Source organism: Rhyacophila brunnea, unplaced genomic scaffold (assembly GCF_057557595.1).
Source record: "Rhyacophila brunnea isolate RB1 unplaced genomic scaffold, BYU_Rbru_1.0 scaffold_13, whole genome shotgun sequence".
Taxonomy (NCBI): Eukaryota; Metazoa; Arthropoda; class Insecta; order Trichoptera; family Rhyacophilidae; genus Rhyacophila; species Rhyacophila brunnea.
This window is the reverse complement of record NW_028232785.1, coordinates 28,827,869-28,899,957: the sequence shown is the minus strand read 5'-3', so window position 1 is coordinate 28,899,957 and position 72,089 is coordinate 28,827,869. Positions and strand designations below refer to the sequence as shown.

Sequence of the window (72,089 nt, the reverse complement as noted above, 5' to 3'; positions counted from 1 at the left end):
GAATACTGTATCATTCTATCTTTGATTCCATCAGGCGAGGATTGTTGACACCTGTCTATATCGTGATCCTTTGTGAAAAAGCCTTTAGTAGAAAACTAGAAAAAAAACTATAAGTCAATTTTATTCTAAATTAGATTTTAAACTGTTATTTTTTTGAAAGCTTATGCCTGTCAGCATCTTCAGATATTAAAGTGTGTTGAGAATGAATATGAGGATAAGAAATGGTAATAGTACCAACATAGATATTAAATACAAACAATGTTACGGAATGATTCGTAAATAGTTTTTTAAAAATGCATCTACTAGTAACATCAAACACTATGACACAATTGTGGTACTACTCTTGGTAATATGCATGAATCTATTAGAGTTTCGAATGCCAAATCTTAGATTGATGTAAATAAGATAGTTTCAAGGGCGGACGTGCTCAGCGTGGTTAAAAATGGAGCTTTTTTCTATTTTCAAAGCATGATCCTGGATATACCTTAAACGTTGTAGATAATCTATTTATATAATTTTGAAGCCTTTTCCTTTATAATCATTTTAAGCATTTGACGACTGCATAAAGTATTTTTATTAGATAAAATAGTATTCTTTTAAACCTCTCGCTCTAATGTTTTAGAATAAAATAGTCATATTTCAGTACATAAATGTGCAGCGGTGTCATAAACGCATTAATAAAACCATCTTATCGGTACCTAACCGATATTTATTTTAAAACATTGCAAGGCATTCACAGCACTAGAAGCCTCTGCCAAAAGAATGGGTTTACAAATAAACGAGGCAAAAACTAAATACATGCCTGTCTATGTCACACCACGAGAAGTTGCACCAAAGTTAGATATTGGTGCATACAAGTTTGATACGGTCGACAGTTTCATATTCCTTGGATCTTTTGTAACTCGACATAATGATATTACAGAAGAAATCAACAAGAGAATCATGTCTGCGAATAAATGCTACTTTGGTCTGTTAAAATATTTTAAGTCCCGCTTACTATCTCGTCGAACTAAAAGCACTTTTTACAAGACACTTGAAAAGCCAGTGCTCACCTACGCATCGGAAACCTGGATATTAACTCTGCGAAATGAACGAGTCCCGAACATCTTTGAAAGAAAAATTCTCCGCCGTATATATGGACCGATCAGCGATGGCACCAATTGGAGGAGAAGATATAATGCTGAGCTCTACGGGCTGTACGAAGATTGCAGCGCAGTGCAATCAATTCAGATTGGGAGACTGCGATGGCTAGGTCATGTGCACCGTATGAATGACAATGAACCGGCAAAGATAGTGATGTCCAGCAATCCAATAGGACGTAGAAGAAGAGGGAGGCCAAAGATTCGCTGGTTAGATGGAGCTGCCAGTGACTGCCGTATTCTGGGGGTACCAAATTGGAAAGCGGCCACACTGGATAGGGACAGGTGGAGGGAGCTGTTGGAGGAGGCCAGGACCCACACCGGGTTGTCGCGCTCCTGATAATGATGATGACATGTTCAAACACACGCGTTAACATCATTTTACTTCCTACTTCAATTATAGTTTGTCAATTTATGGCTACGGCCGTATGTTGTAGCTTAACCACTGGGGAATGCCAAAAGAAATGGCGTATTTCAAAAAAACACTACCTTATTCTTAGGTCAATAATTATTATAAAGCAATCATTATTCGTAGGATGTTTATCACACTTGAATGGTCAAAGACATAGCTTATAGTGAGTATCTTTAGAATTATCTTCAAATGTGTTAATCTTGCCCTAATAATCTTGAATAATAAAATGCCCGATTCTTGTCAAATTTGGGATCACAGAGATTATCAATATAATTTTTTATCGTAAATATTTCACTATAATAATGTTAAAGTGAATGTTATGTTAGTGATGTTAACGCGCGTGTTTGAACATGTACCGTTTAAATAAATAAAACTTTAAAAAATCGGTTAGGTATCGATAAGATGGTTTTATAAATGCGTTTGAAAATTATTAAATGTGAAAAATGTTAACACCACTGCACATTTATGTACTGAAATATGACTATATTCTAAAACATTAGAGCGAGAGGTTTAAAAGAATACTATTTAATGTAATAAAAATACTTTATGCAGTCATCAAATGTTTAAAATAAATATAAAGGATAATAAGGCTTCAAAATTATATAAATAGATTATCTACAACGTTTAAGGTATGTCCAGGATCATGCTTTGAAAATAGAACAAAAGCTCCATTTTGACCTACGCTGAGCATGTATGTACCCCCTTAAACGCTGTGTCCTTGTGTGAAAAGTCTGTTTCACACGATAGAATAGTAGGCATATTTACAGTTTACAATGAAAACCTCATCTCTATCGGTTTATGACAAAAATCATTTACAAAAACAAGCAAGAGAAATTATTGTGTTTAATTTGACCGATTATTTAAAAGTGATGAAAAGCAGTACAATTTTATAAGTGGATATATATTTATATAGAAAATGATTTTCACAGTCTGCGTTTTATAACAACTTTACTAAAATACCAATAAAGCCATTATTTGAAAATTATAACAAAATGTGTTTGGGTCATCGATATTATATTTAATATATATACTGATCACTTCTACTAATTCAGTCATAAGTTGTGTTCTCCTAATTATATTATTTAATGAATACATACCTGCAGCTATACAATCAGTTAATAGACAATCGGCATTTTTTTGTATTTTAAATCAAAGTAGGTAGGTACCTATTGATTACTTCAATTACTTTTTTCAATACGACTGGCTAGGAATAGTACGGAGATTTATTGAAATTTTAATCGTCAACCTTCGATAAAAATCGGCGAATAGAGAAGCAAATGTTACAATATATAAAATTGGATGTACCCCATGTCCTGGTGTGTAATCTGAATGCGAACATCCGGGTTGAGGATCTCTATCAGGAAATGGTGGCATTTTATCTTCAGTGAATTCGCGCTTTATATCAGTCTCAGCTTTGATACCTGTGACACCCGTCGCAGCGAACTGAAATAAACAACGTTTCATATAACATGTTGTCAATATTTACATATAACAAATTAAAGTTTTATTATCTAGGTGGAAGTAGGCTGTTGAAATCCGACATAAATAGTGCACAATAAACATTATCAGGCATACTTATTTGTTTTCATTAAATCGACTTTTATGAAAATTGGACATGATCCATAATTATTGTGAACACCCATATATATAATTAATAACTGTGTCCGAACCTAATAGAGTCATATGGACCTCCACAGAGTGGAGGTTTATATTAACAGATTGTGTTTGTACGTGAAATGGGTGTCAGCAAGTGGCCTAGCGTGGCCCAGTGGCCAGCAACCTGTTAGGTCCATAATCTGACTAATACACAAATTGAAAATATGTGTACCTACATGCCAGACCCAGGATTCTACGCTATAGGATGATGTGACACCAGTGGCGCACCCAGGGGGAGGGGGCAAGGGGCCCTGGCACCCCCCAAAAATGAAAATTATCAGAATGATTTTAAACATTGAAATTGAAAGCTAATAAACTATACCCTTATTACAAATAAAAACACGGCAAAAAAATGATTTGTAATAATTCTCCAGCACCCTTTTTAGAAAAATTTCTTAGATTTTAATTTCTAACACAAAAATTTCGAAATACTAATGTCAGGTTTTTTTACAAACACAATCCCTAATGGAACCAATGACATTAATATGGACGAAGCATCTAGAAAATAAAATGACACTCACTTTGTGTCGGGTCTGTCGGATGGCGAAATTCATATTTTAATATCGGTATCCTACGCTCAAATGAACATTCTGCTTGCAAGCGGTCTGGCGACACCGCTGGGTCTGCCCATACAAAATTTCTGACTGTCAGGTTTCTACTCCACCGTTATTATTGTGTTACAAAATGCCAATGTGCCTAGTTAAAAATTGTAAAAAAAATCTACTAAACACTCCAAGAAAGATGGGATATGAAAATGCCATTTTAAGATATTGATGAATGTTTATTCAATGCAATTGAATGACAGAAACTATTGGACAGTCGCCTGTGATGCGCTGGGCTCACTTGCGTCTAATCTCCGAGAAGTCGTAAGTAACCGAGAATCTGTTTCTGACGCAATGAGTCATGACACTAATACGCCATTACAATAAAGGTTATAGTACTATAAATTCTCAAAGCTTGTATCGCATAATGGAAACGGATACGTCATATGGTCACGTGACATCTACCTATACATCTGTGAATGACTTTCATACACAATTTTTCGTGCGCGCCGGGTATGAAGTGAGTTGTCCATTTAATATGTCATTGAATGGAACTGTCAAAAAATTCTCGGTGTCCACCCGAATTCCGGAGTCGTGTAGGTCATGGCTGGGAAGGGCTGACAGAGCTCTAGCCTAGGGGCCAGGGCTGTGGGGGGCCCGGCGTGTTGGGTTGACCAAGTAAGTGAGATAAACACACATCATAAATAGCTTTAATAGTAAAAAAAAGTCGCCAGCGGCGCTATTGTGCTTCATGACCATGAATATTTTCAATTATTTATATAATTGTGCAATATATTTTTTGATTATTATGTGTCGATACTCGACAGCTCCATTATTAAAATAGATGTATTAAAATCGCCAATAATTCACTGTGTAAGTACCCTTAATTTGAACTTAAACACAATTTGAAGAACGTTATGTAGTGTTTCACACTGCCTTTAATCTTAGTGGTAGGTGGGGGGGCTGCTAAATATCCTGGCCTGAGGGCCCGTTGCAGGATGTGGAGACCATCGTGTAGGTACACCGAGTGTAATCGACAAAAGACCGATAAATTGAGAAATTAAGCTGTGAAGAAGAAAAAGATCCTATGGGACTAATTTACATTCTCCTCCCTGCCCCCCCCCAATAATAAATCCTGGGTGCGCCACTGTGTGACACTGTTAACATAAGTACTTAGTACGTATTGTTGCAGAACCGATTTTGTTAATTCGAAGAAAAGACCACTGTAGGTATAAACCTTTTTTGTTCCTTCCGATTTAAAAATAATATTGTCCAGCAAGAGAAGACTAGATAGCCTAATGTTAATACCCCGTAAGTGACTTTTTACAAATGGTGCAGGAAGCTAAAAAAAATGAATATTGAATATTGAAATTAAAAAAATGAATAACCCGTAACCCAGTTACCTATGGGAATTTCACATTCGATGAACAGTATTTTTGTTGTTTGTAGTACTTACATCAAAAAGACATTTTCGACATATATGTCGGATACGGGTTATTGACACTAGAACATACGATATTGTTAATTTTTTGCTTAATTCCATTTAGATTTTATGAATATGAATTATGAATACCTTTCCTTAAACAAATACAATATCTACTTACCTCTTTTAAGGGTAAATTGCTGTCGTCCTCGATATTTTCCTGTTTGACTGACACGTCAAATCGACCCTTGCCCTTGAAGTGATTGACGTCTATCCGTTGGTATGCACGGTCGCCGATTACCTCCGCTGTTTTGTCAGGCAATAATTCGTCGTTTGTTTCAGTTTTTACTTCCATTTTATGCGGTATTTGATATCAGAATCTGTCAATAGCTTCACGACCACGTGCGTCGCGTTTTAATAGATAATATATATGGAATAGACAAAATGGCTTCTACCAATTCACCATAGACATCAGGAGATCGACCACAAAGAAGACTGATAATACTGACAATATTGAATTGAACACGAACACTGCGATAATGCTATAAAGATCTATAACTGGGGACATGCTAATCTAAAATATTACTGTGATCCATTAAAAGGTTCTGGGGGACCCTACTTTAAATTATTTTCAACTGGTCCACCTGGTAAATGTAGGTACCTACCTACCACCATTAAATTGACATGAAAATGGTTTCATTTTTGCTTATATTTTGCCAATGTGTCTCAAAGCACAAAACTCTTGTTTACTGTAAATAAAAAAAATCTTTGACATTTATGTAAAACGGGGTAACTTTAAGCCAAATAAACTTAATTACACATTGTTAAATATAGTCATAATTAGGTAGTTTATTTATATTGTATAGGTAATAAATAAGATATCCTGATTTTATGCGCCATTTCTAGATTCTTGTTTAATAATAAACTTACCTACATAGAAATAATAGAATGCGCCACAAACACGAGCGTTTCAATTAAAACGTCCCTACCTATCTATGAATGTCATGACGTATAAATAATACATCTTGATGGTGGCACAAAAAACCAGGGCCTTCGGAAGGACACCGGCAGCCCATTGCCCTTACCTAGAAAGGTACCACCTTTAAAACAGAACTCGCCGACATTTTTACCCCAAGCGCCAAGTAGAATCAACAAAGTTCGCAACTCCGCCTTACCATAAGGTTTAAAAGAAGATAAGGTAACATAAATTAATATGATTAATATACACTAGGTAGGTACCATTTATTTGAAAAAATACAATACATATTATTATCACTCGGTATTGATTCATCCGTATTGAATGTACTTTTCCTGACCACCTTTATTAGAATACGTTTTTATAGGACAAATATTTATTTTCTGAAAATGTTTATAAAGAGTAAAAAATATGTTAAGAAATTCTCCACAAGATGGCATTAACAGTTTTTTTTTATACAAAAAATGGACTTGAGTATTAATTGCTTGTGGTTCATATAAGACAAGTGAGGCGTATATTATCAAAACCTGCTTAACTCCACGAACACAATTGTTGGCAAAAGCGAAAAAACTGCTGTGGGCTTAATTATTGCAAAATATAAGAAAAGATAAAATTAATGAATAAAGAAGTAGATAATAACACGTCACCTGCCGGGTCTTAATTGGACGAAAATTCAAAATGGCGGTTTTTATCTCTGATGTCATTGGTTGTATGGATATGAGTCTATTTTGAAACTAAACCATTAAGGATTTGAGCACGATTTGATACTGAACATGATTTTCAACATGAATTATCTCTGTATTTAAAGCAGTTACGCAAGCGAATTAATATTTATTCTATAGGTATTGCCATAGAGAACAGTTTGGCATAAAAATTTGAAAAAACTCGAAAATTGTCGTTAGGTATCTTTTGATAATAAGGTGCTCAAGTATGACTGACAAAGTTTTTTGTGCAATATTTATATTGAATCTTAACAGCATACCTCCACCATTGGCCACTGTTGTTTTGTGATTATTTCGGTTTCATGTCCTTCTATAATTTTATTTAGGAATTATTAAGTAATTTAATAAAAAAAACAAACGAGTGTCTTAACACATCTATTTTTATTGTACCTACCTATACAATTGTGTCCATATGATATAATCAAATTTGGTATGTACTCATTATTGTTGTCTTCTACGGACTTAAATAAATAAATAAAAGTAGGTAGGTATATATTTTTGTTTTGAAAATAAGTTTGGCAGCCCTATTCTGCGATGTATGAATGATATATCATTATTGTTATGTATGTCATGACAGATTTCAATCCGGAGCATGTTTGTGTATATTAATCAATTATTAATCAGTGCTAATGTTAATTTTACATTGTATCCAGTGGCGGCTCATCCATATGCACTGCGGAACTGCAGCACACCCAAGTAAATTGAGATAAATTCAACCTACATACATTTATGTATATTACTGAATAATAAACAATTATTATTGAAAAACAGCATTATTTGAACAAGGTGAACATTTTTACTTTAAATAATAAATAGATTTTTATGTACACATTTGAAATAAAGTGTGTACCTACATCTAGACATGACTGTCGATTATTTTGTTCTGCAAATTGAAAAGTCTAGGATTTATAATAATAAAGTTACTTACTCTGATCTGACCACAAAAACAGCACATGGAATATTTTTTCCCACAAAAATATGACTTGACTGAAAAAAGATTTTTTCTCAGAGACAGGAAAAAATATACTTAATATAATATTTTTAGGTGCATGTTCTATTATGCAATATAATAACAAATTAAAATCATTAAAAAAATATAGTAAAAGATTAATTATTGTACCTCACACTTATTCAGAGTTTGAAACTTTAAAAATTGATTTACTCAAAATGATACATATGTGACATAGAATGATATTTGCTAGTGGACTTCAGTTGTTTTCTATTGATCTAAGAATATAATTTGCAGATGGAACCGGTTAGTTTTTAAACTTAATTATACCCTGCCACCATAAGAGTTTAGATATGTTGTGGGCGATCTGACAAAAATAGTCCACACTTTTTCAGTCATACTTATTTGTTTTCGTTGAATTGAGAATACATAATATTGTAATAGTGTTAGCTTTATTTTAAACCCTTTCTTACCATACCACACCACAATCTATAAAAATATACCTCTATCTACAAAATATCTTAAATTTTGTATGATTTAATGGCACAATTTTAGATATTTTATAGATAAACGAATATTTTTTTACTGTTTACTATGTCTTGGATTAGGCAAAGTTTTATTGGATTTTAAAAACTAAAAAACACTAAGTAGGTATCTACATTTTGTAGTCATAGTCATCGAATAAAATGAACATAAATATGTTTGACTTGCAAAGTATAGTGTGCACAATTTATGTTGGATATTAAAAGTCCCCCTCCACCCTTCGCCACTGCAAAACACGTACCTATATAAAATAGTTTAAGTAGGTAAGTATAGATGTTTCGTTCTACATCGGCACTGTTGTACGCTAAAATTGCTTCGCATCTGTGTTGGTATTATTTGTGTGTATGCATTAAGCCCTGTAATAAAACCTTACTTAGAACCGCCTGCAATTATTACCTTATCACCAATTGGTTATCCGTGCAGTTTAGGGGCATAAAAGGCGGAGTTTCTATTGTTAAAGACAGTTGCTGGTAATAAACATACCATAAACTCATTCTTTGCAATCGTCTACAGTGTGTTCATATAGTGATTGTTATCGAAACGATACGCATACTGAATTATAATGTCCCGTTTAATTAGTCATACTATTAATGCCCAAACGAAGGAAGTTATAATATATAATATATATACATACGTAAAAAATAAAAACCAAATGTGTAGTGAAAGTAGTGTTGTCACAGAAGTTTCGAATGCATCAGGAGTTGGTTTAAGAACGGTTTGGCGTGTTTTAAAAGAAAAACAAAAAACAGGGACCTTTTCGAGTCCTAAAAAAAGGGTAGTTAAAAATAAAAAAAATAATATTGATGACTTTGATAAATCTGTAATTCGACGGTGTATTCATGACTTTCATAAAAATCATAAAACTGTTGCAGCACTGAAAAACATTCATGCCGTGTTGAAAGAAGATATTAATTTTAAGGGTGGAATTCCGTCATTAAGGAAAGTTATGAAAGATATAGGATTTAGATGGAGAAAAACAGAAGACAATCGGAAGCTGCTCATGGAAAAAAGTGTCATAGTTTTCAAAAGAATTGAATATTTAAGAAAAATTAAATAATATCGTGTTCAGGGGAAATCTATTATATTTACGGATGAAACTTACATACGTTCCACACATACCACATTATATTCTTATTCTGACGGATCGAGTTCTAGTTTTAAGAAGCCGATTTCAAAAGGTACTCGCTTAATAATAATCCATGCTGGCGGTGAAAATGGATTTGTGCCAAATGCTTTATTAAAATTTAAATCCAATTTAAAAAGTGGCGATTATCATGACGAGATGAACTACAGTAATTATGAAAATGGTTAAAAGAAATGTTAATTCCTAACCTACCACCTGAATCTGTTGTTGTTATAGATAATGCATCATATCACAATAAACTGTTGAACCCAGGACCAACATCAAATAAAAAGAAGGGTGAAATAATTCAGTGGCTACAGGATAATAATATACCTTTCTCATCGACGATGATCAAACCGGAGCTTTACAACTTGGTACTAATGAATAAATCTCGGCATGTAAAATACAAAATAGATGCTATTTTAAATCAGCACGGGCATTCTGTACTGAGATTACCTCCTTATCACGCAGAGTTAAATCCCATAGAGAACATATGGTCTGTTATTAAAGGTTATGTAGGAAAGAACAATATTGAAATGACAATGGCATCTGTAGATAGATTGGTGGCAGAAGCCTGCAATCAATTGCCTATAGAGCAGTGGCGGAATATCTGTGGTCATGTGGAAAAAAAAGAACGCAGTTTTTTTGAATACAACATAAGAACGGATGAATTGACCAGTGAGATTATAATCCACACCGCAGATACCTCTGATGACGACGACACAGACAGTGACTCAAATGGGTGACATCAACGAATACCTTCAATAAATTATGTTCTTCCTACTATTTATATTACTTTAACAGCATATCATATTGTGTACTTGTAGTTGAAAATGCCATTTGTAATTGTTCTCCGAAGTCCTAATGATTGTATGTATAATTAAATGAAATTGCCAACAAAAGTATGTCTTTGCGGTATTATAATAATTGTCTTTAATTGTTTAGTTCTCTATAAATTTATAACTAATCTGTTAAATAACGATAGTGATATCGTTAAGGCTAATTCATAAATTCCAAAACATTGTATATTCCCAATCCTAACTAAATAAATAATAATACACGATTAAATTATGTTCTTCCTATTATTTATTTTATTTTAACAGCATTATACTTATAGTTAAAAATGCCATTTGTAATTGTTCTCCGAAGTTCTAATGATTGTGTGTAATTAAATGACGTTGCCAACAAAATTATGTCTTTACGGCATTATAATTGTCTTTAATTGCTTAGTTCTCTATAAATTTATAACTAATCTGTTAAATAATGATAATGATATCGTTAAGGCTAATTTATAAATTCCAAAACATTGTATATATTCCTAATGCCAACTAAATAAATAATAAAACACGATGTTTTCATTGAATTGTAACTATCGGTATAAGTAAATAATATATAGGTACCTTTGTTCTAATGTACGCATTTTTATTCTATATTTTATTAAAACAATAAGTCATAAAAATATGCTTATTTACCGTAATTCTTCATGCACACCCTGTGTCAATACTACCAAAGAACACCAACACAACTTCAAATCGTTTTTAGCGTACAACAATGCCGAAGTAGAACGAAACTACTATAGGTAATCATAACACAATCAAAACATGCATACGTCGTTATATTTACGAAACAATATTGGTTTTATATAATTATCAATTTTTAATAAATTTAAGATTACAATGAGTAAAATGAATTTGAGTCCATGGGCTGTTTTATAGACACGCGAATTTATTTTGACAGCAGCTGTCAGTGGTAAATGGTAATACAGAAGGGGGCGTGTTCATAACAAAAGTAGTCTATGGTTAAGGATTCATTAACTCTATAATCTATAGTTACCAGATGGTTTTCGGTTACTTACCAATTTTACTGTAGGTACGAATTGAGCATCGGGCTCCTAGTAATTTTAAAATAATAGTTCAAGATTATAACATACATTTTTTTATTCTCCAGATGTTCGATAGTTTTGCAGGAAACACGCCGTTGTTTTAATTTATTCTGGTAGGAAATACAACAAGATAACAATATAACAGCATTTCTAACCTACATTATTGGTACCTATTCACAGTATGATTTTGTAATTTATTTAAGAATAGGACATCATATTATTCTGACTACATATCATATACGATGGCCGCGGCATAAGCGTCGACCTATCGCTTCGTGGGTCCCAGGTTCGAATACTCCACATCCACATCCATTTCTCGTAAAAACGAAATCTGTTAATACAACCTTAAGTCTATGGAGGCCCATATGATATTATTAGGATCGGACATGGTCGACAAACATATTGCATTTAATAAAATATTTACTCACATATTATGTACTGATACCGAGAGGAAAAGGGTGGGGAACTCACATGTATGCTGGCAGCGTTCTTCACGAGTATCACCTTGAATGAGGGTTATGTGGACATCAGGACATATAATTAGAGATAAAACACGTCTTTAATTTGACAGTCCCACGTGGAACTACATTTATTTAAGCTAGGACATAGGCAAACATTGGTAATATTACATCACTTTTACATGTAAAGAGGTCTTAAATTAGTTACCGCACTGTCTTTATATTGGGGGTCGGTTTATCATTATTATCCCGCGCGCTAAGCACTGATTCACTTTGATGGCAACTATGTAGATCATTATTCACGCGGCAACGATGAGGGGTGTCACTCTTCCTAAGATATGATAGCTTTTGATTGATTATTTTTAACGTGAGGATCATAACTGAAACACGTGTTAAAGGCATCCGCCGCGCCGAAAACGGCGGGGTAATGTTTTTGCCGGCTTCGCTGCCAGATCGGAACTGACCCTGACTTTCAAAAAATATCGAAAAAGAAATTAACGGCGAGGGGTACTCGATATCCCAGGGGTGCGGGCGGGTTGTTTGTCGCAGCTTCGAACTGTAAATTTTTGGGCGCGCATCGGCCGGAGAGGCCCTCCTTAGAAGTTATCGGTTGAGCCGGACACTATCCCGCACGGCAGAAGAACCAAACTTTCGGTCGGGGTCCTCCTGACTTTGATTAAATTGCGGATTTGGAATTTGAAACTGTCGGGCATCAGGGCCTTTTTTTATGTCTGGTGACAGTACATAAGATGTCTTTTAACACCAATAAGTCGTGAGCATCTATATAGACATAAAGTGAGCTAACTAATTCGCTGCTGACTAGATAATGATTTTTTAATAACCACCTTTAAAATGCACGTTAATTACATCAATCGGCCGCCTGGTCATTACGCGCCATGTGCGTCTACAACATCCAAAGTTTTTAAGATCACAAAGTTGCGGGCATCGATATGAACATTCATTGCATTTATAAGGTTTGTCACCAGAATGTATAATTTTACGTACTTTAAGATGAGCATGGTGCGATCAACTAAAAAAGCATACATTACATTTACAAGGTTTTAAACCGGTATGTGTCTTTTTATTAGCTTTGCGCGTGTAAACATTGTCTTGAAATTGATCAGCAAATACGCCTATGTGAAACATTATGCAAATCTTCTGCAAATCAAATGAGAGATATGTACTCATCTTCTCAAATAACTGGATGGTCATTTCTTGCAGAGAAACGGTCATCAACAGAATACTTCATTGTATGTGTTTTAAGTGTGTAAGTTGTACACCTCTATGGGCAAACGGTGAATTTATATAATTATTTACCATTAGTGTTATTTCATGCCATTTAAGGAAATTAAATAGCGAGCATCTATATGGGAATACCTTGCATTTATGAGGTTTTCACCTGTGTGTCATTTCATGCTTTTTAAGATTGTTAAGTTGCGAAGATCGATATAAGCATACCTTGCACTTGTGAGCCTGTGTGTGTCATTTTATGGTTTTTAAGATTACTTAGTTGCGTACATCTATATGGGCATACCTTGCATTTTTGATGTTTGCACCTGTGTGTGTCATTTCATGTCTTTTAAGACTACTAAGCAGCGAGCATCTACATGTGCATACCTTGCATTTATGAGGTTTAACACCTGTGTGTGTCATTTCATGATTTTTAAGATATCTCAGATGCGCGAATCTATATGTTCATACCTTGCATTTGTGAGGTTTTCACCTGTGTGTCATTTCATGCTTTTAAGGATTGTTAAGTTACGAAGATCGATATAAGCATACCTTGCACTTGTGAGCCTGTGTGTGTCATTTCATCGTTTTTAAGATTACTTAGTTGCGAGCATCTATATGGGCATACCTTGCATTTTTGATGTTTGCACCTGTGTGTGTCATTTCATGTCTTTTAAGATGAATGTGTTGCGAGCATCTATATATGCATACCTTGCATTTATAAGGTTTTTCACCTGTGTGTGTCATTTCATGTTTTTTAAGATTACTTAGTTGCGAGCACCTATATTGGCATACTTTGCATTTATAAGGTTTTTCACCTGTGTGTGTCATTTCATGTTTTTTAAGTGTACTAAAATCCGAGCATCTATATGGGCATACCTTGCATTTATGAGGTTTTTCACCTGTGTGTGTCATTTCATGATTTTTAAGACTACTAAGTAGCGAGCATCTATATGGGCATACCTTGCATTTATGAGGTTTTTCACCTGTGTGTGTCATTTCATGCTGTTTAAGAGTACTAAGATGCGAGCATCTATATGGGCATACCTTGCATTTATGAGGTTTTTCACCTGTGTGTGTCATTTCATGGTTTTTAAGACTACTAAGTCGCGAGCACCTATATGTGCATACTTTACATTTATGAGGTTTTTCACCTGTGTGTGTCATTTCATGCTGTTTAAGAGTACTAAGTTGCGAGCATCTATATGTGCATACCTTGCATTTATGAGGTTTAACACCTATGTGTGTCGTTTCATGATTTTTAAGACATCTCAGATGCGCGAATCTCTCTGTGCATACTTTGCATTTATGAGGTTTTTCACCTGTGTGTGTCATTACGTGGTTTTTAAGATTACTAAGTTGCGAGCATCTATATGAGCATACCTTGCATTTATGAGGTTTTTCACCTGTGTGTGTCATTTTATGTTTTTGAAGACTACTTAGTTGCGAGCATCTATATTGGCATACTTTGCATTTATAAGGTTTTTCACCTGTGTGTGTCATTTCATGTTTTTTAAGACTACTAAGTAGCGAGCACTTATATTGGCATACTTTGCATTTATAGGGTTTTTCACCTGTGTGTGTCATTTCATGATTTCGAAGACTACTAAGTTGCGAGCATCTATATGGGCATACCTTGCATTTATGAGGTTTTTCACCTGTGTGTGTCATTTCATGGATTGTAAGACTACTAAGTCGCGAGCATCGATATGGACATACCTTGCATTTATGGAGTTTTTCACCTGTGTGTGTCATTTCGTGGTTTTTAAGATTACTAAGTTGCGAGCATCTAAATGGGCATACCTTGCATTTATGAATTTTTTTACCTGTATGTGCTATTTTATGTACTTTGAGATGATTTAGTTGCGAGAATATATTTTCTTGATTTTGATGAGCAATCATGTCTGTGTGAATTACTTTGTGACTTTTTAGAGCACTTCCGCATCCAAAAACTGCGTTGCAAAAGCTGCAAATCAAATTACGTGAGAAATGTACTACTCTTGTCAGAATAAGTCGAAGTTCCTTCGGAGTTTCTCGTGCTGAGATTTCTCTCTTGATGTTTTGTTCATCTATCGTCACTTCTGAATACTGTATCATTCTTCTTTGGATTCCATCAGGCGAGGGTTGTTGAAACCTGTCTACATCGTGATGATTTGTGAAAAAGCCTTTAGTAGAAACCTAGAAAGACCAAAATAATCGATCTCATTATTATTATAAATTAGCTTTTAAACTGTTCTATTTGAGTTATTTTTTTCAAAGCTTATGCCTTTCAGCATCTTCAAACATTAAAGCGTGGTGAGAATGAAAATGACGTTAAGGGGGGACATGCTCGTCGTAGGTCAAAATTGAGTTTTTTTTGTATTTTCAAACCATGATCCTGGACATTCCTTAAACGTTGTAGATAATCTATTTATATAATTTTGAAGTTTTATTAGCCTTTATATTTATTTTAAACATTTGATGACTGCATAAAGTATTTTTATTACATAAAATAGTATTCTTTTAAACCTCTCGCTCTAATGTTTTAGAATATAGTCATATTTTGTTACATGAATGTGCAGTGGTGTTAAGATTTTTTTACATTTATTAATTATTAAACGAATTTATAAAACCATTAGTATAATTAATGACGAGATAATTTTAGTAAAATATTTACGATAAAAAATTAAATTGATAATCTCTGTGATCCCAAATTTTACAAGAATTAGGCATTTTATTATTCAAAAAATTGGCAAGATTAACACATTTGAAGATAATTCTAAAGATACTTATTATAAGCTATGTTTTTGATCACTAAAGTGTGATAAATATTTTAAGAATAATGATTGCTTTATAATAATTATTGACCTAAGAATAAGGTAGTGTTTTTTTGAAATACGCCATTTCTTTTGTCATCCCCAAGTAGTTAAGCTACAACATATGGCCGTAGTCATAAATTGGCAAACTATAATTGAAGTAGGGAGTAAAATTATATTAACGCGCGTGTTTGAACATGTACCGTTTAAAAAAAAAAATCGGTTAGGTACATGTTCAAATACGCGCGTTAACATCATTTTACTCCCTAGTTCAATTATAGTTTGTCAATTTATGGCTACGGCCATATGTTGTAGCTTAACCACTGAGGATCAGGACCAGGACCCACACCGGGTTGTCGCGTCCCTGATGATGATGATGACATGTTCAAACACGCGCGTAAACATCATTTTACTCCCTACTTCAATTATAGTTTGTCATTTTATGGCTACGGCCGTATGTTGTAGCTTAATCACTGGGGAGTGCCAAAAGAAATAGCGTATTTCAAAAAAACACTACCTTATTCTTAGGTCAATAATTATTATAAAGCAATCATTATTCGTAGGATGTTTCTCACGCTTGAATAGGCAAAGACATAGCTTATAATGAGTATCTTTAGAATAATGTTCAAATGTGTTAATCTTGCCCATTTTTTGAATAATCAAATGCCCAATTCTTGTCAAATTTGGGATCATAGAGATTATCAATATAATTTTTTATCGTAAATATTTCACTATAATAATGTTATGTTAGTGATGTTAACGCGCGTGTTTGCACATGTACCGTTTAAATAAGTAAAATAAAAACAATCGGTTAGGTACCGATAAGATGGTTTTATAAATGCGTTTGAAAATAAATAAATGTGAAAAATGTTAACACCACTGCACATTTATGTACTGAAATATGACTATATTCTAAAACATTAGAGAGAGAGGTTTAAAAGAATACTATTTTATATAATAAAAATACTTTATGCAGTCACCAAATGTTCAAAATAAATATAAAGGTTAATAAGGCTTCAAAATTATATAAATAGATTATCTACAACGTTTAAGGTATGTCCAGGATCAAGCTTTAAAAATAGACAAAAGCTCCATTTTGACCTACGATGAGCATGTCCCCCCTTAAACGCTGCGTCCTTGTGTGAAAAGTCTGTTTTACACGATACAATAGTATATTTACAGTTTACAATGAAAACCTCATCTCTATCGGTTTATGACAAAAATACTTTACAAAGACAAGCTCGAGAAATTATTGTTTTTAATTTGACCGAATATTTAAAAGTGATGAAAAGCAGTACAATTTTATGATAAGTAGATATATATTTATATGGAAAATGATTTTCACAATTTGCGTTTTGTAACAACTTAACTAAAATACCTATAAAGCCATTATTTGAAAATTATAAAAAAATGTGATTGGTCATCGATATATTATTTAATATGTATACTGATCACTTCTACTAATTCAGTCATAAGTTGTGTTCTCCTAATTATTTAATGAATACATACCTGCAGCAATACAATCAGTTAATGTGGCTTTAATGAGTATTTTCTTCAAAACTCAATTATTACCCAGTATTCATTAAACCTATCATAATAATTAGTAAGTTAAGACTTTAGCTAATGGCTCTTACAATACTCTCTGAAGCGCTTTCCAAATTGAGTTACCATAGGCAATCGGCATTTTTTTTTGTATTTTAAATCAAAGTAGGTAGGAATTGATTACTTCAATTACTTTTTTCAATACGACAGGCTAGGAATAGTACGGAGATTTATTGAAATTTTAAACGTCAACCTTCGATAAAAAACGGCGAATAGAGAAAGAAGTAAATAATATATAAAATTGAATGTACCCCATGTTCTAGTGTGTAATCTGAATTTGAACATCCGGGTTGAGGATCTTCATCAGAAAATGGTGGCATTTTATCTTCAGTGAATTCGCGCTTTATGTCAGTCTCAGCTTTGATACCAGTGACACCCGTCGTAGCGAACTGAAATAAACAACGTTTCATATAACGTGTTGTCAATATTTACATACAACAAATTAAAGTTATATTATCTAGGTGGAAGTAGGCTGTCAAAATCCGACATAAATAGTGCACACTAAACATTATCAGGCTTCCTTATTTGTTTTAATTAAATCGAACTTTATGAAAATTGGACTTGATTCATAACTATTATGAACCACCCATATATATATATATATATAACTTTGCCCGATCCTAATAGAGTCATATGGGCCTCTACAGAGTGGAAGGTTGTATTGACAGATTTTGTAATTACTTGAAATGGATGTCAGCCACTTGCTCAACCTATTAGGTCCATAATCTGACTAATACACAAATTGTACATGTGTACCTACATGCCAGACCCAGGATTCTAACCTGTGACCCACGACGCTATAAGACGATGTAACACTGTAAACATAAGTATGTAGTACGTATTATTGCAGAACTGATGTTGTTAATTCGATGAAAAGACCACTGTATAAACCTTTTTGTTCTTTCCGATTTAAAAATAGTATTGTCTAGCAAGAGAAGACTAGATGGCCTAATGTTAATATCCAGTAAGTGACTTTTTACAAAAAGTGTAGGAAGCTAAAAAAACTAAATACTTATTGAATATTGAACTGAAAAAATTAATAACCCGTAGAGTAAAAAGTGGTAAAGCAAAGCACATAACGACTAATTTAATGACAACAGCCAATAAAATGTGACATACCTACCAATATAAATCAAACATTCAAATTTGTTATATTATTACTTACTATTTTGCCTGTTAAATAATCCGAAAGTGACATTTTGTAGCTGAATTCAACACACGGCACGCTTGACAGCTTAGAGGCGAGATACGGGCAATTACAGGTTTATTCCTGCAATGTTCAGATACGGGAAATTACTATAATGGCTGTACCATTTTTGTTAAAATTATTAGAGATATGGGAATTACACATTCGTTGAACAGTATTTTTGTTGTTTTTAGTACTTACATTAAAAAGACATTTTTGTCATATAGGTCGGATACGGGGTATTGACATTAGAACATCCAATTGTTAATTTTTTGCCTTATTCCGTTTAGAAAGTGACTGCGCATTTGTCGACAAAATTATGAATACCTTCGATTAAGGGGGATATGCTCCGGGTAGGTCAAAATGAGGCTTTTATGCTATTTTTAAAGCATGATCCTGGACATTCCTTAAACGATGTTGATAATCTATTTATATAATTTTGAAGCCCTATTATCCTTTATATTTATTTTATTTACATTTTATGACTGCATAAAGTATTTTTATTATATAAAATAGTATTTTTTTAAACCCCTCGTTCTAATGTTTTAGAATATAGTAATATTTTGGTACATCCATGTGTAGTGGTGTTAATATTTTTTATATCTATTAATTTTTAAACGCATTTACAAAACCATTAGTAAAATTAATGTTAACATTATATAGTGACATATTTACGATAAAAAAATATATTTTATAATCTTTGTGATCCCAAATTTGACAAGAATTAGGCATTTTATTGTTTAAAAATGGGCAAGATTTACACATTTGAAGATAATTCTAAAGATCCTGATTATAAGCTATGTCTTTGACCATTCAAATGTGATAAACATTCTACGAATAATGTTTGCTTTATAATAATTATTGACCTAAGATTAGGGTAGTATTTTTTTGAAATACGCTAATTCTATTGGCATTTCCCAGTGGTGAAGCTACAACATACGGCCGTAGCTATAAATTTACATATGATAAATTATGTAGGGAGTAAGATCATGTTAACGAGCGTGTTTGAACATGTACCGTTTTTAGAAAAATATTTTTTTTTCGGTTAGGTACATGTTCAAACAAATACATATGACTAACAAAGTTTAATGTGCCCTACCTATTTATGACGGATCATAACAGCCTACCTCCACCCTTTGCTACTGATAAATGAGAATATATGAATTACCTGTGAATCAATATCGACCGTCGACACATCCCGGCTTTCGGTGACGACTTGTGCGCGTAGAAGAGCCACTTCATCCAAAGTCTGCGACGCATCGTGCATACTTTTGTGGTACTTCAAATCATGTTTAGATGGAAAAAAAATATAACACACGTTGCACACAAAATTTCTATCATAAAATGAAGATCTGTTCAATCTTAGGCAGATTTCTTTTGCAGAAGCAAGCGCTATTTCCATTTTAATGTTGGATTCGTGAACTTCAATTTCACCAAATGGCTGTGCGGATTGTCTCACCAAGTTATCACGTGCTATTGGATCCATGTCGCGGTATACGAAGGGCGTCTGTCAAGAAATAAAATACAAACATAAATCAATGAAAACATTTGTCAAGAAGTTACATTCTTGAAGCCTAATGTAACTATTGCACGTTTATAATGTGTGGTTCATTTTCGTAGGACATTCACACATTCAAAACCCTGCGTCAAAATGTAGGTAGGTAGCCATTTGGGGAATAGCTTATCGGAATTATATTTATTAAGAGCGTACTTCAGTGAAACGGCAAATAATTTTCGGAGACCAACACGAGGTGTCTGCACGTCGATTTGTTTGTCATGTAATCGGATGAAAATATTCTTAAATCGTGTAAAGATGACTAAAAAACTTTAGGTACGTATGTCTTACCTAAAAAAATGTTGGATTTTTATGATTAGGATTATAAAAAGAAACATCCAAATTTGTTATATTTCTTACTCTTTTACCTGTTTGCCACACATGTGTACCGATTGACAGCTCAGAGGCAAGATAAGGGCTATTACAGGTTTATTCCTGCAATGTTCATATACGGGAAATTACTATAATGACTGTACCATATTTGTTAAAATAACTACAGATACCTACAAGAATTTCGCGATCGATGACCAGTGTTTTTGTTGTTTTGGTAGGTACATCAAAAAGATATTTTTGTCATATAGGTCGAATACGGGTTATTGACATTAGGCCCCCATAGACGGACAGTTCTCGTAGCAGTTTGAACATGGCACAGACAATAACTGTTCAATAACTGTACGTTAGTGGACACACCACAGATCAGTTTAACTACCCCATTTAAATCTGTCGAACTGTCAACAGACGTGCCCATATACGTACAGTTATTGTCTGTGGCAGATCAAGTGTCAAAAACTATGGAGGTTATGTTCGCCGAGATCATACACAGGGGTACCATGTGTTAAATTAGTTTTAAGTAGGGTATACTTGAACGAACGATTGATCTACGAATATTTTTACTTTGTTAGATTTATTATGATTACAATTTATTGTTTGTGTAAATATATGTCCAGATTCTTTTATTTTGAATAAATTATTCATAGTATACTTATTGTTGTTTTAATAAAATTTAATTAAGATAAAATACATACGTATTGTTTTATTTAAATCAGGGTTATATACATTAAATTTGTGTAATATGTTTTATTCAATCACCAAAACAATTTACTTATTGGTTTTGAATAATATCTATTAATTTGGTACATATTATAACATTAACTTAATACTAAATTTACGTAAGTACATATTTCTTTTGTCTAGATTTATTTTACATCAAGTTTACATTTTATTTTTTTATTTACATTTAAGTAGTGGAAAATATTGTTTGCGGTACCTAGTTGACACCACAATATTCGTAATTATATAATATGAGTATCTCGCAAAAGAACTAACACGCAACAAAAATAATATACTTCTTACGAACGAATTATGACAGAACTGTCAAAATTTGCCGCCAAATCGCGCCAGCTACTCCTACTTTACGTTACCAGCATCTAACGTCAAACGAGAACTTTCGGCTAGTTGAAATTCCAACAGTTTTACAAAAACACGGGAGTGGGGGGTCGCTGGCAGTTTGAACATGGCACATATCTGAAAGGTCGAAAAGTGTCCGTCTATGGGCGCCGCAGATTATCTACCAAAGATAACTGTATAGTTATTAACTGGCATGTTCAACCTGTTACGAGAACTGTCCGTCTGTGGCCGGCAATTAGAACATCCAATGGTTAATTTTTTGCTTAATTCCGTTTAGAAATTGACTGCGCATTTGTCGACAAAATTATGAATACCATCGCTTAAACAAATTAAGGATCTACTTACGTCTTTTAAGGGGATAATATTGCTGTCGTCCTCGATATTTTCCTGTTTGACTGACACGTCAAATCGATCCTTGCCCTTGAAGTGATTGACGTCTATCCGTTGGTATGCACGGTCGCCGATTACCTCCGCCGTTTCGTCAGGCAATAATTCATCGTTTGTTTCCGTTTTTATATCCATTATATGCGGTATTTGATATCAGAAGCTGTCAAAAGCTTCACGACCACGTGCGTCGTGTTTTAATAGATAATATACACTGCATAGACAAAATGGATTCTACCAATTTACCATAGACATCAAGAGATCGACCACAAAGAAGACTACTACTACCTACCTACCTAAAATATTACTGTGATTAATTATAAGATTCTGGTGGACCCTTCTTTAAATTATTTTCAACTGGTTTATTAATGTACCTACCAATATTAAATTTACATGGAAAAGGTTTCATTTATGCTTATATTTTGCAAAACTGTCTCAAAGCACAAAACTCTTCTTTACTGTAAATAAAAAAAAAAATCTTTGGATATTAAGCTTACCTACATAGAAATAATAAAATGCGTCACAAATACGAACGTTTCAATTTAAACGTAGGTACCTATCTATGAATGTCATGTATTAATAATACATCCTCATGTCACGAAAAACGAGGGCCTTCGGAAGGACACCAGCAGCCCATTGCTCACATCTAGGTAGGTACCACCTTTAACACAGAACTCGCCGGCATTTTTACCCCAAGCGCCAAGTAGACTCAATAAAGCTCGCAACTCCGCCTCATTTTAAGATTTAAAAGATCACAAGGTAACATACAAATAAAAGAAATTAAAGAAATTAACATAACAATATGGCTCCGCCTATAGTAATAGGGAATGGCTCTACCTACGCTATGGCCGGTCCCAAGCCTGGATAATGAGGAGAGTTCGTCGTAGGGCTAATCACCCAACACGGTAAAAAAAATCCCTGATTACGAACACCAAAACAACTGCCTTGGACCCCGGAATCCCCATATAAACCAACGACCCAAGCGAAGAATTAAGGAAAAACGATTTTATATACAATGTGGCACATGGAACGTACGCACTATGTTGCAGCCGGGCAAGATGGAGGAGGTTGCAATTGAATTGAAGTATAAAATGAGCGTGACTGCATTGCAGCAAATAAGATGGGAGGGCGCAGGTTTCATAAACAAGAGAAAATACACTTTATATTACAGTGGATCTGCAGGTACGCAGGGTCGCTATAGAACTGGGTTCTTAATCAGCTCTGATATCCGCAGGGCAGTTCTAGGATTTGAGCCAATTACTGAGAGATTATGTAAACTTAAACTGAAAGGTACACTTTTCAATATAACATTCATCAACGTTTATGCCCCAACTGACGATGCGACCGAAGAAATTAAGGATAGATTATATGAAGATCTGCAGAGAGCCTCTAGAGAGACACATGATGCTCTATTTATGTTGGGAGACTTCAATGCAAACATTGGAAAAGAGGAAGCATTTAAAGAAGTAGCTGGGCAGCACAGTTTGCATGAAACGACAAGCGATAATGGTGAATGTCTATGCTTTTCAGCGGCTGCAAATAATTTAATAATTAGTAGTACATGGCTTAAAGATTATAATATCCACAAAGGAACCTGGAAAATACCTAGAAGTAAACCATGCAACCAAATAGATCACATTCTTATATCGAAAAGAAGAGCGACAACTGTGGAGGATGTGCGCGTCTGCAGAGGAGCCATTTGCGATTCTGATCACTTCCTGGTGAGAGCAAAATTAAAACAAAAATCCCCTTAATACTGAAAAGAGAAGGCCAGAGAACTAAATGGAAAGCTGAACAATTGAGGGATGAAGAAATTTTGGATAAATACCAGGAATCTATAGAAACAAACTTAAAAATGCCTTTAACAACCGATGACGTGAATGTGGACTGGGAAAGTACAAAAAACTGTATTATCACGAGTGCCACAGAAATTCTGGGGGAAAACAAAGCAAACATAGATGCAGGATGGTTTGATGATGATTGCAGGCAAGCACTGGAGCAAGGAAGAAATGCCTGCAAAGGGAAACGCGCCAAAATCACAAAACTTATAAAGAAAAGAGAAAAACTGCAACAAAGCTCTGTCGAGAGAAAAAGCGAATGATGCTAAAGGGAATACTCCAAGACATGGAATATCAAAGAAGAAACAATGATCCCAGAAAATTTTACAAGACTCTTCAAAATCTAACGAAATCCTATCAACTTAGATTAAACTCCTGTAAGGATAGTGAAGGACAAATGCTGATCGCAAAGGAGGACATTATGGAAAGATGGAAAGGCTATTTCACAACATTTTTAAATAGTAATGATCATGAAGAAACGGAAGAAATTGTACCACACTGCTGAGGAATTTATTAATGAGCCTACTCTGCCTGAAGTAAGAAGAGCATTAAGAACGCTGAAAAACAATAAAGCACCTGGAATCGACAGGATAACAGCCGAGCTGATAAAGAATGGTGGCCCAACACTGGAAGCAAAGATCCACAAGATAATTCTCAATATTTGGGAAAAGAAATTTTACCTGAGGAATAAAAGATGTGTATAATCGTGCCTATTCTGAAAAAGGGAGACAAAACAGTGTGCGATAACAACAGAGGGGTCACAATTCTAAACGCAGCTTATAAAGTTTTCTCATCTGTACTGTATAGCAGGTTAATGATCTATGGTGAGGAAATCCTGGGAGAATACCAATGTGGCTTCCGACCAAATAGATCCACCATTCATAGATCACATCCATTTCATGAGGCAAACTATGGAGAAAGCGCACAAATACAACCTCACACTCCACCACCTGTTTATTGATTTTAAACAAGCTTTCGACAGCGTGAATAGGTATAAGATGCTGCAAAGCCTAAAAATACTAGAAATTCCCTTAAAACTAGTAAGGCTAATAAATATCACACTGACGGATACTCAAGCAGTTGTCACTGTGCAAAATGAGCCAACTGAAAGCTTCAAAATCGAATCAGGTTTGAGACAAGGAGCTGCGCTATCCACTATGGTATTTAACCTTGTGGTGGAATCCATAGCTCGTGAAACCAACATAAGAGGTTGGGTAGATAACAATACAACGCAGATGTGCGCTTATGATGATGACTTAGTACCTTATTACAAGCAGATCCTAACAGAGGATGATCGACCATGGTGGCACTATGAAAATAAAAGCAGAAAACGCTGGGCTGCAAATAAACCAGTCAAAAACTAAGTATATGGTCAGCACACGCAATCAGGTACCGCTGCAGAATATAGACATAGGACAGCATGCATATGAAGGGGTGGATAAGTTCACGAATCTCGGATCCAGCCTAAATACCCAAAATAAGACAGAAGAGGAGATAAAAATCCACCTTATCTCCGGGAATAAATGCTGGAATGCCTGAAAGCGACTGGTAAGGTCGAAAATTCTAGGCCGAAGAAGTAAACTTTTAATATATAAAACAATTATATGGCCTGTGGTCACTTATGGCTGTGAGACTTGGTGCTTAACTCAAAACGAGGAAAACAGCTTAGCTGTCTTCGAGCGCAAAATACTCCGAAAAATCTTCGGACCCACATTGGAAAATGGAAACTACAGAATAAAAATGAAGCACGAGTTGGAAGAGCTGATTGAACAGCAAACAATCATAACATACTGTAAGTCCCAAAGACTACGATGGGCGGGACATGTGGAGAGAATGTCTGAAGATAGAGCGGCTACCCCAACGGAAGAGACCCAGAGGCCGTCCAAGAAGGAGATGGGCTGACGCCGTAAAAGTAGACTGGCTTCATATAGGAAGACCCGGTAACTGGAGAAGTGTGGCGAGAGACCGGAGTGAGTGGACAGCGGTTGTGGAGGAGGCCAAATCCCCCCCCCCCCGGGATGTAGCGCCGTAGAAGAAGAAAGAAGAGATGGCATTTCAATTAGATTTAGTGGAAAGTATATATTTTGTTAGTAATGTATACAATACCTTTCTCAGATAGGTATTGAAGTCATGAAATGATGATAAAAAATATTGTATAAAAATGGGGCGGTATTTTGTCTAGGAATGTCACTAAAATCGACACTCTTGTTGGACTCTGAACAATAATAACAACTGCTATAATACAAGCGCCCGCGATGGCCGAGTAATAATGTATCCGCTTGGTAAGTAGAGGGACTCTGGTTCAAATCCCGGGTCTGGTAAAAATCACAAGAATCCAGAGGATGAACTTTTATAAAACCTCTTTGTGAGGCGGCTAAGATTCACATCGGATTGTGGAACCAATTAATGATAATGACAACATAATATCCAAATTTTTTAAGTATAAAGTATTATGTGGATTTACAGTGGATTATAATAAAAGAATAATATTATATAGGTAGTAATATCTTTTATTATCAAAAACCCATAATATAACAGGGCTGCCAATTACATTTTCAACAAATAATATATATTTTTTTTATTTTTTTCAATATTGAATATACACACATCGTCGTCGCGCTTGCAAAATCCGCTATGTAATAAAACACAACTTTTCAGGAGAAGGAAAAAACTGATTTACTCAACAATGCCTCACGTTTTTTACAAAGCAAATAATCTGAAAATGAGATAATTACTTCGGATTCAGTATAAATGATATTTTATAATACAATATTTAACACTTTAGTCATAATATTTTTTTTGTGGGTAAAAGGCACATAGCTTGTTTTATTTGGGTCTTTAAATCCGTTTTGTGGTTGAGGCAGCACATAGCGGATTTAAAATAACGCGTATTTTAGACATAGCGGATTTTGCGACGGGTAAAAAATGATAATTGCATAAATTAATAATATCAATTCTATGCGTAAAACATATTTAACCAAGCCAATAGTCTGTATCGAACAAACCTTTATCTTCCCAGCCAAAGTTTGACATATAAGTACCAATAATTATCGAGTGAAGGGGAAATAAAAATATCCAGAGTAGGATGGATAAATAATTAAACAAGTTTATTATAGCACATCAAGACAGTTACATTAGATTAACAGTTGTACAACCTACCTACTTATCGGGCTTTTAAAATTAAGTCTGTATCGAACAAACCTTTATCTTCCCAGCCAAAGTTTGACATATAAGTACCAATAATTATCGAGTGAAGGGGAAATAAAAATATCCAGAGTAGGATGGATAAATAATTAAACAAGTTTATTATAGCACATCAAGACAGTTACATTAGATTAACAGTTGTATAACCTACCTACTTATCGGGCTTTTAAAAATTAATGTTCGAGAAAAATATTGCATTTAATATAATATTTACTATCCTATCGTTATTTTTCTATAATCTAAGCCTATCGTGTTCAATAGACGTCTTTTAAGATCAATAAGTCGTGAGCATCTATATAATCATACAGTGCGTTTATAATGGTTTTCACCAGTACGATATTTTATGTCTTTTAAGATCACAAAGTTGCGGTGTTGTTCATCGATATGAACATTCATTGCATTTATAAGGTTTGTCACCAGAATGTATAATTTTACGTACTTTAAGATGAGCAAAGTGCGATTAACTATAAAAGCATATATTACATTTACAAGGTTTTTAACGGGTATGTGTCCTTTTATTGGCTTTGCGCGAGAAAACATTGTCTTTACATTGATCAGCAATTACGCCCATGTGAAACATTATGCAAATCCAATTACGAGAGTTATGTGCTCATTTTGTAACATAACTAGATGGGTATTTCTTGCAAAGAAAAGGTCTTCAACAGAATACTTCATTGTATGTGTTTTAAGTGTACTAAGTTGTAAGCATCTCTATGGATATACGGTGAATTTATTAAATTATTTACCAGTGTGTGTCATTTCATGTTTTTTAAGACTACTAAGTTGCGAGCACCTAAATTGGCATAGCATGCATTTATGAGGTTTTTACTTGTGTGTCATTTCATGTCTTTTAAGATTACGAAGTGATGAAGATCTATATGGGCATACCTTGCATTTTTGACGTTTTTCATCTGTGTGTGTCATTTCATGTTTTTGAAGATTACTAAGATGCGAGCATCTATATCGGCATGCCTTGCATTTATAAGGTTTTTTACCTGTATGTGTCATTTCATGGCTTTTAAGATTACCAAGTGTCGAGCATATAAATGGGCATACCTTGCATTTATGAGGTTTTTTACCTGTGTGTGTCATTTCATGTCTTTTAAGATTACCAAGTGTCGAGCATCTATATGGACATACCTTGCATTTATGACGTTTTTCACCTGTGTGTGTCATTTCATGGTTTTTAAGATAACTAAGTTGCGAGCATCTATATGGGCATACTTTTCATTTATGACGTTTTTCACCTGTGTGTGTCATTTCATGTTTTTTAAGATTACCAAGTGTCGAGCATATAAATGGGCATACCTTGCATTTATGAGGTTTAACACCTGTGTGTGTCATTTCATGATTTTTAAGATATCTCAGTTGCGAGCATCTATATGGGCATACCTTGCATTTGTGAGGTTTTCCACCAGTATGTGTAATTTCATGATTTTTAAGATATCTCAGTTGCGAGCATCTATATGGGCATACTTTGCATTTATAAGGTTTTTCACCTGTGTGTGTCATTTCATGTTTTTTAAGACTACTTAAGTGCGAGCATCTATATGTGCATATCTTGCATTTATGAGGTTTAACACCTGTGTGTGTCATTTCATGGAGTTTAAGATAACTAAGTCGCGAGCATCTATATGGACATACCTTGCATTTATGCGGTTTTTCACCAGTATGTGTCATTTTATATGCTTCGAGATGATTTAGTTGCGAGAATAAATTTTCTTGGTTTTGGTCAGGAATCACGCCAGTGTGAACCTTTTTGTGACTTTTCAGAGCACTACCGCATTCAAAAACTGCGTTACAAATGCTGCAAATCAAATTACGTGAGAAATGTACTACTCTTCTCAGAATAAGGCGAAGTTCCTTCGGAGTCTCTCGTTCTGAGATTTCTCCTTTGATGTTTTGTTCATCTATCGTCACTTCTGAATACTGTATCACTCTATCTTGGTGTCCATTAGGTGAGGTTTGTTGACACCTGTATATATCGGGATGCATTTTGAAAAAGCCTTTAGTAGAAACCTAGGAAAAACAAAAATAATCGTCAATATTCTTCTAAATTAATTTTTTTACTGTTCTATTTGAGTTATTTTTTCTGAAGCTTATGCCTTTCAGCATCTTCAGACATTATAAGTGTATTGAGAATGAAAATGACGTTAAGAAATGATAATAGTACCAACATAGATATGAAATACAAATAATGTTACGGAACGATCCGTAAATAGTCTTACAAAATGCACCTACATGTAACATTAAAAGAATCTATGACACAATTGTGGTACTACTCTTGGTAATATTTGTATAAATCAATTATGGTTTCGGAAACAAAATTTTAGATTCATGTGAATAATATAGTTTCACTTTACTGTGTTTATTTCTAATATTTCTTGATATAATAATTTAAGATCACCAGAATAACGTACATACTATGAGGCAGTTTCGCACCCTGTTCGATTAAAAACATTGTAAGCTTCGTGTGGTAGTAACCAGTAATTTATGTGTCAGTGTGTTATTGGAGAGTGTGCATATTTTCAGAAGATGCCAAGAGGCGAAACCAATGTCACAAACAATATTCAAATTGACAGAATTTATATTCAAATTTTATCAAGTAACCTCGTTCAACAGTATAAAAAATGATAAAAAAAGACAACAGACAAAACAGAATTAACTGAAAATGAAATCAATTCTACTTAAAGATGGCTAAAAGTAAAAAAATGCATTGTCATCGTGTTTTGATATATTCTAAAAGTTTCAAATGTCTAGCTAGTCGGTAAGTTAGTTAAAAATCGATTGTAAGATTTTTATTGGACAAACAACCACCGGACAAATAAGAATACGAGCTAAGAAAAGGGTTGTAAAATAAACACGATAAGTGTTTTGTTGATAATGTAAATGTTGTATAAGATGACAATTTCATATTTATATTACCGTGGCGAAGGGTGGGATAGGCTGTTACGATCCGGCATAAATAAGCACACTAAACTTTGACAGACATACGTATGTGTTTTCATTGAAATAAGACTACATATTATAGAGGTGTTGCTTAGTTTTTAAAATTCAATTAAACCCTGCGAAACCAAGCCATGATAGTTAAGAGTACATACCAAAACATATTCCCTTATCTATAAAATATTTATAATCATCCAATTAAATCATACATAACTTTGACATAATATAACAATAATATTTTTATATCTGTTATAGTTTGGTTAGGCAGGACTATGAATTTAAATAAATAAGCCGGCAATATATTGTGTAATATGGATTCTTAATCCAACGAAAACAGATAAGTATGATTGAAAAAGTGTGTACAATTTTGTCGTATCGCCCATCATATACCAAAACTATTATGATTTGAATTGGGCAATGTTTGATTGATTTTTAAAAACTAACCAACACCATCTGCAAATCGTAGTTTTAGTTTAATTAAAACAAATAATACATATGACTAACTAAGTTTAATGTGCACTATTTATAGCGGATCTTAACTGCCTACCTCCACCCTTCGCCACTGATATAATCATAGCCGAAACGACTGACTAGGAAAAGTACTGAGATTTATTTGAAATTTTAAACGTCAGCCTTCGATAAAAATCGGCGAATAGAGAAGCAAATGTTACAATATATAAACTTAAATGTACCCCATGTCCTGGTGTGTAATCTGAATGCGAACATCCGGGTTGAGGATCTTCATCAGAAAATGGTGGCATTTTATCTTCAGTGAATTCGCGCTTTATGTCAGTCTCAGCTTTGATACCAGTGACTCCCGTCGCAGCGAACTGAAATAAACAACGTTTCATATAACATATTGTCAGTATGTAGATATTATTATTATAAATAATAAAAACGTTATAATCTAGGTAGAAGTAGGCTATTCAGATCCGACATAAATAGTGCACACTAAACATCATCAGGCATACTTATTTGTTTTCATTAAATTAGTATATAAAGTCCCATGTAACCCTGCCTAAACTAAAACATATTTTCGCGGTTAATAATAAGCGCTTTCAAAAATTGAGTTACTATTGCCAATCGGCTTTTGTATTTTAAATCAGAGTAGGTTTTTTAAAATTTAAATGTAATTTAAAATGAACGTAATAATTACTATCGATTGGCCGCCTGGTCATTACGCCCCAAGTGCGTCTTTAGCGTCCAATGACTTAATTCCTTTAATTAAGTACTTTTTTCCTTTTTTCCTTTTTTCCAAAAAAAGATATATTATATTTTCTCAGAAGAGTTTTCAAAATGATGTATGTTCAATATATAAAATACCATAAAAATGTTATTATTTTATAAAGGATGACACCAACACAAAAACATTGATCTTCGATTGGTGCTTGTAGAAGTACGATCTTAACGACATAACTGCATATTTTAGCCTTGTAGTCAATCCTTTCACTGAATGAAGTGACGTTAACCGCCCACAACAAAACCGACACAAAATTCCCGAAGTAAGTCCCGCAGTTCACACTGATCAGTTTAGCAACTACTCAGAGTGAGCTGTGGATGATGAAAGTCGACCTAAACGGTCAAGAATAAATCATATGTAAGTATTATAGAAAGTTTTACATAGGAATAGTTTCGTAAATTTTGTTGGTACTTCTCGCGTACATCGCGAATCATTATATATCTGAGATGTTACTATTGTATAGAATCATGTGAAAGCTGTACGTTTCATATAAATATTATTGTCATGCAAATTCACGCAATATTGTCGCGCGACTTCTCTTTCCAACAGATGCTTTATAACCCTTTGTGTTAGATAGTCAATATTCGGAACAATATTTTTCCTCACACATGTTTGTTTAAAGTATAAAGCATAGTGAGTGAAACTCTCTAGCGAGACAATTCTCTATAGCTAAATCTCGTACGTGTGAGCTAGATAATTCCGTAATCCCAAAATGCAGTATTAATCAAAATTTTGCAGATTGATCATTTGTAATGCGATTTTTGATTTAAATAAGCTTAGATATAAGGTAAACATTGTTTTATGTTGATAAATTAGGATAATGTAAGTCTTTATAAACTAAAAATTATATCTAAATTGTAATAGTTTGAGCAGTGGCGCTCTTAGGATTTAATATTGGGGGGGGGGGCAAAGAGAAGAATGTAAATTAGTCCCGTAGGCTGTTTTTCTTCTTCACATAATTATTTTTAGATATTTTCACAATACACGGCGGCATATTTGTACAGTTTCTTCTAGTTTTTATTAAATTGGAGGCATAGTAGCGGTAACCATTGAACCGTCCAGCGACCATGCTGGACATGTGCGCCTAGTACCTATGCTAAAACATCACTCAAATAATATCGGCTGTGCTAGGCTCTAGACGAGAGCTATAATATTTATGCCGAATGCCACTGAAAAAAAAAGATTCTTTTGATTAACACCACCACCGACTGTAGGCAGTGACGTCCCGTAGGGGTAGGCAGATTGAGCGTCGCTTGGGGGCGGCAGTTACTCGAAGGGCGGCAAATCGAGGAGAATCATTTGGTATATATAGAAATAGCTACCTAAACATAGTACCTAATAACGAAAATATCTTTCCATAATAAAATTGGGCTCACTGGTCGGAAACAAAGTGTATTAATTAACATAAAAGGTTTAACAGTACTGTAATTTTTTGTCGGGTTCGCGATGTCTAGTTTACTTCCGTCGCCCTTCGACGTCCATGGTGACTAGAAACGACACGTGCACGGATGATAAAAAATGGGGCGTTATTTTGGCGTTTCACAGGGGCGGCATTTTGTCTAGGGACGTCACTGACTGTAGGTACTGGGTGTAGTCGTTCTTTTCGCCGAATGTTTTTCGTCGATTTTTGGTTTTTTAATATTGACATTCCAAAATATTAATTGAAAATGGTCAAAAAAGGTATTATTGCATTTAACTTATACACAAACCTACTCAACACAACACAGCCTAATTTCTCGTTTATCGGTCTTTTGTCTATTGCATTCGGTGTACCTACACCATGGCCCCCATATCCTGAAACGGGCCCTCAGGCTAGGATATTTGGCGGGCCCCCTACCTATCGCTAAGAGTAAAGGGAATGTGAAACACTACATTACGTTTTTCAAATTGTGTTTTAGTTCAAATTAAATTACTTATACAGTATTACTTATACGAATTATTAACATTTTTTAATACATGTACTTTAATAATGAAGCTGTCGAGTATCGACACATAAATGATCAAAAAATATATAGCACAATTATATAATTTAAAATGTTTATGGCAAATTTATGATTTGTGTTTATCTCACTTATCTGGTCAACCTGACACGCCGGGGACCCCACAGCCCGGGCGCCCAGGCTAGAGCTCTGTCAGCCCTCCCCAGCTATGACCTACACCACTCCGGAATTCGGGTAGAAACCGAGAATTTTTTGACAGTTCCATTAGGGATTGGGTTTCTAAAAACAACCCGACATTAGTGTTTCGAAATTTTTGTGTTAGAAATTGAAATCATTTTTTTCCCATAATTTTTTATAGTTTATTGGCTTTCAATTTCAATGTTTAAAATCATTTTAATTATTATGATAATTTTTATGTTTGGGGGGTGCCAGGGCCCCTTGAATGCGTGCGCCCTGGGTGCGCCACTGAGTTTGAGAGGTAAGATATTAATCCACGCAACGTATCTCTTCTCTCTTCCTAATCAAATCTGATTGGCTCGCGTATCGCGAGAGAAGTTGTATGGAATATTAAAGATATCAAAATCCCTTATTTCCAAATATTCTAGCTTTCTCGAAAGTTGCTAATTCGCTATCTGTTAACTAATTCTATCTTGTGTATACCTTTTTTGGGCAAATCTTTGCGTAATTGCTGACCCCCATCTAAGAGTATGCTCTTGGCTCTTCACCTAATATTCTAGTGTCCACTGTGTGCCAAATCTAAGATTATAAATAATTAAATAAACATTTTACAATTTTAACTTAAAACTGAGTTCCTCAAGTAATAGACTATTAACCATATTAATATAAACATTTTATAAACAATTACGAGTTTTATTATAACTTTCTATAAGTTCGAACTCCGAACAACGACAATAACTATAGGTTGTTTGTGAACCTATTACTGTGACTAATTAGGACCTTTTACAAGTCTATAAGATTAAATAAGTTAGTTCGTAGAATTCCTAATATAAACTATATATTTTTTTATATTTTACTGTGACCTTGACCCTACACAAGAGGGCTGTGTCATAGACAATAAATGTCATTAAAATAAAGCGAGTTTCATGCATCAGTGCATATAGTGGAGCACCATCAACGAGTGCATCTAACGTCTACTCCGATTCCTCAATAAGGTGGTTTCCTCTCACGACACTTGAGCTAGTCGAACATAGGAGTTCGCCATATTTGACCCCCACATACATCAGACGCTGTCACCCCCAAGTAGGTGTGACGTCAGAGGGGCATATAATCGTTGGTGCCGATCAGAGGGGACTGTCAAGGAACGTCTCTCGACAATATGTCTGAAACGAATTCTACAGTTTTTTTAGATATTGTTCGGCGCGGAGCTGATTCTCTGAAGAGACTGGTAGTTTTGGGTAGCCTCCAAGGCAGATGAAGCGGAGGAAGAGCGACCAAGTAAAAGAGCTGACTGAGGGCAGCCTTCACTCTGTCCTGATAGAAGCAGAGGATTGAGAGGAGCGGAAATTCTTGATCGCTCAAAAGATGACAACATTCCAAGGTGGTTACCATCCTCTGACCTCTACCATGAGGGAACGACTAAGAACTAATGGGAAATATTGAAAATATACAGATGGATTGGGCTTTTATTTAGCGGTATTAACCGTTTACACGTAAAAGTGCTGACTGTCGCCAATCTCATTCTTAATTAGTAAGCGTGGCGCTATGTTGTCATTTTATGCTACTTTTTGACATGTCGCCAAAATCGGTTAACTTCGAAATGAGACTGCGCGGTGTAGTTTGTTTTATTTCCTGCATGTTTGCCAGTATCGCTCTATTGGGCAGGCGAAGATTTCAAACAAATCCCAACTGTTGTGTGAAAATTCAGAAGCGAACATTATTCATGCAAAGAATCTTGCATCCTGCACGATAATAGATGTTTACATGTGCATTTTCTGTTTATGGCCGCGATAATACGTACTGTCAGCAGTTAATCAATGTACGTGTGAACGGGGTATTAAGCTAATTGTTATTAATAGTAAAAAAACTAACCTCGAAATTGCAAATGGGATCGTCTCTATTCTTTTGCTTTACATAAGTGCTGGCGTCAGGATTATTTGGATGCTTAATCATCGGTGCATCAATCCAAGGTTTATCCTCTGCATTATACTGGTCTCCATCACAACATTCTCGCTTTATATCCATGTTTGCGAGAGTACATACGACATACACTTTCGTACCAACGTTTTCCAAACCATAGATACTTTCGCGCAGTGTTGCCATCTTTTTCTCACCGAAATTTATTTAGCCTGTCCAAGAAATTATAGTATTTCGGCAATTATTATTATAGTGCGCGTTTCCATTTTTGTTGAAAATGTACAAATGAGTTTATTTTTGTTTCTCGCACAAAAAAAGAGCTTTTGCGAAATTCCGAGGGCATTTATGGATCACTTCCGATTAAAAATTCTCAATGGCGAATTCAATAAAATCCATTTTAAAATAAAGTCAAGGGCTTTTTTATTTCTTTCGGAATAGTATTCTCTCGGCTTGCACACATTTTATATGAAACTTTCTAAATTACCTACCAACGAAAATATTCTTACAGGCCTTGTATGCCATGTAAGTAAATCTGAAATCGTTTGAAATTGTACGATTCTATATGCGCTAATGCAAGTTACTAGATGTCAAAAATCATATTTGATTCAATACTGCGGCAAATCTAGGATAATCATTAGGTACCTATATATAGAAACAGGTTGATAGGTAGGTACCTACCCAAACTTTAGATAAAAATAATATCCCATTAAAAAATTCATTCCAGTGGTTGGTGTTATGGAATCGGGATCGGGATGCCACAGAAAGCACTCACTTCACTACATAAACTATTTATTTATAATGTCAATCATACAATAGGTACACTTTAAATTAAACTTCACAAATTATTATTAACGTTTAAGCAACTGAGTTGCTTATAAGTATTAACAATTTATAAACATATACTATTTAATTCAATAATAATAATTACACTGGAGGAGTTGACGGTGTGATGGATTAATTGGAACTGATATTAGAACTGATTGACATGAGAAATATGGCGATAAATAGGAGTTTAGAAAGTACATTTATTAAGGTAACTTTTGTACTTGTTTTGATATTAGAGAAATGGAACTTTTATAATATTTGTTATATAATGTTATTTAAGTTAAACATGAATAGTTTGTCTTTCGATTGATAAGAGGATATAATGGACAACATTGGCTAGACGAGCAAAAAATAGAAAAGATAATTATGTTAGGGGTGTAAACATCAATTGATTCATCAGGGCTTCTCAATGTGTAAGATGTAAAATATTAAGTATAAGAGTAGGTACATAACATTGGAAACAAAGTGTATTAATTAACATAAAAGGTTTAACAAGACTTTAATTTTTTGACGGGTTCGCGTTGTCTATTTAACTTCCGTTGTGCAAGCAAGCTGAGCAATGACACGTGTACGTTTTTTAATTATATTTGAATTATATGTTGGTACATGGTTAGGTACCTATTTAATTTATCAAAATATTTTTGCCATTCACTCGCGAGTTTTGAAAGTTGTCAGGTATAGTATTTTTTAATGTAGGTACCTACCTGATGTATCTGAAACTTTGGTCTCGCAATATTGACCATTGAAGTAAAGATGGCATTTCAATTACTTATTAGATTTAGTGATATAAGTATATTATTTTGTTAGTTATGTATACAACACCTTTTATCAGATAGGTACCTAGTGTCATCTCCGAAAGAATGAGGGAGGGTCTGACGTAGTATCTGGTACCCCTCCCGGACCTTTGATAGTGTGGCACATCCATGTTGCAGATCACAAACCTTCCAAGTCAAAAAATACGATTTTACAGGAGAAGGTTAAAACTGATTTATTTGATAATGTAAGTCTTTTATTTAAAAAAAATATATAAAGTCTAATGTTTTTATATTTTTAATAGATTGTATAACTTTATTTGTAACTAACATAAACCGTATTACATTTACCATGCCATAGAAGTATTGTGCACTCAGATTTGTTAAAATATTTGACATAGGAGGTTTTTCTTTACATTACATTTTATGAGAAAAGTAAATAAGTTTTATTTAAAAAATAATGAAACAGTTTGCGTGACATACGAGTTAAATATTTAATGGCTGCATAATTAATTAATTAATAACAAATAATGAATATTTAACTAATGTACATGTTTATAAATAACCAATGGAATCAAACCCAACATAGTTTTTTTTTTTTTTTTTTTTTTAATAATAACCATACCCTTGCTTTTTCGTACAAGGTGGTTGGGTGGGTTAGTTGCATTGATGTGGGGCTAATTAGGTGCCTCCATTTATATCTTTAATTTTCTTTATGGCCAGGATTAAATATTTTGTGTAGTGTTCTTGTGTTGTTCTATTGCTTAGTGCTTCGTGAGGCTTTTGGAGGTCAATTTCGTGATTATGTTGTCTACATCGAGTCCTGAGAGTCCATCGCTCCCTTTCTAGTATAGGGCAGTCGTTGATGACATGCCACACAGTTTGAGATGTGTTGCCGTCACATGGACAACAGTCGTCATCCCTCAATTTAAATCTTTTTAGATAAGCTCGCACCGATCCGTGGCCTGTTAGTATCTGTGTGAGTTCGTGTGATATTTTTAAGTTCCTGGCAAGAGTGATGGCACAGTTTATGTTTGGAATAAATTTCTGCGTTATTGATCCTGTGGCGGATGTTGTGTATCTGTGGTTCCATAGCTCTATGGTATCTTCGTTTAGTTTTTGTTTTGCGTAACTCAGAGGGAAGTGTGTATAGGTTAAAGGTCTTTTGTCTGTTGTGGCTTGTTTAGCGTATTTATCAGCTTCCTCGTTTTCGGCTATCCCTGTGTGACTTCTTATCCAGAAGAATCTGGGGTTTGTTCCTATCATTCGAAGCTGTGTTGACAGTGTTAAAATGTCTCTTACAAGTGGGTGTGTCGATGATGGGTTTTGGAGAGCTACCAGACTGGATTGGCTATCTGAGAATATGTTTACATAGTCGTGTCTGTGGAACTTTAATCTTTTGAGTGTCCACTCGAGAGATTCTCTGATAGCAAATATTTCTGCTTGGAAAACAGTGCAGTAGCTTTCGAGCTTAAATTTTCGGGGTGTTATTAATGTTCCATTTTCGTAGGCTACAAAAGCTGCCCCTACTTTGTTATCGATTAGACTGCCATCTGTGTAGATCTCCAATCCTGTGATGTGGTATTTTGTTTTAGTGTCTTCGTCAACTGTTCCTATGTGTTCTATATTTTCTAGATGTCTGTTGCCAGGATGTGGAAGTTGTGTGTAGTGTATTTTGTTTTCGTATGTTCTGTCTGTAGGTAAGTGTCGGGGAAGTATGTGGCTTGTTTTAACTTGGTATATTCCTGTAAGTTCTTGTATTTTTATATCTATTGGCGCTATTCCTGCCAGGGCTTGTGCTGACGTTAGCGATATTGTGCGATATCCCTTGCAAATTGATATTGCGAAAGGTCTTTGCGCGGAATTCAGTCTTTTTTGGATCGACTTTCTGTGAGTTGCTTTATTCCAGACCGATGCCGCGTAAGTTAAGGTTGGCTCCTCAGCTCCATGATATATAATTTTTAAAACTTCAGGAGACGCCCCCCAAGTGGCTCTTGCTGTTTTTAAAAAGAATTTTCCCATTTGAGCTGCTTTCTTACATATGTAGTCGACGTGTTTCGCCCAATTGATGTGCCTGTCTAGTATTATGCCAAGAATTTTAAAGGAATCGACCAACTCTTTCGGTTTTCCTTTCCACTGGATTTCTGGTGTTCGTATTTTCCTTTTGTTGATAAACATTATATTTGTCTTAATATCTGAGAAGGTTAGTTTTACGTCTTCACCCCATGAGTTTACTTTTTGAAGCACGCTATTGGTTTTTAATTCCAGTTCGTCGGTGTCTTTTGCTGCTATCAATATTAACACATCGTCAGCAAAGGCTTGTATGTGTGTATTGTGGGGTAAGAGTATTGTTAATAGACTGTCTAAGGCGATATTCCATAGTGTTGGGCCACAAGTTGAGCCTTGGATGCAACCTTGGGTTTGGTCTTGTTTTATTTCTTCGTCTGCATACTTTAGTTTTACTTCCCTATCTTGTAGATAACTGCAAAACAGTTTGTACAAGTTAGGCGGTGTTGACTTGATTGCAAGGGCGTTTTTTATGTGTGGCCACCATGCGTTATCAAATGCACCTTGAATGTCTAGGGAAATTGCTATGAGTGATTCTTTCAATTCGAGATGCGTTGAGATTATGTGTACGGCTTTGTTTAGTGCGTGTTCTGTTGATGTTTGAGGGGTAAAGCCAAACTGTTTAGTGCTCAATTTGTTGTTTTTTGTAAGATGCCAGTGCACTCTCTGAATTGCTAGTTTTTCTAGCACTTTTCCGAAAACGGGAAGGAGGCCGATAGGCCTGTACGATTTTGTTTCCATAGCATCTTTTCCAGGCTTAGGAACGGCTTTAATGATCGCTATTTTCCAGGATTTCGGGAAGTGAACGAGTGTCAGACATTTTTTGTATAGTAGTAGAATTTCTTCAGGGAAGTTTTTTGCGAAATTTTGGCAGATATCTAATGTGAGGTTGTCGTGTCCAGGTGCCTTTTTTGGAGTCATATTCTGTAAGGCGGATAGGATCTCAGTAAGTGTGAATTGGATATCATCGTCTCCGCCCGGAATATGGTTGTCTGATGTGTGTCTGATGTAGTGTTGAATCGGTGTATCTGTTGTTGGATCATCGTATGGAAAGAATTTTTCCATTAGGGCTATGTATGAAGTTATGTATGAAGATTTTTTTAAATTGTAACATAATATACATTATATAATTATTTAAATTATAAATGTCGTAAATAGTCTCTTGGAATCACACATTTTAGTTTCTGCAGGTGTTTCAACTTGTTGGCCGATATTTCTTCTTGATCCGTGCAATCTTGGATAAACAATTGGAACTGTTATGATCTTCGGTCGTCTCGGTATCTCTTTAAGATCATGACTAAAATTAATTCTGTACTAGATTTTTCCATTTGGAAGGTAAGCCAAGTGACACACATCGTTAACAATATTGGATCCCCTATTTTGCTTCTGGATCTTACTAACGTGTACCGAAGTCACTAGTACATTATAGTTAAGTAAAACATCACGAGTTGCATAGTCCGCTCTATAAGGAAATGACATATTTCGATATAGCCAATGCCATCTGTGTAAATTATCAAATACTATCCTTTTTCGATGCCTAGAAAACTGTTTTACCATAAACATCCTACTTTACCGATTTTGTTTGGACATTTCAAGAAATAAAGCATTTCTGCATTATAGTCCCTGCATTTCTGGTTTGACAGTTGACGAATTAGTATGTACGCAAAAATCCGTATTTGTAAATAAATAAAAAAAAATATACAGAAAATTGAAATTGGTTGAATAAAAATATCTACACATCAAATAAGGTGTGTACGTTAGTTTTTTATAATTGTTTTCATTTGGTTTTGTATTTTGTCATACTAAAATGTAAGATTTCCAAATGTCGTAAATCTGCGACACCGCGCAGTAACATACAAAATTTAATGAAATTTTCGAAAAATATTTTTTTCATTATTTTTCCTTCATTCACAAGGCATTTTAACACCAATAAAAAATAAAAATTTTCAAAAAAAAAAAATCATGCAGTAAAGGGTTAAGTAAAACATCACGAGTTGCATAGTCCGCTCTATAAGGAAATGATATATTTATGGCTTTTCATGTAGCCACTGCATAATCAGATGGCAGATGAATTTCCTTGTTTTTCAATTTTCTTTCGATTGCAGCATGTACAGAATCTTTCTCCATTTACTTGTGCCCAACTCCAAATATTTTTGAGAAAGTGCCTACCTATTCTCGAATTGATATTTTACTGCCAATTCGAGGAGTGCATTAAATTTTCAAGAATATTGTCCTTATTTTGACACACGCATCCATTGCTCAATATTTTAATAGACCGGTTTCTAATTTTGTATGAGGTTTGTGAGGTGATTAATCAAGAGATGTTAATGTCGGAGCTTGTAAGTCTTCTTATAAGTGAACATCATCAAATGTAAACTATGACAATGCCTTATTTGATGTTTCATTTCATCTATCTTTGTAAACTCGACAAAGGCCCATTTTCTTACGAAACACCGGTTCAAGAAAAAGTCTTAATGGATCTCTATGGCATTAATGTGACTTCATTCGTGGTAGTGAATCGATAAATTCTTCAGCATATTTTTTCGAAGTATGAACATTTCGCCCATTGTCCTTGCAATGCTGGTTTTGATTTCTAGCACTCTAATCTCATATGGCGAAAGTATTACAGAACATTTATCGGCAAACTTATTTTCTTTCCTCGTTCATCTTTAAATGGTAATGATAGATATACTCCCTTCTACCTACCTCCAGAGTTCTTAGATAGCTTCTGATTTGGGTCTATACAATCTATCAGTAAAGAAACGTATGATTTTCTCTGTGGCCATTAAATATTCAACCAAAAGTGGCTGAAGTGCCCGAGTTTCTTGATATATCTGTGAGAAAAACCGCTTTCCAGATGAGACACATGCTTGTGAGATGCAACGTGGACCAAGCTTTCGTTTGTTTTTATTTTTACATAATGTTTTTTACTGATATTTTCTTTTAACTCGGCCCTGGGATTCTTGTTATTTCATTCTATTATTAGCAGATATATTTCGTTTCCATGCACTTTGCTTTTGTTTCTTTTTACATCATTGATATACCTTTCTATTATCTCAGTCGCTAGAATATTTCCATTATCTTGAACAGAATCTAAAAGTATAGGTTTATACATACCGACAATTCTTGATTTTTATTTAGTTTCAATCAAAGAGATTGTACTCCTCCGACAGTCTTCAATCTCTTTGGTTTCAATGCTAATTGCATGATCTTTCTACTTCTGGAACTCATAATTTGGGTTAAAGTTATCAACAACGTAGACCTAAAACCCTTTTACTTCTAATAAAATAGGTACTTATTGTATACAGTTTTGCTTGTAAAACTTCACTGATAGCTTCATACAATGAACTGATATAGAAACAATGTGCAGCAACTTCACATCGCTGCGTTAAAATGTATTCACAAAACTCCTAACTCACGTCGCGAGGGAGGTTTGTGCAACATAATACGATGAATATGACAAAGGAGTTTTAATTAAAATATCAATTAACTGGGCTATATTTCTCTTTGACATAGGAGCTTTACCAATCCGTTAAATTGTTGTCGATTTTTTGATACCATAAAGTCAAAATCGTAAAATTTGACATAGAAGGTTTGTGATCTGCAACATCGACATGAGTTATATTGCGTCTTCTTTTTCTTTCGGGGACATGCTTGTTGAGTGACAGCAAGGATTTCAAGAATAACGGCGTATTTTATTAGACAAGAATACATTGATTACAGCAAGTTACAGCGTATATGTACATTTAACAAGAATATTTATAAATTTTATTGGCGGAGACTTCGACGCCGGACGCGGCCGACGTCTCGCTCGAGAGTACGAAAACCGAATGACTCAACATTTTGGGACACAGGTCAGCTCCAGGCAAGATAAAAATAATACCTACTACAAATTCCTTCACTGAAAAATGACAAAAAGGCACGCTTCGCAACATACCCAAAGCTTGTAGGTGGTTAGGTACCTGGGTTTCGAAGCCGAAGTAGACCCTTCGCTGCGCGTCTGTTAGCATTATTAAAAATTATTACTTACTAGGTACCTAGTAGGTATAATTTTCAAATATTTCTTTGCTAAGTACATCGTCGGCGTTTTGGAAGATGCGTGCGTATTTTTTTGAATTTTCGGCGGCTGGGGAATAATTATTGCTGGGCAAATTCGATCAGACATATTTTTACAAAATAATATGAAACAGTTTTGAGTGAAACTAGACTAATTGATACGATTAGGTATATTGTATGGCTTGAGATGAATGAATTATTTATATTTAATTATTATGCATTGACTTTACTTTAACAATGTTGCTATGGCAATTATTATGCAAATGAATTTAATATAAATGCTTTTATGATAATTATTAAGTATGAATTTAATAAAGTTTTAGAGTTTAGGAGAATGAAAACAATGCTAGGGTTTACTTGGCTTGTTTCTAGAATTAATGTAGGTATAAAAAATGCAGGATTTTATATACATTAAGGGCTAAAATGATTCTATTAAATTTTGTTGAAGTTGAAAAAGGGTGACAATAATTTGTCGTACATCTAAGCTTACAAGCTAGAAATGTCTCTTTCGCAGTTGATCGGCTCATGTCTGCATGAATCCGCCCAATGATTATTCAGGCCTCGTCATGGCCTTGGATCTTCTGAGGATGCCACGCTTTAGGCGGTATCAGTAGGTATTGAAGTCATGAAATGATGATAAAAAATGGAGCGGTATTTTGTCTAGGGATGTCACTGAAATCGGCACTCTAGTTGGACTCTGTACAATAATAACAACTGTCTGTTTTCTGTCTGTTCAAATCCAGAGCATAGACCAAATAGGTTGAGCAAGTGGTTAACATCCATTTCTCGTAAAAAGTAATGTTATGATACCTGTTTGTGGGGCGGGCAAGATCAACAAAGGATTGTGGAGCCAATAAATTTTAATAATATGATAATCAAATTTTAATAACAGTGTTATGTGATTATGATGATTTTAAAAAATCGATTATAATAAAAGAATAATATAATAAAGTGAAACCTATTTTATTATCCAAACCCCATAATATAACAGGGCTGCCAACTACATTTACAATTTTTTTTCAATATTGATAGGTATATAAAAACATTAGAAACAAACCCGGTGCTATAATACCTCACGAGTTCCGTCACCACCCGGCTGACCGACGACCAATGGACGACCCTCCCTTCCCCACAGCGATGCTACAAAAGAGATCTACGCGCAGCTAGTTTCACATGTCGCGATTCGTAGGTATGGACTTAGCTATGTCGGACGACCTTGTTCTTGCACTATACCCCAACACTGGGTAATCAATGACAGGATGAAGTACGAATAAAACAACAATAAACAGAAAGTATAGGTACCAAATTATATTATATCATATTATGAGCACATCAAAAACAATAATATATTTAGGTATAACATAAAACTAAAATAATCGTAATTTACGTGTCAGCATATTTTTTGGGGGTTTTTATGAAAATATACATGCATGAAACGATAAATTCGTGTAGGGTAAGCCGCCCAGTGAATGCACACTTAAGGACTTTGGATAATTGTAAAATTTCTAAAAAAGCATAGGTATTCTTATAGTTCTTTAAAAAAATATTGTACTTATCTATAACTTATGAAGATTAAAATGAATTTAATAGATATAATGTGCAACCCATATCTGTTTAATAAAAAAATAATATATAAATTAACAAAGAAAAGCCCAGTAATTGAACACGGAATCTAAAGTATGAACCTGAGAAAAACCAGTAAATAAACTAAGCATATTAAACATATTAAGCATTTATTATTCAACAACGACAACCATAAATGTCAGTACAATTAATTGTGTATAGCGATGTTATTACTAATTTTATGACAATGAATATGATTTTTCTGAAAAATACGAAAATTTCGAAATTTTGTTAAACATTAAAGTTGCTCATTTATCTGCGCCACATCACAAAAATGTTATTGTACTGTTAATATTCCTTTTTGAGAAGTAATCATAGATAAAATAGTTAAGGTCTACTTTTCAACCATAATACATTATTAAATTCTTTTGTCCATTCATTAGATTAAAAATGCTGGTTAATGAATTGGTACCGTAGTGTTAAAAAAAAGTGTTCAAATACTAGCTATAAGCTTTTTAATACATTTACATACACACATATCGACATTACAGCTATATATTATAATCATTAAAGGGTATAATAATAAATAAATATATTATAATTAATCTAAAGAATAAACACACCGTTTATTAATTGAATTAACCTCCATTAGAAAGACCACTTAATGAACACTGATATTTAACGTTACGGCACAAAAAACATACGAATAAAACGATATCTCACCTTTATAATCTTCAGTTAATTCAGCAAAGTCAATAATTGGGTAATGCAGGGAAGAGGGTAGAAAAGTCACAATTAAAATTTCGGACCACGCACACTCTTTAGTACAGCTAGGAACAAAACTTCATGAACAAAAAAGTCGGCCGAATATCAGCCCACCTCCTTGGCTACTGAGGCAGAAGGGGGTTTCTGAAGTTGTTTTCATATGAATATAAGTATTGTCAACGTATAAAAAAATCCCTACTCCAGATCACCCAATCACCGTATCACTTAATTCTTATGATTTTAAAATAATAGAGTTTTGTTCATTCACTGGCCGGCTTACCCTACCAAGTCGCAATGGCCGACCGGTTCAACTGAGGGTCGGACCGACTTGAGAAGCTCTTCCCTTTCAACCGACATAATATGGGGACACTCCCAGAGGATGTGATCGGCATCCTGCAATTCGCCACATAAGCAAGTCGGAGATTCTATTAGGCCAAACTGACTTGGAAGCAAAACCACTGTGTCCGGTTAAGAACTGAAAAGTCAATCTGGCTATCTCCATGCGCCACTTTTTATTAGGAAAAAACAAATGCGTTTGTCTGCCGTTGGATGAAGTGGTCCATTTCACCTGACACGCACGCAGCGCCGTGTTATAAGCCAGGTCGCGTACAATAACCGTTCGAGCGCACCGGCTCATGGATACAAGACGTAATGGCGGCGATATGAAGATACCGCCAACCTCCGCCCCCCGACTACCGAGCAAGGCTGTCGTGGCACCACGGATTTGAATGTGCAGGTCTAACAGAAGCACTCTAGCAAGGACAGGCAACGCGTCGGTAAAGGCGGCTCACGTGGTGCAGTGGGTTAGGCGCTGGCCTTCCACCCGAGAGTTCTGGGTTCGATTCCCGGTCATGACACAAACATTTATGTGTTTTTCTCAAAGCCTGGGTGTTTGTGATTGTTCAAAATTACTAACAACCACCTTGTACGAAAAAGCAGGGACATGGTTATTAATAATTCTATAATAAAAAAAAAACGCGTCGGTAAAAGTCGTCTTATAAGCCTAAGTGTGGGCAAGTAATGCTGAGCGTTGACCGCTGAGAAGAGTTTTCCATGATAACATGTACTGGCGGCATATCCAGTGATTCATTCCTTTTCGGTAGTATAGTGGTAAGTAATTTTCTGCCTGTCAGTATGATACAGTCGTGATATGGATATGGACATAAAGTGCATTTAAAATGTTTTTCACCAGTACATTTTCACAGTTTCGAGCATCGATATGAACATACATTACATTTTTAAGGTTTTTTTTACCAGAATGTGTCATTTCACATACTCTAAAATAATAATGATGCGAGAAACTATAGAAGAATACATGACATTTACAGGTGTGAATCATTTTTAAGCTTTTTCAAAAATTTGCGTATCAAAAAACTGCATTACAAATGCCGCAAATCAGAATACGTGAGAAATGTACTCATCTTCCCAAATAACTACAAAATCATATATTGAAGTTAAAAGGTCTTCACCAGTATACGTCTTCATTGTATGTGTTTTAAGAGTACTACTTTGCAAACATCTAAATGAGCATACGGTAAATTAATAAGATTATTTACCAGTATATGTCACTTCATGTCTTTTAAGATTACTAAGTTGCGAGCATCTATATGAGCATAACTTGCATTTATGGGGTTTTACACCTGTGTGTGTCATTTCATGGTTTTTAAGATTACTAAGTTGCGACCATCTATATGATCATACTTTGCATTTATGAGGTTTTTCACCTGTGTGTGTCCTTTCATGTTTTTGAAGACTACTAAGTAGCGAGCATCTATATGGGCATACCTTGCATTTATGAGGTTTTTCACCTGTGTGTGTCATTTCATGTTTTTTAAGATTACTAAGTAGCGAGCATCTAAATGGGCATACCTTGCATTTATGAGGTCTTTCACCAGTGTGTGTCATTAAATGTATTTTAAGATTAATTAGTTGCGAGCACCTATATGGGCATACCTTGCATTTATGAGGTTTTTCCCCTGTGTGTGTCATTTCATGTCTTTTAAGATGACCTAGTCGCGAGCATCTATATGGGCATACATTGCATTCATGAGGTTTTTCACCTGTGTGTGTCATTTCGTGGTTTTTAAGATTACTAAGTTGCGAGCACTTATATTGGCATACTTTGCATTTATAACGTTTTTCACCTGTGTGTGTCATTTCATGTTTTTTAAGACTACTAAGTAGCGAGCATCTATATGGGCATACCTTGCATTTATGAGGTTTTTCACCTGTGTGTGTCATTTCATGTTTTTTAAGACTACTAAAATCCGAGCATCTATATGGATATATCTTGCATTTATGACGTTTTTCACCTGTGTGTGTCATTTCATGGTTTTTAAGATTACCAAGTCGCAAGCACCTATATGTGCATACTTTACATTTATGAGGTTATTCACCTGTGTGTGTCATTTCATGGTTTTTAAGATCACTAAGTCGCGAGCATCTGTATGTGCATACCTTGCATTTATGAGGTTTTTCACCTGTGTGTGTTATTTCGTGGTTTTTAAGATTACCAAGTTGCGAGCATCTATATGGACATACTTTGCATTTATGAGGTTTTTCACCTGTGTGCGTCATTCCATGTTTTTGAAGACTACTTAGTTGCGAGCACCTATATTGGCACACATTGCATTTATAAGGTTTTTCACCTGTGTGTGTCATTTCATGTTTTTTAAGATTACTAAGTAGCGAGCATCTAAATGGGCATACCTTGCATTTATGAGGTCTTTCACCAGTGTGTGTCATTAAATGTATTTTAAGATTAATTAGTTGCGAGCACCTATATGGGCATACCTTGCATTTATGAGGTTTTTCCCCTGTGTGTGTCATTTCATGTCTTTTAAGATGACCTAGTTGCGAGCATATATATGGACATACCTTGCATTTATGACGTTTTTCACCTGTGTGTGTCATTTCATGTTTTTTAAGACTACTAAGTTGCGAGCATCTATATGTGCATACCTTGCATTTATGAGGTTTTTCACCTGTGTGTGTCATTTCATGGAGTTTAAGACTACTTAAGTGCGAGCATCTATATGTGCATACCTTGCATTTATGAGGTTCAACACCTATGTGTGTCATTTCATGGAGTTTAAGATAACTAAGTCGCGAGCATCTATATTGACATACCTTGCATTTATGCGGTTTTTTACCAGTATAAGTCATTTTATATGCTTCGAGATGATTTAGTTGCGAGAATAAATTTTCTTGGTTTTGGTCAGGAATCACGCCCTTGTGAACCTTTTTGTGACTTTTCAGAGCACTTCCGCATCCAAAAACTGCGTTACAAAAGCTGCAAATCAAATTACGTGAGAAATGTACTACCCTTCTTAAAATAAGTCGAAGTTCCTTCGGAGTCGATCGTTCTGAGATTTCTCCTTTAATGTTTTGTTCATCTATCGTCACTTCTGAATACTGTGTCATTCTATCTTGGATTCCATCAGACGAGGATTGTTGACACCTGTCTATATCGTGATGCTTTTTGAAAAAGCCTTTAGTAGAAACCTAGAAAAAACAAAAATAATCGTCAATGTAATTCTAAATTAGATATTTAACTGTTCTATTTGAGTTATTTTTTTCAAAGCTTATGCCTTTCAGCATCTTCAGGCATTATAAGTGTAGTTAAAATGAAAATGACGTTAAGAAATGGTAATAGTACCAACATAGATATAAATACAAATAATGTTACGAAATGATCCATAAATACTTTTATTTTATATTCACCTACATGTAACATCGAAAAGCAAATGCACAAAATAGACGATGACACAATTTTTGTGGTACTGCTCTTGGTAATATGTATGAATCTATAATAATTTCGAATGCAAAATTTTAAAATAATAATTTAAGAACACCAGAATAACGTACATACTATGAGGCAGTTTTGCACCTTGTTCAATAAAACCACATTGTAATCTTCGAGTAGTAACTAGTAATTTATGTGTCAGTGTGTTAATTGAGAGTGTCCATAGTGTCGGAAGATGCTAAAGGCGAAACCAATGTCACAAACAATATTCAAATTGAGAGAATTTATATTCAAATTTCATCAAGTAACCTCGATCAACAGTATAAAAAATGATTTGAAATATTATACTAGAACCATCTTGAAAAACTAGAACACTCACGATTGCCGCGCGGCTTAAGCGTTATCGTATTGCGTCGTGGGTACCAGGTGTGAGTCAGAGTTTGAACCTAATTCGTTGAGCAAAAGGCTGAAAACCATTTCTCGTAAAAACAAAATCTGTTAAGACAATCCTCTACTCTGTGGAAGCTCATATGATCCTATTAGGATCGGACATGGTCGAAAGAAAAGAGAAAAAGAACCATCTTATCTTGGCTACGATTATAACTGTTGTATGCAGTGTTACATACTATATCGGGGACGTAGATTTATACATGAAAGTGCGGGAGAGAATTTATATTCAAATTTCATCAGGCGACTTCGATCAACAGTTTAAACAATATTTTAATATATCATACTTCTGAATTCCTGAGGCCACGCATACTAAGCGTCGCATTGTGACGGCAGTTATCCAAATAGCGACAGTCTCGAGAAGGAATGACTCGGTTTGTATAATTTACACATATAAATTGTTATAGCATAAATATTTTGTGAATTTATAATAAATTCAGTTTACCGGTTGAGCACATCTGATATTTAAATAATGCTCTGAGTCGTATTATAGCTAAACAACTTAAAAACGGACCTGCGCAGAAGCACACTTACTTTCGTGCGCATATAGTAGGTGTATAAATGCTGTGACCTTGTGTGAAAACTCTGTTTTACACGAGACAATAGTATACTAACAGTGTTTAATGAAAACCTCATCTCTATCGGGGTATGACAAAGATCCTTTACAAAGACAAGCACGAGAAATTATTGTTTTTAATTTGACCGAATATTTAAAAGTGATGAGAAGCAGTACAATTTTATGATAAGTAGATATTTTTTTTATATGTATTAATGTTTTTCATAGTTTGCGTTTTATAACAACTTTACTGAAATACCAATAAAGCTATTATTTGAAAATTATAAAAAAATGTGATTGCGTCATCGATATATTTAATATGAATACTGATAACTTCTACTAATTAAGTCATAGATAGAGCCCGATGCTCAATCGTCTGTCATAACTAAAATGTATTTACAACAAAACACTATGCAGAAAGCCTTTTATAGTTATGATCGAGTTGTCTATGGTCCACCAGATCTGCAATAGCTTCGTTCCGTTTTTCTATTGAAAATAATACCATATATAAAAAAATTCTCTTTTTATTATTTAGGTAAATTATTTTGTAATAATTGTTAAACGATGACAAAAATATGAAAACTATTCAAAATAAATTCAATAACTATACATACACAATTAATATTTAATTAAAATGATTTAATGTCTCCGCAATTAGTGAATAATATAAGATACTTTTTGATCCATGTTTTTCCCGATACGGTAACACTTGCCGTATAAATGTCAGATGATGTCCTTTACAATTATTACAAATTTGCTATGATGAGAATGATTATATAAAATGATTAAAACTCATATTACCATGTTGGTGTGTAGGTAACTAGGTACTTATATATTTCAACTACCTATCTATTGGTTTAATATTACATAAGTATCTAAATCTGAATAAGAAAAGTTAATTCATAATTCATAGACACTGATGTTTCAATTCGATAATCGGTTTTACTAAATAATTAAGACATGTACAGAATCAACGAAAGTAAAGGAAAGTATGTCGTAATAAATGTCACGGATATTTAATAGTTGTTCAACAGTTTTAATTTGCAATAGGTAATTAAAATATCGTATACCTACTGTTATGAAATTGTACCTACTCATAACATAATAATAATAATATATACTACCTACCTAATAATGAGAACCTAATGAATGAGTTAAGGACTGTTGACAATTATTCACAATATAATATTATTGTAAGTATTGTGTTTCAATCGAAAACAAAAGATCTCTGTTCTCTATTTTCGAGATTGTACATTATCGGCATTTGGCGCGAATTCTACCAAGCGTACATCACTGTTTGCAATAACTGCAAACTGTGTACAAGCATATTCTGCATGCAGGTACATGCCAAATGAATTAAAAATATCAATATCCATATTGAGATCAATAATTGTTAATGAATTTGAGTGTATAGACTGTTTTATAGATATGCGAATTTATTTTAACAGCAGCTGTCAGTGGTAAATGGTAATACAGAAGGGGGCGTGTTTATAACAACAGCAGTCTATGGTTAAGGATTCTTTAGTTATATAGTTACCATATGGATTTCGGTTACTTACCAATTTTACTGTAAGTACGAATTGAGCATCGGGCTCTTAGTTTGTGTTCTCCTAATTATTTAATGAATACATACATGCAGCAATACAAACAGTTAACGTGGCCTTAATGAGTGTTTTCTTCAAAACTCAATAATTACCCAGTATTAATTAACCGATCATAATAATTAAGACACTAGGAGTACGGAGATTTATTGAAATTTTAAACGTCAACCTTTGATAAAATTCGGCGAATAGAGAAGCAAATGTTACAATAATTATAAAATTAAATGTACCCCATGTCCTGGTATGTAATCTGAATGCGAACATCCGGGTTGAGGATCTTCATCAGAAAATGGTGGCGTTTCGTCTTCAGTGAATTCGCGCATTATGTCAGTCTCAGCTTTGATACCAGTGACACCCGTCGCAGAGAACTGAAATAAACAACGTTTCATATAACATGTTGTCAATAAGTACATATTATTAATATAACAAATTAAAACGTTATTATCTAGGTGAAAGTAGGCTGTTAAGATCCGACATAAATAGTGCACACTAAACATTATCAGGCATTCTTATCTGTTTTCATTAAATTAGTATTTAAAATTCCATTAAACCCTGCCTAAACTAAACCATAATATCGCGGTTAATAATAAACGCTATCAAAAATTGATTTACTATTGCCAATCGGCTTGTGTATTTTAGTATCAAAGTAGTAGTATAAAATGTAGATTTTAAAGGTAATTTAAAATGCTCGTTAATTACCATCGATAAGCCGCCTGGCCATTACGCAACATGTGCGACTTTAGCGTCCAATGACTTAATTACTGTAATTATGTACTTTTTTTTCTAAAAAAAGTTATTTTGTTTGTTATATTATATTTTCTCAGAAGCAGTGGCGGCCGGTAGTCTTCAGAATAGCATTTTCTGGTAGTGCGCAATGGTTTACCTTCTATAAAGAGAAGATCTTTTTCTTTCACCCTTTCACTACCCAGCATTCGAGCATAGGACAAGCACAAGTTCGCGCCACTTCCCTTGATCCATCGCCAACTCTTGCGCCTCCCGCCATGTCAGACCTGCATCACTAGGTCGCTTTTGTGGCACCGCTGCAGGGTGAGTGAGGGCCGGCAATGGCGACGGAACCCTTGAGGCTGTGCCATAAGGGTACAACGTGTCACACTTTTTGGCGGCATCCGGAGCACGTGTCCTAGCCACGTTAGGTCGTAAAGCGTCTTTTCATGATTGCCTCAATCACCGAAGGCTACTGTGTTCTCTTACCGACTTCTCAGAAGATAAATTAAATATGTCTTTGTTTATTTATACTATTTCTCAAAAAAGATTTGAACAGCAAGAATGGTTTAATATCAACAAAGAAATATAAATGTCACAGTTTATGGCTTACGCTTTGAGCGAACAAAGCTTTAGCCAATTAAATAACCGCTGATGTGTTTTTTTTTATTTTTTTGAATGAATTTGAGTGGTTTAGAAATAAACGCGGCAGGTTTTTTATTTTCGTAAAATGTTGGCGATTCATTAAATATTTGAACTGTAAAAATATTAAAAATTAACTCCCCAACATAGTTATAAAACAGAAACTAGCGTTTTTGTTTCTAGAGTCCTACGTTTCGTGCGCCGATCTAAAAGTGTGTAAAAAATTCTACATAAAACGCCATTACAGGAACATTCGGTTACCGTTTAAGCAGTATACAATGACCTCATTGTAATTCTGTGCAAACTGAAAATCTATTTGGACGCAATCGTTTTGCGCTCATGAACGGAGAATTGTTAATAATACTGCTACATGTTCTACTTCGCGAAGTGAGTGATACACGTATGAATAACATAACAATGAAAAAATGAGCAATGTCTTCAAAAATGCAGGCAGTGCGTTGCACTTGCATGGTATAAGAGGAGCCGCCGCTGCTCAGAAGTGTTTTCAAAATTATGCATGTTCAATATATAAAATACCATAAAAATGTTAATATTTTATAAAGGATGACATCAACACAAAAACGTTGATCTTCGGTTGGTGTTTGTAGAAGTAAAATCTTAACGACATAGGTAACTGCAAATTTCAGCCTTGTAGTCAATCCTTTCGCTGAATGAAGTGACGTTAACCGCCCACAACAAAACCGACAGAAAATTCCCGAAGTAAGTCCCGCAGTTCACACTGATCAGTTTTGCAACTACTCAGAGTGAGCTGTGGATGATGAAAGTCGACCTAAACGGTCAAGAATAAATCATAAATAAGTACGAGTATTATGGAAAAAATTACATAGGAATAGTTTCGTAAATTTTGTTGGTACTTCTCGCGTACATCGCGAATCATTATATATCTGAGATATTTTATTGTATTATCAATTTGAAATCACAGATCAAATTTAATCTGCAATTGCAATTGTATAGAATTATGTGAAAGCTGTACGTTTCATATACATTTTATTGTCACGCAAATTCACGCGAATATTGTCGCGCGACTTCTCTTTCCAACAGATGCTATACAACCCTTTGTGTTAGATAGATTTAATCATTATGATAATTTTAATGTTTGGGGGGTGACAGGGCCCTTTGTCCCCCCCCCCTGGGTGCGCCACTGAGTTTGAGAGGTAAGATATTAATCGACGCAACGTATCTCTTCACTCTTCCTAATCAAATCTGATTGGCTCGCGTATCGCGAGAGAAGTTGTATGGAATATTAAAGATATCAAAATCCCTTATTTTAAAATATTCTAGCTTTCTCGAAAGTAGCTAATTTGCTATCTATTAACTAATTCTATCTTGTGTATACCTTTTTTGGGCAATTCTATGCGTAATTGCCGACCCCCATCTAAAAGTATGCTGTTAGCTCTTCTCCTATTATTCTAGTGTCCACTGTGAGAAATGGTGGAAGTAGGCATACGAAATTCGCAGTATGCATACAGGCCATCAGCCTCTACCTAATCACCCCCCCTTATATCGGAAAATTACAACCGGTGCATTTACCCACGAATTTTCTTCTCGGTAAAAAGGGACGGGAGGGTTTTCCCTCTGTGGCAAAACTCCCTCCCGATGTCCCTCTGGGCCACTATAAAAGAGGATAATATCTCTGTACAAATCAGTTCCGTCCCAGTGATATTCTCCGAGCACGTGCAAGACTTCTCTGGTCTGCTACGCACTCTTCGTTAACAGTTTCGGTATAATACGTACCCGCGAATAAAAACCTCTACTAGTTTTACTCCTCGCTAAACAGTCGTCACTCTTCTATGACGTCACACACACAGTAACCGCGAAACTAGTGCTCAACGTTACGATCAGCTGTTCTACTACGAACACAAAATAAATACGCGTACGATATTCTAAATTTAATCAAGACGCTTTCCTCTCAAATTAAAATAGTATTATCAAGTTTAAACTTTAACAATAATCATATAAAACTATTTTCAATTATAACTTTATGCCAAATCTAAGATTACAAATAATTAAATGAATAAATAGACATTTTACAGCTTTAACTTATAAACTGAGTTCCTCAAGTAAAAGACTATTAACTATATTTATATAAACATCTTATAAACAATTACTTACGAGTTTTATTATAACTTTCTATAAGTTCGAACTCCGACCAAAGACAATAACTATAGGTTGTTTGTGAACCTATTACTGTGACTAATTAAGACTTTTTACAAGTCTAGATTAAATAAGTTAGTTCGTAGAATTCTTAATATAAACTATATATTTTTTATATTCTACTGTGACCTTGGCCCTAGACAAGAGGGCTGTGTCATTGACAATAAATGTCATTAAAATAAAGCGAGTTTTATACATCAGTGCCTATATTGGAGCACCATCAACGAGTGCATCTACCGTCTACTCCGATTCCTCACTAAGGTGATTTCCTCTCACGACACTTGAGCTAGTCGAACATAGGAGTTCGCCATATTTGACCCCCACACACATCAGACGCTGTCACCCCCAAGTAGGTGTGACGTCAGAGGGGCATATAATCGTTGGTGCCGATCAAAGAAGACTGTCAAGGAACGTCTCTCGACAATATGTCTGAGACGAATTCTACAGTTTTTTTGACATATTGTTCGGCGCGGAGCTGATACTCTGGAGATACTGGTAGTTTTGGGTAGCCTCCAAGGCAGATAAAGCGGAGGAAGAGCGACCAAGTAAAAGAGCTGACTGAGGGCAGCCTTCACACTGTCTTGATAGAAGCAGAGGATTGAGAGGAGCTGAAATTCTTGATCGCTCAAAAGATGATAACATGCCAAGGTGGTTACCATCCTCTGACCTCTACCATGAGGGAACGACTAAGAACTAATGGGAAACATTGAAAATATACAGATGAATTGTGCTTTTATTTAGCGATAATAACCGTTTACACGTAAAAGTGCTGACTGTCGCCAATCTCATTCTTAAATAGTAAGCGAGACGCCATGTTGTCATTTTATGCTACTTTTTGACATGTCGCCAAGATCGGTTAACTTCAAAATGAGACTGCGCAGTGTAGTTTGTTTTATTTCCTGCAGGTTTGCCAGTATCGCTCTACTGCGCAGGCGAAGATTTCAAACAAATACCAAATGTCGCGTGAAAATTCAGAAGCGAACTTTTTTGATTCATGCAAGGAATCTTGCATCTTGCACGATAATACATGTTTACATGTGCATTTTCTTTTTATGGCCGCGATAATACGTACTGTCAGCAGTAAATCAATGTACGTGTGAACGCGGTATAAAGCTAATAATTATGAATAGTAAAAAAAACTAACCTCAAAATTGCATATGGGATCGTCTCTATTCTCTTGCTTTACATAAGTGCTGGCGTCAGGATTATTTGGATGCCTAATCATTGGTGCATCAATCGAAGGTTTATCCTCTGCATTATACTGGTCTCCATCACAATATTCTCGCTTGACATCCATGTTTGCGAGGGTACATACGACATACACCTTCGTATCAACGTTTTCCAAACCATAGATACGTTCGCGCAGTGTTGCCATCTTTTTCTCACCGAAATTTATTAAATGGTCCAAGAAATTATAGTATTTCGGCTATTATTATATTATAGTGCGCGTTGCAATCTTTGTTGAAAATGTACAAATGGATTTTTTGTTTCTCGCACAAAAAAACTGAGCTTTTGAGAAATTCCGAGGGCATTTATGGACACTACCGACCAATAATGCTCCCTGGCGAATTCTATAAAATCCATTTTATATCAAAGTCAAGGGTTTTTTATCTCTTTCACGATAGTATTCTCTCAGCTTGCACACATTTTCTTTAAAACTCTCTAAATTACCTACCTACAGTACCTACCTACGAAAATATTCTGACTGGCCTTGCATGCCAAGTAAGTAAATCAGAAATCGTTTGAAATTTTACGATTCTATATGCTAATGGTCAAAAACGATTTTTGATTCAATACTGCGGCAAATCGAGAATAATCATTAGGTACTTATATAATAGCAACAGGTCGGTAACCTTTCAAAACTTTAGATGGAATTATTATTCCATTAAAAAAATCATTTCAGTGGTTGGAAACAAAGTGTTTTAATTAACATAAACGGTTTCAAGACGTTAAGTTTTTGACCGGTATGCGATGTCTAGTTTACTTCCGTTGTCACTAGACGTCACGTCAGTGACAGGTGTACATTTTCTTATTATATTTGAATTATAGATTGGTACATGCTTACCTATTTAATTTATCAAAATTTATTTTGCCAATCACTCTTAGTTTTGAAAGTTGTCAGATGGTGTAGTGTTTTTAATGTTGAAATGAAACCGTGGACTCCTAATATTGACCATTAAAGTAGAGATGGCATTTTAATTAAATTTATTAGTATATATTTTGTCAGTAATGTATACAACATCTTTCTCATATAGGTGGGTATTGAAGTCCTGAAATGATAAAAAATACTGTATAAAAAAAATGGGCCGGTATTTTGTTTAGGAATGTGATTGAAATCGACACTCTTGTTGGACTCTGAACAATAATAACAGCTGCAATAACATGAGCGTGCGATGGCCGAATGGTCATGTATCCGCTTGTTAAGTCGAGAGTCTCGTGCACAAATTCGGGGTCTGGTAAAATTCACATATTGTTTTTCATGTCTGTAGAAATCCAGAGTACGGACCAAATATGTTGACCAAAGTAACATGCATTTCTCGTAAAAAGTAATGTTATGATACCTGTTTGTGAGGCGGGCAGGATTTACAAAGGATTGTGGAGATAATTAATAATTATAATATAATATTCAACCTTTTTAATAATAAACTGTTATGTGATTATGTTATATTACAGTGGATTATTATAAAAGAATAATATTATGAGGTTTAACCTATTTTAATATCCAAATTTCATAATATAACAGGGTACATTTACAAAATATTTTTTTTTCAATTTTGAAGATTGGTAGGTACTGTGAAGAGGGTGTAGAAATCAAACGCTCGGTTTGTTAAAAAAGAACAAGTTTATTGCAATAGGTGACCGAAATATAGGGTTAGTTTTTTTATTAACAAAAACAAATTTAATGGTAATTATACAGCCATAAAAAGTCAATTAATAACAAAACAAATGTAATCATTGAATTATACAGGCATAGAAAGTTAATTAATAAACAGGTATGATATAAATTTAATTACATTGGAATAGTGACACGTCGATTATTTAACATAAAAAATCCTTATTGTTATAAAGATTATACAGTAATTTAATCCTATAGAATAGCCCCAATACAGGGCTTTGTTTGGGGATACTGGGCCAAAGATGCCCAGTATGACAACTACTGGTCGAATCTGTAGGGATTATTTGGCTACACGAAGTGCTTACCAATCCTCAAGTCAGCCATTTTCCAGAGAAAAGGTTACTTCCTGGTGTTCTGGCAGAATTATTTTAGTATATTAAGGGGGGACATGCTCGTCGAAGGTCAAAATTGAGTTTTTATTGTATTTTAAAACCATGATCCTGGACACTCCTTAAACGTTGTCGATAATCTATTTATATAATTTTGAAGCCTTATTATCCTTTATAGTTATTTTAAACATTTGATGACTGCATAAAGTATTTTTGTTACATAAAATAGTATTCTTTTAAACCTCTCGCTCTAATGTTTTAGAATATAGTCATATTTCGGTACATAACTGTGCAGTGGTGTTAAGATTTTTTACATTTATTCATTTTTAAATGCATTTATAAAACCATTAGTATAATTTATTACGAGATAATTTTTGTAAAATATTCACGATAAAAAATTATATTGATAATCTCTGTGATCCCAAATTTGACCAGAATTAGGCATTTTATTATTCAAAAAATCGGCAAGATTAACACATTTGAAGACAATTCTAAAGATATTTATTATAAGCTATGTCTTTGACCATTCAAGTGTGATAAACATCTTATGAATAATGCTTGCTTTATAATAATTATTGACCTAAGAATAAGGTAGTGTTTTTTTGAAATACGCCATTTCTTTTGTCATTCCCCAGTGGTTAAGCTACAACATACGGCCGTAGCCATAAATTGACAAATTATAATTGAAGTAGGGAGTAAAATGGTATTGACGCTCGTGTTTGAACATGTACCGTTTAAAAAAAAATAAAAATAAATTGGGTTAGGTACATGTTCAAACACGCGCGTTAACATAATTTTACTCCCTACTTTAATTATAGTTTGTCAATTTATGGCTACGGCCGTATGTTGTAGCTTAACCACTAGGGAATGACAAAAGAAATGGCGTATTTCAAAAAAACACTACCTTATTCTTAGGTCAATAATTATTATAAAGCAATCATTATTCATAAGATGTTTATCACACTTGAATGGTCAAAGACATAGCTTATAATAAATATCTTTAGAATTGTCTTCAAATGTCTTAATCTTGCCGATTTTTTGAATAATAAAATGCCTAATTCTTGTCAAATTTGGGATCACAGAGATTATCAATATAATTTTTTATCGTGAATATTTTACAAAAATTATCTCGTAATAAATTATACTAATGGTTTTATAAATGCGTTTAAAAATGAATAAATGTAAAAAATCTTAACGCCATTGCACAGTTACGTACCGAAATATGACTATATTCTAAAACATTAGAGCGAGAGGTTTAAAAGAATACTATTTTATGTAACAAAAATACTTTATGCAGTCATCAAATGTTTAAAATAACTATAAAGGATAATAAGGCTTCAAAATTATATAAATAGATTATCTACAACGTTTAAGGAGTGTCCAGGATCATGGTTTGAAAATACAATAAAAACTCAATTTTGACCTTCGACGAGCTTTTCCCCCCTTAAAGGTTATTATGTTACGTAAATGAAACAAAGGTGGCAGTGATATTTACGAGAAAAATTGTATTAATTTAGAATCGAGGATTGGGAGCCGTTAAAAGCTTTCTAGCCATTCAGGTATGGTTGTATTGGCGATTAGGCCAACCGGAGACAAAAAAAAGCCTATATCTATTTATATTTGATGAGATATGGTGCCACATAATACGCCAACTAAAGAGCGATGACGTTCGATGAAATACCCTTTTGCGGGCGGGAATAGAGGCACAGTCCCTAAGAGATTCATACAATGTGTCATTTATTTATTTATTGAGGAAGTTTGTCCGGGTGCAATAATGAAATGGGCAGAATTAAAATATAATGAAAGTTAAATATTTTTTTACGAGACACAAACAAATAAAACCATGCGTCCCAGCTAATACGCCTCTATCGGGTTTTCACAGATGGCAGTGCACTCGATAGTCAAAATTACTGTGGTAAATTCAAACCGGATAAATACGACATACGAGAATTCAATGCAGCGATTATTCACTTACACATCAATTAACGCATCGTGGCACAATATAACATACTATTATATTACGGGTCTTAATTAAACATTGCATTAACAGGGCAATCTTAATTCCTAAACACGTAAACGGCGATATGAAAACAATTAGTCTTGAATTAATTTACAAATAATCACGAGGTATTCCTCGGAATGTGAATGGCTAGGGATGATAAATCGATCTCGATTAAAAGAAAAACAAGCAAAGTCAATAAAAATAGGCTTAAAAATTAACAGGGTACTATTTATAAACTATGAAATAACTAAATATTGACAATTAAAAATAAAGATAATGTCAACGAGAACTATTTTTAACACTGACAGGGCACGGTTTTATTATTAATCAAGCACAATGTAATGCATTAGTTTGAAATAAACTTACATGAATTGACGTGAAACAAAAAAATAAACGACGAGAGATATTATTATACAAGATTAAAAACAATGAAAGAAACAATGATAAATAATAAACAGAGTAATCAAGTAGTATGGCAGCAGGCTGATGGCTTCGGGACCTTCGGATAAAGGCTCTGCAGGGACTCAGGTGTGCTCCGTAGGGCGTGGGGGAAGAAGAGAGAGATTTAAAGCCCCTCTCGCGCCGTCGAGGTGTAAGGGATGTTTTGATGGCTACCCATAGTGTCGCTATCCGCCGTTGGGGGTGGATATCTGCCGTTTTTATTTTGGCCTGGTATTCAGACAGGATTCTTGAACCAGCCGAAGGTATTCTGGAGGCCCTTTGGGATGTCGTCCACCTGACCTCTCTGGTTTTAGAGTTTTTGGCGGTTGTCCCCCTTAACATAGGTGCTGAGCATTTTATCCGTTCAGCGGGTACCTAGCGCTGGTGACCGGGCTCGCCGCCATTCACCGCGAGGCGGTGCTAGGATGTCCGTTTTTGCGATCCGATGGCCGCGGTGGGAAAGTTTGACATTTGAAAGATGCCGGCTTAACTATTATTGCCGGTCATCCAAAATTTAGTTACTGACAATATTAAGTCGCTTGAGGTGGACAAGGTGGCGACTGAGAAAACAACAATTTCATGCAAATACTCTTAATATGCACTACTTCTTGGGTCGCTAGTCAAGAGAGTATAATATGAACATACCTATCTTACATTTATAAGGGTACACACAGTATGAATCATATCATTTATTTAGGCAAAAGACGTCCCGAACGTGCATATTATGAATATATTATATCATACACGATATAATATATCGTAATATATTATATAACGAAACGACCTATAGGGTCGTGGGTCCCAGGTTCGAATCCTAGCTAACATCATAACTCGTAAAAACTAAATCTGTTAATACAACCTCCACTCTGTGGAGGCCCACATGATCTTAATTGAATCGGACATGGTCGAGAAAAATATTGCATTTAAAAAAAAATACTAAAAGGTCTCGTTAGATGTCTTTTAGGTAATTACGTCATGATATGGATATGGACATAAAGTGCATTTATAATGTTTTTAAAGTGTCATTTCACGTACTTCAAAATGAGAAGGAAAGGTGTTTAATCGGTATGTGTCCTTTTATTTGACTTGCGCGAGTAAACATTGTCTTGACATTGATAAGCAATAACGCAGATGTAAATCATTTTGAAGCTTTTTCGAGCATTCCCGCAGCCAAAAACTGCGTTACAAAAGCTGCAAATCAAAATACGTCAGAAATGTACTCATATTCCCAAATAACTACATAAGCATATATTGAAGTTAAAAGGTCTTCACCAGTATACGTCTTCATTGTATGTGTTTTTAAGAGAAGTACTTTGCAAAAATCTATATGAGCATATATGGTGAATTAATAAGATTATTTACCAGTATGTGTCACTTCATGTCTTTTAAAATAACTCAGTTGCGAGCATCTATATGATCATACCTTGCATTTATGAGGTTTTTCACCTGTGTATCATTTCATGTTTTTTGAGACTTCTTAGTCGCACGCAGCTATATGAGCACACCTGGCGTATATGACAGTGGCGAAGGGTGGAGGTAAGCTGTTAAGATCCGCCATAAACAGTGCACATTAAACTTTTTCACACATACATATTTGTTTTCATTAAAATAAGACTACAATTTACAGGTAGTGTTGGTTAGTTTTTAAAATTCAATTAAACCCTGAGAAACCAAACCATAATAGATAATAGTCAAAAAATACATGTCTATCTATAAAATATCTAAAATTATGCAATTAAATCATACATAACTTTGAATATTTTATAAATAGAATAATATTTTTTATTTGTTATAGTTTGGTTTAGGCAGGGCTTAATGAATTAAAAAAATTAACCAACAATATGTGTAATATGTATTTGTAATACAATGAAAACAAATAACTATGAATGAAAAAGTGTGCACAATTTTGTCGTATTACCCAAGTTAGACCAAAACTATTATGGTTTCGTTTAGACCGGGTTTAATTGATTTTTAAAAACTAACTAACACCATCTGTAAATTGTTGTCTTAGTTCAATAAAAACAAATACATATGACTAAAAAAGTTTAGTGTGCATTATTTATAGCGAATCGTAACAGCCTACCTCCACCCTTCGCCACTGGTATATGATGTTTTTCACCTATGTCACTTCATGTGTTTTAGAATCACTCAGTTGCGAGCATCTGCGTGTAAAACCACATAAGTCAAAAAATTCAATTTTTCGGTTTTTACTGATTCTATAAGTAAAAGTGATTCTGCACACTCGTGTATAAACACATAAGTCAAATGCTGTTTAGATGGCGTTATAATACAAATAAACAAAACCACATAAGTTATTTCCCTCTGAAAAGCGGGGTGTAAAAACACATAAGTCTGACTTATGTGATTATGCTCATAATTTAAAATTTTTATTGGCAACAACGGAGGACTTATGGTGTTAATCGCCGTTAGACAGTTCATTTAGTTGAGTGTAGTATTGATGTTCTGAACTCATAAAAGGCGTGTAAACTATTTAAATTGATTAATACGTTATACTTAAATACAAAATAATGTCAGAGAGATCAAAAAAAAAATACTTGCATTATCATTATCCAATAAAACATCATTGATAAAGTTGCAAGGTAAGTTTACCACACTTTCCTAACTTTATGTTATTTTTTCATAAACATAATTTTATTGGGAGTGTGCTTTTAATTTCACACAATATACAATTTGAATTTAAGTTTCATTTGTTAACGTTAACAACATATTAATGTGATTGTGAAATTTCAGCACAAGCAAAAACGTTGCCATTTGACTCCGCATATGAGTTTTTGGATCAAGATCGACCTTTAATCTCTAGTGATACTACCCATATCAATAACTGCAGAAAAGACATTAATCCGGATATATCGAGCCAGAATCTTCAATTTTTGGCTTCAACACATGAACTTAATTATTTGTATGCCCAAAATGAAACTACAGTACAAGGCTCTAGCTCTGATGACTCTGTCATTGACCCGTCATATATTCTTCAATGCCATATTACAACTGACACTATAGCACCAGTTTCGGAACATAATGAAATTGAAGTAATAGTTTCACAAAAGTCTCCGCAATCATCAACAAAAGACACGAGAAGTATACGTGAAGAAAGAAAACGCAAAAGGAACAGTGGCCAAGAATACCAATCATAGGCTGGGAAGTTAATTAGAAAACGTATTCAACTTCTTTTATCTAAAAAAAATAAATTTCCATCTTATGAAAGCCACTATACTCTTGCCATCACATTTAACCATAAAAAAATGTTCGATATGTACAAAGCGGAAACTGAGAATTATGTATCAATTCTCTAGAGGGAGGAATTTCACAGACTTCAGAAATTGATTCGGGCCATGATTGAACAAAAGAAAAAGAAAATTATTAGCCAATTTAACCACCCGTACGATTGGTTTCAGCTAGTCAGATCGTGCGGAAATAGATTTGAAGTCGTTGAAATGATACAATCTGAATTTCTAGAATTTTCCAGTTTGTTGAAAGGCCCACTTGTACTGAGAAAGAAAGACGAATCTGGCAACCCATTTAAGAGGCACGATGCTCGTTGGCTGAGATACCTATATAAAAAAATCGGAATTGTTTATTTCAAACCAAACCTAGAAGAAGAAGAATCTTTCAAAACACTGTGTTTAAGACGGCGAGGTATTCCAGAAAGGATGGAAACAATTAATCTAACTTTTCCTCAGATAACCAACGCTCCTTTACCTATAAGCCAAGAGAAAAAGAATGCCCTTATATCTCTATTTCCGCTAATTCCAACTATATCTCATGACTTTTATCACCAACTGCCCTCCAGGAACATACCTGATATTCATCCAGATTTAGTGGAAACATGAAAACTATAAGAAATATTAATTATATTTAATTTTCAATGATGTATGTATTTTTTGGTGTTTCATTTGTATCTTGGTGGATTTTTGAAGTAAAAATTTGTTTTTTATGTCTCCTGGTTCTTTTTTTTCTCTCATTTTTTATAATAGATTAGGTTCCTCTTTGTAATAATTAATTATATTCAATAAATCTGGTATTCCTTGATAAAAATCAAATTTTTTTCATTATTATTATGATTTTTTTAATGTTCTACTAATTCGCCATAATCACATACGTCAGCCAAACAAGAAAAAAACTCATGTGTATATACACATAAGTCAGCTATTTACTTTATTTTGAATATTTCATACTGTCTTATGAATGTAATACATATAAAATAATTATAAACTGAAAAAAAAATTAATTGAATAGCAAAGCTTTCTTGAAAAAAAAAAGATATTCACAAAAAACACTCTCCTGAAAAATGTTGTTTTTTGACTTATGTAGTTTTACACCCCGGCCACAGCTATATAACCTTGCATTTATGAGGTTTTTCACATGTGTGTGTCATTTCATGTCTTTTAAGATTTCTAAGTTCTGAGCACCTATATGTGCATACTTTGCATTTGTGAGGTTTTTCACCTGTGTGTGTCATTTCATGTCTTTTAAGATTTCTAAGTTCTGAGCACCTATATGTGCATTCTTTGCATTTGTGAGGTTTTTCACCTGTGTGTGTCATTTCATGTCTTTTAAGATTTCTAAAATCTGAGCAACTATATGTGCATACTTTGCATTTGTGAGGTTTTTCACCTGTGTGTGTCATTTCATGTCTTTTAAGATTTCTAAGTTCTGAGCACCTATATGAGCATACTTTGCATTTGTGAGGTTTTTCACATGTGTGTGTCATTTCATGTCTTAAGATTTCTAAGTTCTGAGCACCTATATGTGCATACTTTGCATTTGTGAGGTTTTTCACCTGTGTGTGTCATTTCATGTCTTTTAAGATTTCTAAGTTCTGAGCACCTATATGTGCATACTTTGCATTTGTGAGGTTTTTCACCTGTGTGTGTCATTTCATGTCTTTTAAGATTACTAAGTGTCGAGCATCTATATGTGCATACTTTGCATTTGTGAGGTTTTTCACCTGTGTGTGTCATTTCATGTCTTTTAAGATTTCTAAGTTCTGAGCACCTATATGTGCATACTTTGCATTTGAGAGGTTTTTCAACTGTGTGTGTCATTTCATGTCTTTTAAGACCACTAAGTCGCGAGCATCTATATGGGCATACCTTGCATTTATAAGGTTTTTCACCTGTGTGTGTCATGTCATGTTTTTTAAGACTTCCAAGTCGGGAGCATCTATATGGGCATACCTTGCATTCATGAGGTTTTTCACCTGTGTGTGTCATTTCATGTCTTTTAAGATTTCTAAAATCTGAGCAACTATATGTGCATACTTTGCATTTGTGAGGTTTTTCACCTGTGTGTGTCATTTCATGTCTTTTAAGATTTCTAAGTTCTGAGCACCTATATGTGCATACTTTGCATTTATGAGGTTTTTCACCTGTGTGTGTCATTTCATGTTTTTTAAGACTACTTAGATGCGAGCATCTATATGGGCATACCTTGCATTTATGAATTTTTTCACCTGTATGTGCCATTTTATGTACTTTGAGATGATTAAGTTGCGAGAATATATTTTCTAGATTTTGATGAGCAATCATGTCCGTGTGAATTACTTTGTGACTTTTTAGAGCACTTTCACATCCAAAAACTGCGTTACAAAAGCTGCAAATCAAATTACGTGGAAAATGTACTACTTTTCTCAGAATAAGTCGAAGTTCCTTCTGAGTTTCTCGTGCTGCGATTTCTCTCTTGATGTTTTGTTCATCTATCGTCACTTCTGAATACCTTATTATTCTACCTTGGATTCCATCAGGCGAGGATTGTTGAAACCTGTCTACATCCTGATGATTTGTGAAAACGCCTTTAGTAGAAACCTAGAAAGACCAAAATAATTGATCCCATTATTATTATAAATTAGCTTTCACAATGTTCTATTTGAGTATGCCTTTCAGCATCTTCAAACATTATAGCGTGGTAGGAATGAAAATGACGTTAAAAAATGGTAAAATTAGCAACATAGATATTAAATACAAACAATGTTACGGAATGATCCGTAAATAGTTTTTAAAAATATTCACCTACATGTAACATCGAAAAGCAAAACAGACAATGCAACAATTGTGGTACTGCTCTTGGTAATATGTATAAATATATTATAGTTTAGAATGTTAAATTTTAGATTGATCTGAATGAGATAGTTTCATTTTACTGTGTTTATTTCTAATATTTCTTGATAAAATAATTTAAGATCACCAGAATAACGTACATACTATATGAGGTAGTTTTCCACCCTGTTTGATTAAAAATATTGTAAGCTTCGTGTAGTAACTAGTATTTTAGTCAATAATGGCCACACTTGTGTTATGATGGCAACACGACGCAAGAAGGCTACCTCAGGACGCATGCTCGCGTCAACTAGTTTGAACAACGTTCGGTAGAACGATTTCCGGCACCAAAAAGCGGCACGGCTTTTCAACTCGAAGGCATGCGAGATTCGGTCTCTCAGTTTTTGACGTTCGTACGAAGAAGACCTCTCTCAGTCTCTGACGTCGGTACGGGAACATCGCTTTCAAGTTCCGGGCCTCCGGCCGAAGCACATGGCTCTCAGTTTCTGACGTCTCGAAACGATTATCATGGACTAGTTTTCTGGTTGCCTGCCGAAGGACGTCCCTCTCAGACTATGGAAACCGAAGAAAGCCCATGGTACTGAAACCTTTGATGCCGCACGATAGTCACCCCTCGATTTAGCCGCGGAAGGAATCGAGGACGAAAAGATCTGAGATCATTTTATCGTGGTATTTATTTTAATCCATTTCGTTACGGTCGAAACTAGCATTTTATCTGTGATTTAAATTATCTAAATTATCATATTATGGCAGGCGCTCGTAACAATTAATTATTTATACACCTTTATATTTAAACTCTCGCCTGCTATTAATTCTTATACATTAATTATACCTCTGTTAAAATTTAATACCCGCATTTTATTTAATTACCTTTATTATTGTCTCTATGCGTTTCATAGAGTGGCGCTCAAACCGAGATATTTTATTATTGCATTTCTATGTATTTTATATTACAGCAATAACCGAATGAGTAACGCAGCCGGACGGGTAGCTGAGGTTTTGGGGGTAATGTCAACCTACCCACGGCCCTGCTTCCCCGCGTCTCATTTCTCTACCGCACTCCTATCCCATATCCACGCTCACCATACCCAGGCGCACCTGCCGTTTCCCTTCCCATCTTAATTCCCATCCTATCCATCGTGACATCCTACCTACCTTACCTACCTATTTTCCCTACGTTACAGTTGCCCCACGTCATATTTATTATGGGAGAGTGTGCATAGTGCCAGAAGATGCCGAAAGGCGAAACCAATGTCACAAACAATATTCAAATTAAGAGAATTTATACTCAAAGTTTATGAAGTAACCTCGAACAACAGTATAAAAATTGATAAAAAATACATCAGACAAAACAGAATTAGCTGAACATGAAATCAACTCAACTTAAATATGGCTAAAATTATTAAAGAAATGCATTGTAATCGTGTTTTGATATCAATTGCAAGATTCGTACCGGACAAACAACTTCCGGACAAATAAGAATACGAGCTAAGAAAAACGTTGTAAAATAAACACTTATCGGCGGCAATATCTAGAAAAAGATGGGGTTGTTTTTAGTTTGTATATCAAAGGCAACACTGTGTCAAGGGACCTCACTTCATGTTCAATCTATTTAGATAGCCACACCAGTTCTTTGTGTATATACAATGCATGCAGATGATAGTGTAAATTACTAATAATATCATATAACATAATATATGTATAACATTATATTCCATTGGCGATGGGTGAGGTAGGCTGTTACGATCCGCCATAAATAAGCACACTTAACTTTGACAGATATACCTATGTATGTGTTTTCATTGAAATAAGACTACAATTTATAGAGGTGTTGCTTGGTTTTTAAGATTCAATTAAACCCTGCGAAACCAAGCCACGATAGTTAATAGTATATACTAAAACAAATTCGCTTATCTATAAAATATTTATAATCATCCAATTAAATCATACATAACTTATATTTTAAAGGGAAAATAATATTTTTATATCTGTGCAGGACTATGAATTTAAATAAATGATCCGGCAATATTATGTGTAATAATATGTATTCATAATCCAACAAATACAAATAAGTATGATTAAAAAAGTGTTTACAATTTTGTCGTATCGCCCACCAAAACAATTATGGTTTGGTTTAGGCAGGGTTTGATTGATTTTTAAAAACTAGCCAACACCATCTGCAAATCGTAGTTTTAGTTTAATTAAAACAAATAATACGTATGACTGATAAAGTTTAATGTCCACTATTTTATTTTATTATTTATTTTATTATTATTAAGTATATAATTAATTATTATTTTTAATATTATTTTTTTATTATTATGTTATTATTATTAAGATTCGAGTTCGAAACGCTGAGCAAGTAGGTCGGACATTGTGTTATACCACGCCTCGTTAGTGAACCATTATCATTACCAATTATAAGTGCCAATATAACTGTTAAAAACTAATGACAATTGAATAACTTTAAAGCTAAAATATAATATATCACAGTGCAAATATTAAGCAAAACTACTAACGTGCTAGTGTAATTAAGTAATCAGTGTTAATCTGCAATTAAGTGCTAGTGCAATAAAATGGTCTCATTAAGAGTCAATAATTTAATACTTAATGAGCAGTAGCAGTCGAACAACATGGGTTATCAACTTTACTCTCACACTCTATTACGCATTAAAAAAAAAAGTGACACCGAATTGATGAAGCGGCGTTCTCCACGACGCCGACTCATAAATAGTGACGCCCGGGATAATTCTTCTTCATTGAGGGAAGACTCACCATTCACCCCCAGTACGCTTCTTAACGGCCCACGTGCTCGTCGTAGGTCAAAATTGAGTTTTTATTGTATTTTCAAACCATGATCCTGGACACTCCTTAAGCGTTGTAGATAATCTATTTATATAATTTTGAAGTCTTATTATCCTCTAATAGTTATTTTAAACATTTGATGACTGCATAAAGTATTTTTGTTACATAAAATAGTATTCTTTTAAACCTCTCGCTCTAATGTTTTAGAATATAGTCATATTTCGGTACATAACTGTGCAGTGGTGTTAAGATGTTTTACATTTATTAATTTTTAAACGCATTTATAAAACCATTAGTATAATTTATTACGAGATAATTTTTGTAAAATATTCACGATAAAAAATTATATTGATAATCTCTGTGATCCCAAATTTGACAAGAATTACGCATTTTATTATTAAAAAATCGGCAAGATTAACACATTTGAAGATGATTCTAAAGATACTTATTATAAGCTATGTCTTTGACCATCCAAGTGTGATAAAGATCTTATAAATAATGATTGCTTTATAATAATTATTGACCTAAGAATAAGGTAGTGTTTTTTTGAAATACGCCATTTCTTTTGTCATTCCCCAGTGATTAAGCTACAACGTACGGCCGTAGCCATAAATTGACAAACTATAACTATATCTACAACGTTTAAGGAGTGTCCAGGATCATGGTTTGAAAATACAATAAAAACTCATTAAGAATAAACTTATTCAGAAGCAAACAGTACCAAGATATGCTCAAAAATAAATTCCACTGAACTGCTGAACCAAGCAAATGGGTTGTTCATTTCCATCAAGGATGCACTGGCTGCCCAGTCAGCTAGAAACCTAAAAGAACAAAAAACAATAATCCTAGACAAGATGGATACACTGATGCATTTGTTTGCCGCAACAGTTGCCAAATCAGCAGACAATTCAGCATCTGCTAGAATTTTAGCACAACAATTATCCACGAATGAAGGAACTGTTCATCAAGCAATGGAACTCATGAAAATGAAAGCCTTTAAAGATTCCACTTCATCTTATGCTGATGCTGTAAATCAAACAACAATTCCACCACCTATATCCCGTCTAGGCGCTGCAGCACGTCCGACCAAGCCTGCAGTACTGGTTTTCCCGACTAATGACCAAATAAAAAAATTCGCATCAACAAAGGCCATCATACAAGAAGCGATAAACCCCAAAGAGAAATTACCAGCGTACGATTGGTAAATAATCGTGGCGTCGTAATAAACACTGCCACAGAGTCCGACTCAGAACGCCTAACAGCCGCACCAGGTTTCAAATCAAACAAACTGGAAACAAAAATCCCACCCAAAAGACTGCCACGTATCATGTTTTACGATGGGAAGTTGAGGACGTAGACTTCCTACAAGGTTTTTATCAATCAGTCCGCGAAATACAATTACCTGCCGAAGTGTTCACAAAAACAACCATCCGCAGTCATCTTGCTGGACTTCGAGAAGGCCCAACATGTCACCGAGTATTTTATGTCCAACTAGCAGTAAGGCACCTTATAATCGAACAAGGTCGGTGCTATTTTGAATGGTCTTCACACAGAGTGCGTGATTTTACCGGTATAACATTGTGCACACAGTGTTGCATGTATGGGTATCCGAGCAAATTTTGTAAAGAGCCTCAAGTTTGTTCCCACTGTGCATTACAGGGTCACATATCTACCGAGTGTCCACGGTCTAATAAAACACCAACATGTGCAACTTGTACACGCCATGGGAAGCCCGCTAGTCACAAGACAGGGGAAAAAATATGCCCTGCACAAAAAGCATATTTCTCTCAACTCAATTGTTTATGGCTGGTAAAATAAAATTAGTTAACGCCAATATCGGTCATAGCCAGAGAGCAATAATCCACCAATGGACATCAGACCAAAAGAAAAATCAAACGTCTTGGAATAATAAAGCATACAAAATAATTTTTCTTCAACAAAATCTTCAGCGATGCCGCTCAGCAATGGACCACGTCATAGCTCAGGCTAAATACTATGGTATATTACTTCTTCAAGAGCCTTACGTCGGAAATACGGGCAGAGTAACATCTCCCCGTAATTTAACAACATATCAGGCCGACGGAACAGCGGAAAATCCCTGCAAAGCCGTAATAATCATCTCCAATCCTAACCTCCGCCTTCTTTGGAGAAGCGACATATCTGACCAGTGCAATGCATTTGCAACCTTGATATCTGGAACTTTGCAATTAATGATTGGATCAATTTATAAACCACCACCATCCTCAATATTGGCAACACTCAAAAAAATTGAAAAATCAGGAAAAGATAAAGGCGAATATATAATAGGAGATTTCAATGCAAAAAGGAGCTGGTGGGGGAGCCCGAAAAAGGACAAAAGAAGCGAAGAGGTTATCA

At 34.6% G+C, this 72,089-nt stretch overlaps 5 protein-coding genes across 7 annotated transcripts in view; all 5 read right to left on the bottom strand.

Moving 5' to 3' along the window:
• Positions 1-5,593, bottom strand: part of LOC147077187 (uncharacterized) — an 11,522-nt gene extending 5,929 nt beyond the window's left edge. The window contains exons 1-3 of one of the 3 annotated variants that reach the window (XR_015069420.1): positions 5,354-5,593; positions 2,857-2,994; positions 1-95 (exon numbers count right to left, since the gene is read on the bottom strand). The exon at positions 1-95 is cut by the window's left edge and continues 529 nt beyond it. Coding sequence is in view for 2 of the 3 variants with exons in the window: in XM_085940733.1 (XP_085796859.1) it covers positions 2,743-2,994; positions 5,354-5,527 (426 nt within the window). In the remaining variant the exon portion in view is untranslated. Of the gene's footprint in view, positions 96-2,618; positions 2,995-5,353 lie in introns of those variants that run through there. The other 2 variants (XM_085940732.1, XM_085940733.1) reach the window with 2 other exon arrangements.
• A 6,341-nt stretch (positions 5,594-11,934) lies between these two features.
• Positions 11,935-22,202, bottom strand: LOC147077186 (uncharacterized). The gene is made up of 5 exons (XM_085940734.1): positions 21,946-22,202; positions 19,807-20,145; positions 18,618-18,722; positions 17,704-17,841; positions 11,935-15,233 (listed from the first exon to the last, which is right to left on the bottom strand). The coding sequence occupies exons 1-3, from the start codon at positions 22,120-22,122 to the stop codon at positions 18,717-18,719; spliced, it is 522 nt and encodes a 173-aa protein (XP_085796860.1). The 5' UTR covers positions 22,123-22,202; the 3' UTR covers positions 11,935-15,233; positions 17,704-17,841; positions 18,618-18,716.
• A 4,709-nt stretch (positions 22,203-26,911) lies between these two features.
• On the bottom strand, positions 26,912-35,405 carry LOC147077185 (uncharacterized). The gene is made up of 3 exons (XM_085940731.1): positions 35,202-35,405; positions 30,665-30,802; positions 26,912-29,045 (listed from the first exon to the last, which is right to left on the bottom strand). Exons 1-3 carry the CDS (start codon positions 35,352-35,354, stop codon positions 28,254-28,256), a joined length of 1,083 nt encoding a protein of 360 aa, XP_085796857.1. The 5' UTR covers positions 35,355-35,405; the 3' UTR covers positions 26,912-28,253.
• A 16,430-nt stretch (positions 35,406-51,835) lies between these two features.
• On the bottom strand, positions 51,836-56,486 carry LOC147077184 (uncharacterized). The gene is made up of 2 exons (XM_085941019.1): positions 56,308-56,486; positions 51,836-51,991 (listed from the first exon to the last, which is right to left on the bottom strand). The coding sequence occupies exons 1-2, from the start codon at positions 56,458-56,460 to the stop codon at positions 51,836-51,838; spliced, it is 309 nt and encodes a 102-aa protein (XP_085797145.1). The 5' UTR covers positions 56,461-56,486.
• Positions 56,487-64,076: 7,590 nt separating this feature from the next.
• The window catches only part of LOC147077183 (uncharacterized), a 13,642-nt gene continuing 5,629 nt past the window's right edge, over positions 64,077-72,089 (bottom strand). Inside the window, exon 3 of the mRNA XM_085940730.1 lies at positions 64,077-66,656. Coding sequence (XP_085796856.1) covers positions 65,565-66,656 — 1,092 coding nt within the window. The 3' untranslated portion in view covers positions 64,077-65,564. The remainder of the gene's footprint in view (positions 66,657-72,089) is intronic.

Excerpts from the sequence above, each read along its gene's own strand:
- LOC147077186 (XM_085940734.1), bottom strand. The coding sequence starts at position 22,122 with ATGGATATAAAAACGGAAACAAACGATGAATTATTGCCTGACGAAACG. Across the intron at positions 20,146-21,945 it reads ATATTATCCCCTTAAAAGAC|ACGCCCTTCGTATACCGCGA; the intron begins GTAAGTAGATCC and ends ATTTCTTGACAG.
- LOC147077185 (XM_085940731.1), bottom strand. The coding sequence starts at position 35,354 with ATGGATATAAAGCGAGAATGTTGTGATGGAGACCAGTATAATGCAGAG. Across the intron at positions 30,803-35,201 it reads ATCCCATTTGCAATTTCGAG|TTCGCTGCGACGGGAGTCAC; the intron begins GTTAGTTTTTTT and ends TGTTTATTTCAG. Across the intron at positions 29,046-30,664 it reads ATTACACACCAGGACATGGG|GTTTCTACTAAAGGCTTTTT; the intron begins GTACATTTAAGT and ends TGTTTTTCCTAG.
- LOC147077184 (XM_085941019.1), bottom strand. The coding sequence starts at position 56,460 with ATGGATGTCAAGCGAGAATATTGTGATGGAGACCAGTATAATGCAGAG. Across the intron at positions 51,992-56,307 it reads ATCCCATATGCAATTTTGAG|TTCTCTGCGACGGGTGTCAC; the intron begins GTTAGTTTTTTT and ends TGTTTATTTCAG.